Raw genomic sequence first — 72089 nt, 5'->3', positions numbered from 1 at the left:
AATTACACTGGTTTAGTGTATTCACAACCTGGCCAACCTTACATTAGTGGGCAACAACAACCGTTAAATCAACAACTGTTGTACCAACAACAACAACAATTGATTCAACAGCCTTGGTAGCCCCAATATCAACAACAACAATTCCGGCAATATGAACCTCAAGATGGACTTGGAAAACAAGCTCAAGTTGGGTTTGGTCAACAACAAGTTTATCCAGGCCCTAGTCAACAAGCCTATGTTGGGTTTGGACAACAACAAATTTACCCTGTGCACAACAACAACAACCTTACATCGGTTTTACCCAACAAACTTACCCATATCAAGGTTACAAACAACTTATGCCTTATGCTGGTATGCAAAGGCCCATTGCCCAAGCAATTCCATCTTACCCTAGATATGCTCAACCTGACCTCAATAAACAGTTGCCTTTCATTGCGAAACTTGAGTTACCATATCTAAATCGGCTCACCAATGACCCAATTCTTTATGCACCTTGGTGGCCGGTGATTCCTCATAAGTTACCTTCCAATATTCTAAAATTCAATGGAAATCCTGGAGAAGACCCGTCCAACCATGTCATGACTTTTCATCTATGGTGTTCATCAAACTCCTTGAATGACGATTTTGTTAGACTTCCTCTTTTCTAGATAACGCTTACTGGTCTGGCTGCAAAATGGTACATCGCGTTTCCAAGAGCTTCTTTTGATAACTTCACTGCTTTAGCTACCACATTTTTAAACCACTTCCAGTTACCCATATGATATGAGATTGGAATGGAACTATTAACCAACTTTAAACATACTACTTCGACTCATATATCTGATCATATTCATGAAGGGCATCGTCGTCGTTGCATGGTTAAAACTTATGTTCCTGATCAGCTTTTGGCTGAGTGGTTTATAAAATCCTTGTTGCCATATATCACTAAGGATGTGGCAAAAGGTGGAGTTGTCACAGAAGAGAAAGTTATTGCTCATGCCCAATATTTGGATTTCATTTATACACAATCCGACATGCTCTATGACAAGATCCCGAATGCAACACAACCAACTTTCGTTGTTCCTCCTCCACCATCGAGTAAGGAATATCATGCTGATGACAGTTTGATTGGTTCTTCAAGCACACAAATGGCAGGTAGACCATTTGTTCAAACACTTGCCATTACCAACCAAACTGTAAATGCACCTGATAACACTCTTACTTTTGAAATAAATGCCGTGTCATCTGACAAGGGAAAGAATGAAAAGCAACTAGGAGGTAAGAAAAAGGGGAAAAACAAGAAGAAACAAAATAACTCCCCTCAAGAGAAATCATCTGATTCCTCTTCTTCGGCAAGGAAACCTCGTTACTGTTGGAAATAATATTGAGAGGAGGGGGTGAATTAGTATTAGAAAATCAATAACTTTTTCATTTCATACTCTGATTCATATATGCTACTTTAGTTAAGGGAACTCGCGTGTACATGCAACTGTGTTTAATGCAACTAGCATATATCCAGTAAACTTGTGATTCAGTTAATTCATCATATGTTGATCTTTAATTAGTGCATCAGAACTTCATTAACGATATAAATAGTAAACAGGTGCAGTAAAATAGAACATATCATCACACATAAGAAACACACATGAACACCATGATATAAGGTGGAAACCCAATGTGGGATAAAAACCACCTTCTACCATCTTCCTTTAATATAAGAAAAACTTGTTTACAATCTTGTACTAGTGCAGACTCATACCAATATGCAGGCACCCACCTGCAGAAGGCTACTACCTTCTCTCGTTCTCTAGATACTACTGGAAGGAAGCTACAACCCCCTGGCTCTTGTACTAGCCAATATATTTACTAGTACGTAGGCGTCGGCCTACGGAAGGCTCCAACCTTCACTCTTCCTCTAGGGACCACGTTTCGTAAATTTTCAGACTGGATACACCTGGATCACAACACCATAATATGAAGGCCACATTTCATCCAATTTTCATACTGGACCCATCAACAACATTGAAGCTCAAAATCAATCACCACTGAACATTCAGAATACTGTCATCAAAACACAGTCAACTGAACACAGAGCAGAACCCAAAACTCTGCAGCAACAACCAGATTGTTATGGGGTAAAATGCACGGTGTATGGAGAATGAAAATATCCTCAAAGGTCTTCTTGGGACCTTCGACAGACTCTAAGATTATCTGCAGATGTTACAAAGTTATATGCATGTTCATAGACAATTATCAACTAACAAATTATGGAAAGGGGATTACCTCGATCCTCCATGTAGATTTGTTTGGAGATCGCAATGCAGCCAAGTGGAACTCTCTCAAAGCCGGCTCCAAATCAATTCCTTCACAAAGAAGAGGCAAGTGCAATGACTGCATAAAACCTTGAAAACTAATATATGAATACATGAAGAACATATAATTGCATACAACTAAGCTACTCATGCAAGTAGGTATCGAATAAACAACTTAATGAACAATAGTATCGACACCATAGAGTAGGCAGCACAACTGCAGTTCTATATTAATAATGGAAGAGTGATTACAACCATCTATTGCATCAGTCTTCCTTTTCCCCTTCAACTTCTCTCTCTCTCCCCCTTCTTACCAACTTCTTATGATATGAGACGGTTCTCAACAGCTAAGTAGACTATCCTTTCAAATGCTTTGACCCCTTTCACAATGACCCTCACTTTGCTTATGTAGTAATCGAGTTAGGGTTGCCAAGTTCCTCATAGAGTTCACTAGGGAAAAAGAAATGAACTTGCCTTGCCTTTCAACTCTTTCCCATTTGCCTCCATTCAGATTAGAATTTCTCCAAATAGATCGATTTTGGATGTTTCCTTGCTTTTCTTGAGTAATTTTAGGAACAAATATCTAGATATTTGTGAGTCAATTTGTTCCTTTGACCCTTGGAACTGCACTAGTTTCAATAACATTGTCCCCTTCCTAACAACTTGAGTTAGCAGGGTCACTAACACACCCTTAGGCTTGGTAACAAGCTTTATAAAGAAGGTTTTCAGTGTGCAACCAGTGTTAGTGTGGAATCAAGGCCTATAATTGTTGCATTTGCTTCAGTCATCATATCTTTCCCCTCTGAGTTGATGAGGAGGTCAATTTGTTGTATAATAGATGCCCCCTAGAGTATGAGATTAGAGGTTGTGACGATGACTGAAAAGCTTTACTTTAACTGTAATTTTCCTTTTCAGAAAGAGAGAGAGGATAGAAGCTTTGGGGGCAATGGAAACCTGACACAACACATATATATATATAAAACTACTAAAATCATGTCCTGCGTCAGGCATTCCCATGCCCAGTAGCTATGTAAGAGTGATTTTATCCAAAGAGATATGACGATACTAGCCGCCGATAAGCACAATGCGGATCTGGTGTCATAATAGAATCATCCTGATAAGCTGTCTCCAAAAAACAATATCTGCAGCTTGGGAGAGGAAACAAGGCTGAATGATGCAAGCCTCTATCCAAGGTCTTGATTTCCGCTTCACCCAACAGCATAGATTGATACATGTGAATATATGCGTTGACTTTGAACATGGACGAAATCATCTGATTAGCAGTCAATAATGGAGACTGTTAACAGATGCGAGGAAGGCCATCGATAATGGTGATGGTCTCCAAGATGCACAATACAAACTAATGAGTGTGAAAGATGTCTTTGTTGTCAAACACTCGTAGAATCTCTTAACTAGGAGCCAATAATGAGAACCCCTAATCAAACACAAGGCAACTTGCCACTAATGTTTGCAAGTACCAAGGAACTAAATGTGTTTTTTGGTTATCTTCCTAGATAGAGTGCTGAAGTCGATAGGGAGAAACCTGTCGAAAGGTAGGCAATAATGTGTCCTACATCAATCGACACGAAACGGGACAAGAATGATTTTGTTTTTTGAGGAATCTTTTGAGCATTTGGGTCTAAACAACAGAAGGCATGATGAAAGGATATGCTTGATGGGTTGATGGAGGAAACAAAAGGATAACCCTTGAACAATAGAAGGCACGACAATGGTTTTAACCATGCAGCACTAGAATCATGAACACTACAAAGTGTTAGGATACATATATGCAATTACATCAGGGTATTTAAGCTAAAATCATAGGATGGTAAGATTCATATTTGAGAGGCTGTCACAAGGAAGGTTTATCTGAGGGAGTGCCATGTTCAAGGGAACATCTGCTGCCAAACCACGCTTTCTAATAAGGAATACAGTTGTACTATCCAATTTCGCCATCTGATTAGTTTAATGAGTATATAAGGGTAAACTCATCGATATTTTCATATTTAAAGAGTCTGAAAGGGACCGCAAAAAAAGAGACTCTCTGCCCTATCTGATTAGTTTAATGAGTCTAGACAGGCAAACTCGTCGATTTTCTTATGTTTTAAGAGTCTGAAAAGTATCTTAAAAAGAGTGACTCTATATCCTGTCTGTGTAATTTAAAGAGTCCAGACTAGACAACTCAGTGGTATTTTCATATTTAGAGAGTTTGAAAAGATCGTAAAGAGCAACTCCATGGTGGTCCCTTTATCATAGTTGTTAACCGGGTGTGGAAAAAGGTTAAGAGTATACCCGGATTGGTTACTTTTGCGTAAGTTAATATATTGAATCCAGATAAAGAGAAACCTATGTTCAATAGATGTCGACCTCATTTTGTTACGAGTATGAGGAGACAGACTAAACTCATTTTTCGTCATGAATTTTAATGAGTCATGTGATGAAAAACTCAATACCTTCATCAAATTTTAACGAGTCAAATGAAGGAAACTCAGGGTATCTTTTTCAGTTTAGTGAGTGAGGAAAAAGAGGTAAAAGCACTGCTCATTCCTCATTCGATGATTTAATGAGCCTGAAGGAGAAAAACTCAGGGATTTTTCGATTTAAGATCGAGAAATGTGTTATCACTCAGGTTGTTCCCTTTGACTCCCAAGGGAATATGGCCGAGGTAACCACTAACCAATCTTTGGGTCACATGTTCTAGCCTACCTATGACCAGAGAGGGCTCTCTCTTTGTGTTTTAGCTTTGTTTGTGTAGTATTTTAGGCTAGCTATGATGCTCAAGGTTTGTTTTTTGGAATTTGTTGGATGATGATTTCAGTCAAGATATATATGTCCTCGCTAGAGTGTTCTAGGCCATTGGGCATGGAGTCAGTGGTCCTTCAGTTATTTGGTGTGCTGTGTTGATACAGTAGTGATGCTGCAGAGCTAGATAGGTGTCTGAGAAACAACGCTTTGAAATTGTGATTGAATGTGATGTGTCCAGTTTATGAAAGGCAATTAAGAATCTTCCAATAAACTGATATGGAGAAAAAGTGAGAATATTATTTAGAAGCAGTGAAGAATTTCTAGATAACATTCATATTTATAGAATTAATGAAAACATGAGCAATTAAGAATTCATGTCCATAATTAATTCTGAAGAAAACATTTACAACAATAAAAGATTGAGCACAAGGTGTAACCAAACATATCCTGCACTATCCCTTTTCTCTACTGCTAGATCAGTGAAACATGAGCATGATTTAATAACATAAGAAGACAAAACAGAGATTGAGAAAACTTATTATTTCATCAAACAGTGCAAGAATTCTGTAACAGCACGCATGGTATCAGCAAGACATCAAACATTCAGGAAATCACTGAGCTGGTCCAGCCCTTTGCATTAGATAATCTAAAAGTATACAATACATTTGCCTTAGAGTGAAAATCATCAACCCCTCATACGTTATTAGGGGAGGTATATATACATAATTTACATAAGAAAATATCCTGCTGATGAGTAAATGCTTCATTAATGTTATGCCAACTCCTGGAGCATTGCAGCTGAGGGAGTAAATGCTGCAGTAACTCCTCAATGCCTTAGCTGTCAAAAATGGTCAGAAGATATTGACTTTGTGGTTGCTGGAGTCGGTTGAGGATACGCTGTCAAAAAGGTGCGTATATCTTATCCTTTGCTTGCTGCCGCTGTCTTTTGCTGAGTCACTTTTCAGCTGCCTTTAATGATGTTTGACTTTTGCTGAGCTGTAGCTGACTGGGATGGAACATCTGAAGTTAATGTGGCAAAATTTGGAGCATTGCTTGCCACCAATCCTCCTTGGGCATTTGGTGTCTTCGGATTTTCACCAGGGTCTCATCTGCTTCAGTATATCTGTAAAAGTTTGGAGGAATCTCAAAAAGGTGGTGGATTTCATTTTCAATAAAAAATATATTCTCAAGTTTTTTCAGAAGGCTCTGCCCTGTTGGAGGCCCTGCCTCCTCAGAAGTACTGCCAGATGCAGTAATCTGGTTTTCAATATAATTTGACATTCTGGTGGCATATTGTTCTCGAGAGATCAGTCTCCCTGCACCATCTAGTAGGCTAGGCAGTCCTTTGGCTTGCAGTGCTCCCATTTTGGCCTTGTACTCATCCACCTCAGCCTGGATTTCATAGCACTTCCTCTCCACAGTTTGTACATAATTTCTGAGAGTGAGTACCTTTTTAACTGTAAGGACAGCCTCTGTTCTGTTAACAATATGGATGGCTGCCAGTTCTTCCTTTGTCTGCCTATTCAAAAAATCTATCAATCTATTGGCCAGCTCCGGCCTGTTTCCCAGCACTATTTTGGCCCTTTGAACCTCTATCTGTGCTTGGCCAATCAAATCCATCTGCTCATGCACAGTCTTAATTGATTTCCATTGCTTGGTGATGGATTGGTCAATGCGGGCCCACAAAATTCTTTTGATTTCTGCTATAGCAGTCTCTAGTTTGAGCTCCTTTTCCAAAGTCTTTATTTTCTCTTTCAAGGCCTTTATCTCTCTGCCTTGTTCTGCCACAGTCATTTTTGATTTATCATACTTGGCATCTAGTTCTGCCAACTTTTCCTTGGCCTGCTTTATCTCATTTGCCTGGAGCTCCATTTCTTTAATTGCCTTAGTCAATTCTTCCATGCTTGTACTGGGATCTAGAGCCGTTGTTGTTGCAGGGGCCATTGCTGCCTTTGTAGTTGTTGCAGTGGTTGAAGTAGTTGGAGGAGCTTGGGATGTGGATTCTCCCTACTTATCTTGTAATGCCCCTTCAAGCTCTTTCTCCAAATCGAGGACCTTCTAGTTTAGCTGCATGATGAGGTCCAGTTGCTCATCGACCTGCTTTTCCTTTTGTAACTCTGCTGTTTGAGGGTGCTCTGTGGGCAGCAGCTTTAACCTCTTCTTCAGTGCATTGAGGTCATCTTCTTTTTTCTTCAAGAGGGCCCTTACGCCCTTTGGATCCTTAGGATCATGTCCTAAGTCTACAATGATGTCTTCCAGTGATTTTATTCTATTGTCCTTGGCCATGGAGGACATTCTCTCAAAATCCAACTGAATGTTGGTATTTTTCAATGATTCTTTTAATTCATGGGCCATGGATGCCCTGTCCACCAAGGTGGCATAGACCATTTCTCCAGTCTGCTTGTGGAGTTCTATTTGGTCCATGGGGTGAATGTCTTTTGCCATGACTTCCACCCTTGTCTTCACATAATCCGCAGCTGATTTAGGATGCGGCACTTTAGGCTTGAAATGACTGAGGATCATTTTCTCCTCTTGAATGTCATATACAGACATTAGCCTTTCTTTCTGGGCTGGTGTTGCATTTAGAAACTGTTTATAGACTTCCACCCTCAGCAAGTCATTTTGTGCCTTTATTTGCTTGAAAGAAGCCTTAGTGCTTTTAGGCTTCTTGCTCTGCTGAGTGGAGGATGACACCTCCAAACCAAGCTGCACTCCCTGCTCCTGCTGAAAGGAGCTTGTACCTGTATGTTGGCTGCCTTCTCCATCTTTCCTTGAACTGTCAAGGACTTCTTCACTGATTTCTTCTATCTCTGGAGAATCAACCCTTTGTCTCTTGGCCTGGGGTTGTTGGGAGGATCCACTAGCAGGAGTGGACTCTTCTCTATCTCTTTTCATACCCCTCTCCTCATGTGCTGGGGTTTGCAAAATTGGTGCTACTGGTGGCTCAGTTTGTGGAGGAGGGGTGTGCTCTTGTTGCTGCCCTATTGAGGGGGCAGGCTGTTCTTTCACTGTTTGCTCTTCAGCACCCATTATTCCTTTACCTTTGTATGTGCCTGGTGCTGCTGTGGAATATATCTGTGTGGTTGGTGCAGCTGCTGAGGCCGAGGTACCTTCTCCTACTGGCTGCGGTCGTTTGAAGGGTACTTGCTGCACACAATCCAAGTCAAGAGTCTTTTCCAAATCCTTGACATTCTTTAGCATTATCTCTTCTTCAGTTAATTTTTCAATTAAGGTGTCTTGCAGCCACTCTTGCTGATTGGCATACTTTTCAATATGCGGGTACTTGCAATGCTCATAGCCTAGCAGTCGGTACTTGACTCTCCTAGCCGTGATGAAGCCTTCAGGGTCATAGGGGACCCACCGGAAGCTTTTTGAGAGCATGTACTTATCTTTAAGGATTAGCTCAGCATCTTGCCATCCCTCTTTTTTATTCATGATGAAGGGGCCCAGGTGGTGTTTGAACTTGAGATGGGCTTTCTTTTTGGAGCTGTGAAAGTGAGTGAGATCAGAGTGAATGAGCTGCCTATAATACTCCAAGGCAAATATCCTCATGGGCACATATTTTGGGAGCCTGTATGGACAGAGCTCACAGCCATAGATTCTGATGACTGTATGATCTTCATATAGGTACCAATCACCTATTTTGTAATTCTTGGAGAGCTGCAGGACTTTCTGCATATCAAATGATATTCTGGGAGGAGGGGACTTCATTAATAAACAAGAGACTGGGTAAACAAACTGATCAATAAACTCACAATATGAATATGGTGACTTTTGCACTTGATGGAAGACAAATGTCCAGAAGATAACAGATCTTCTTTCCCCTTTAGAATCCATCTTTTTAATGTAGCATGGAAAGGCCTCAGACTGATAGTACATGAAAAGGTGATAGATATAAGATGAATACTTCAAGATGCCCTGTCTGTCTAATTTGCACAGCTGTTCATGAATCTTGTTAGCTATGAACTTGGCAAAATTATATTTGCGGGCAGGGGGTTGGCCTGGGCTGTAAGCAGCTAAAAATACCAGCATTGTTTCATCCACATGCTCACTAGTTCTGTATCCCAGCACATAAGCAATCATGTCCAACAGAAGCCTGCCTACATCAGTAAAATAGACATCCAAGTAGGGAGGTGGCCCTGTGGGCTGGCATTCAGGTCTCATAAATATCTTGGTGATTTTCTGAATATCCTCACTGGTCATCTTGGCACCAGTGTCCAGCAGATAATTCATGGAGAAAGGGAACAGCAGCTCAGTTTGATTGAAGTTAAGCATTTGGTTTATGGACTCAGCATTGATGTGAAAGAGGATGCTCCCAGATGGAGACTTAATAGCTCTGTGCTGCACATCATAATTTTCAGCACATAGGCGAATCACCTCTGGAAAAACATTGACAGAGGGGAGACAGTAGTGTGGCAGATTTGACTCCCATATCCCATATGTATCCTTGCCATTCAGGTAGTCATCTCTTAATTGCCTGAAGGTCTGCAAATAGTCCCTGTTACCCACAAAGTCTTGGATGAGGTAGTCCCTGTCAGCAAGAGGCAAGGACTCCAGGTCTTTATTTGGTGCATTTATAGGAGCAACACTGAGGGCTGTGGGTGCAGGAGCAGCCATTATGTAATTGTTGAATTTGAACAAGATAAGTGCAATGGTTTGCAGGGCTCTTCAAAGTTCAAGTGACAGACTGAATATAGCCAGTGATAGAGATTTTCTTCAAAGTAGAATGAGCAGGCTATGCAGGACTGTCTCTGCCTTGCTTGGCTAAATTCACAGGGATTGTGAATTGATCAGGATGAATTGCAGAGGGTATGTAAGATTCAATTTGGTGAAATTGCAGCTGTGGGTATACACCCGGCAAAAGGGAACAATGCCGGGCAGCTCGAGGACAAATTTACAATTTTGGTCCGTGAATTGACTGTTTCAATGTCAAATTATGGCGCTGGGGCAATGCAGGTTACTTTAGCTCAAATTTAAGTAGCAGACAGTGTTTAATTTGGAATTTGACAAGTGCTTTAATGGTGAACTTGCAGAGAAATGGCATGCATGGGAAAAACACGAGAATTATGATGAATACCTAGATAAATAGCTTGGACAGCCTGCGGCCCGAACAGTGAAGGCTCAAGGTAGCTGAGTTGATGAGTTCTGGCAGTTGCAAATTCGAATTTGGAGGTTTGGAGGCGACTCGGCAGTGAAGCGGTGACAACGACTCTATCTTTTTCGCTCGAAAATGACACAAAACGGCCAAAACCGCAATTTGTAATGACAAATTCGGACGAAAAGGGTCATTTGGCGCTTTTTCCGTCGATGACGTCAGCATGACGTCATGGCGGGCCCGGGGTACGGGGTGACGTGGACGCTGAGCTGGAGGCCAGCGTGGCTAGACATGGTGGCGGGTGGAGAACAGTGGCAAGGCTACATGGAGGGCCACGAGGCGCGGGGGCGGAGGTAATACGAGGTCATGGTGACGTGTAGATGACGTAAGAGGGGAGGTGGTAACAGGGAGGTGGTAAGTGGTTTCCCCGCACCACCTTTGGGCAAAGGCAGTATCGGCGAGGGGGGCTGCGAACAACCCCGCTGATCGCCACGTGTCTTGAGTACGAACACTCATACCGCCCTCTCCCCGGACGTTAAAGGGAGGCGGGTTCAGATCTAGAAATGACCGCCCACCGTTAGATCGGAGGCAGCGGAAGATGAACGGTTGGTGGGAGTTTCCAACCGGTCGTGCATGTTGGGGGGGACCCGCCCGCATATTAAAATATTCATTTTAATATTTGGGACGCGGGACTTTAGGTATTGGGATTTTTGTGGGTTTTATATTAGTCTGTTGGGGGGATAAGGGTTATGGTTAGGTTTGAGCAAATGGGAAAGGGGTTTTTGATGGAATTTTTTGGAAAAGAGGGGAAATGAGGGTGCAGGGGGAGGTTATTACTCTAACCAGAGGTTAGAGTAATCCCAAAGCAGGGTTGACCCTAGTCCCTGGTGGACTAATGTCTCCCTTAGACAAACTTATTTAGCTATAATGCTAAAAAAGGGGGGATATTTATACAGTGCTTGGGGTTTTATACACCATGGTGTTATAATAGTAGGGGAAAGGGAAATATAGGGGATTTAATGTAAATACAGTTAGTAGTTAGTACTGGGGGAATGAGAATGAGAAGTGGTAGCTACTAAGTTTTGCAGGTGTCAAACTTAGTTAGGAAGTAGATCAAAATGAAAAGAATTTTTACACAAGAAATGTGGCTTCTTTTCAAAGAAAGAAGTCATTTATGACATCAAATTTGTACAAATGAAGAGCATAAGGAGGACTGGTCAGGCAGATCCTGCAGTCCTCATGGGAGGTTAGTAAGAAACTTTGAAGGGAATGAGGGGAGTTAGTGATGACTTAGCACTTTGCCACCTAGGCCACTGCTCTTGCCTTTCCTGCCGATGGCCACTTTGATTTACTCCAAGTGATGTGCTTGGATTTTGCTTTCTGCAACCTTCAACTGCCTACCCTGCCTATTATGCCTAACATTTTTTCTTCATTTTGTATGGGTGCACTTAGTCTTGCAAACCCTGACAATTCTCTTTTCTTTTTGCTGCCCTCCTATCTAATTCTACCCTTATGGCTTCCAAGGGCCCAGATTAAGCAGTTGGGCTCCTTTCTTTCTCTATCCACCTAGTCATCTGTCAAGCTTGAGCTGTTTGAACAGGTACTTCCTTTCTAGTCTACAACATGCAATTTAAAATATGGAGAGGCCCAGCTTGAGCTGTTGGACCACCCATAAAAATAGTAGTGGCAATTTGGACTAGCCACTCTCATGGTCTTTGTTTGGGGTTCATTTCTCTTATTTTTTTATTGACCAATTCCTTTTCTTGCCCTTTGATTTTTCTTTTAAGGCATACCCTCTTTACATTTTTTAAACTGTATGTTTCTTCCACAAAAATGGAACCTTAGCAGCATGGAAGGTAGACATTTTTGGCACTTCCACTGTCAATCATGAGAGATGAAAACCTATTGGTATAGGAGGCTAACAGTGGCTCCACTTGGGGATGTCTTTTCCAGGTGAAAAGCCAAGAACAGCAGGTCAGATTGCCTGAATTTGCTTCCTTGTTGCTGGCTGAATTTCCGTGTTTGTTGTAGATCAACGCTTAGGATCCTGGATGTATGCAGGCAACACCCACTGAGCTGATTTACTGTGAAATTTTCAGATCTGTTTTTCATTTGTTTCTCAAGCTTTGTCTTCATGATTTGATAGTTACCCTTTTCTTTCCTTGCTGCCCAAGTGCCAGGATCCATATCTCCTAATAATATCATAGTATATCATCTTGGTCTTCTCAAAAATGTGATGCACTTGCTGTTTTATTTATCTGCTGTAATTGAAAATACTGGAAAATACAAATATCTATGTACAATACATGCCTGTTTAGTGTTCAATCAAGGGAGTCAAAATAATGCTTGAGCATTCTCCCATTAACTGGGCCTTCCTCAGTGTCTAAACCATCCATACTTCTCAAAAAATAAGTATTATTTCCTTGTATGGGATAAATGACATAGGGTCCCTTCCATAGAAAATCAAACTTACCATGTTTGCCTTTGTCCTCTCTTCTGGAATCCCATCTCAACACTTTATTTCCAATAAAGAAATCTTCAGCTTTGGTTCTCTTATCAAATATTCTTTTGATCTTTTCTTGTAGAACTTGAGTTCTTTGATAGACTTCCTCTCTTGTTTGTTGTAAATGAATTGTTTGATTAATCCTTCTTTGGATGTCATTGGGCTCAGCTTGTATTTCTTGCAGCAACTTAATCACAGGAATTCCTAGAGATGTAGGAAACTTTGCTTCTAGCCCATAAACCAGTTCATATGGACTCATGCCAATTGATCTCTTGGTGGTCAATCTATCTGCCCACAGTGCATTTACCAGCTTTTTATGCCAGTTCTTTTTGTTTTCTTCCAAAACCTTTTTAATGATGTTGATGAGACTTTTATTGGAAGATTCAGCTAGGCCATTGCCTTGAGGATAATAGGCAGTGGAATGACCTAGGGTCATGTGATACTTGTGACAAAAATTGATCATTTTCTTGGACTTGAAAGCTGCAGCATTGTCTGTGATGATTTTGTCTGGGCAGCCAAATCTGGATAAGATATTGGTTTCTAGAAATTGTATAATAATGGAGTCATTGGCTTGCCTGCAAGGGATGGCCTCTATCCATTTGGTAAAATAGTCTGTAGCAGTGAGAATCCACCTATGCTGGCCAGAGGATGAAGGGTGAATTTCCCCAATGAAGTCTAAACCCCATTGCTGAAATGGTCTCTCAGTTGAAATTGGTTTGAGTGGTAAAGGTAGCAGCTTCCTCTTGCCCTACAAAATCTGACATTTATGGCAAGACATTACAAATTTCCTTACATCAGTAAACAAGGAGGGCCAATAAAATCCAGCCCTTAGGATTTTATCAGCTGTGGAATTCCAGTACAAATGTCCTCCACAGTCACCTGCATGAAATTCTCTGAGGACATTGTCAGTTTCTTCTAAGGTTAAGCAATTGAGTAATATTCCCTCATGATTTCTCCAAAACAAAACATTGTCAATAATATAAAACTTTGATGCTTTCATTTTCAAGAATCTTTTCTTAGTTCTGGACAACCCTGGAGGAGCCTGCAGGTTTAGTAATACAAAACATATATCAGCATACCATGGGGATTGTATAAAGGCTTGTTTGATCTGTGGAGTCGCCATCTCCTGTTCGTCGTCCAGTTAATTAATGTCAAGGGCTTGGAAATTGGTTTCAGCCATTAATTTGGCTAGGCCTTGTCCTTTTATCAGTTTGGTTGGTTTGATCTCAATGTCGTATTCTAGGATATTAGCAATCCACTTGCCTCTCTTGCCTTCAAGGCCCTCTTGGGTGAGAATGTCTTTGACCACTGCATTAGGAACATAGGCAATTATATGAGAGTACAAAATGTAGATTCTGAAATCCTTGATGGCTTTTACCAATGCATAGGCTTGTTTTTCCATAATCTGATATTTCAGGGGAGCATCCCTAAGTGCTCTGCTGAAAAATGCAATGGGCTTCTCACAGCCCTGGTCATCTTTTTGTAGCAAAACAGCAGCAATTGTATGCTTAGAAGCAAAAGAGAATATGATAAAATCTTGATCAAATCTAGGGCTTGTTAGAACTGGTGTGTTTGTCAATGCTCTTTTGATATCCTCAAAGGCTTGTTTAGCTTCCATAGTCCATTTGACCTTGGAATCCTTTTTCAGCATATTGTTTAGCAGTCTAATGAGTTCAGCCAGATTGGGAATGAATCTCCTTAAGAAATTGATCTTCCCTAGGAAACTTTGTAATTCTTTGGTGTTTCTTGGATGTGGTACTTGTAGGATAGCTTGAATTCTGTCAGGATCAATCCTAATACCATCTTTTGAGATTATATGTCCCAGGAGTTTGCCTTCCTCCAATCCAAACAGTGATTTCTTTGGGTTCAGGGATATGCCATATTTTCTACAAATTGTGAAAACCTGCCTCAAGTGTTCTAAGTGTTCTTGATCTGATTTCGAAAAAGCAGTTAGATCATCAAGGTAGACAACTAGGAAATCATGAAGTTCCTTGGCAAAGGCAATATCCATTGCTCTTTGGAATGTAGCCCCTGCATTTTTAAGTCCGAAAGGCATCTTAACATATTTGAATGTTCCCCAAGGTGTTGTGAAGGCAGTTTTGTCTTGGTCATCCGGGTGTACTAGAATCTGATTGAATCCTGAGAAACCATCTAGTAAGGAGATCCTTGAGGCTCCCACCACCCTTTGCAAGATATGATCCATTTTTGGTAAAGGATAATGGTCCTTGAGAGATACTTTGTTCAGATTCCTAAGGTCAACACAGAGTCTTATCTCACCAGTTTTCTTTCTTGTGGGCACCAAATTTGAAATCCAGTCTGAAAATCTGATTGGGGCAATGATCCCTGCTTCATACATACGTTTGACTTCCTTTTCAATGAGGGGAAGGAGGACTGGATTGATTCTCCTAAGTTTCTGCTTAAAAGGCTTCTGATTTTCTTTTAACGGTATTGTGTGCTGTATAACTGATGTATCATAAGACTTAAGGTCCTCATAGCTCCAGGCAAAGACATCTTGAAATTCTCTAAATAACTCAATGTATTTCAGCTTCTGTTTAGGAGGTAATGCTTTGGATAATTTGACCATTTTGGGATGTTCAGGTGTCCCAATGTTACAATCCTCTATTTCAGCATTCAGTGGTTGGATTTTTGGTTTTCTTGAGATATCATTTGAGTCAAATAGATCCTCCAAAGGGGTTAGACCTATGGGCAAAAAATTATCCTTTAGCTCAATTACCTCATCTTCTGCTTCAGCCATTTCCTCTGCGTTTTCTGATTGTTTCAACTGTCGTATAGTTTCACTGTCGAAGGTGGTTGGATGTAGAACTAGATCAGCTGCTTCAGCTGATATGTTCTGTGTAACTATGCATATTTGAGGTTGATCCTCTCTGGTACTAGTGTCAATGTTCATGCCCGAAAATTCCTCCTTTAAAGTGAGAAAGTTTTTTATCTGTTTGTTACTGTCAAAGACTTGCCAATTCTTGATGTTATCAGGGACTGAAGGTCTGTGTTTGATTTCAGCTGTGAATGTATGATTGGTTTTGAAAGGTAACTTACAAGTGCTGGCAAAAGTTGCCAAGCTGTGAGCATGTAGGTTGAGTTCTCTGGAAATCTTAGTCAACTGTGATTGCGAGAAGCTCTCAAGTATTTGAATGGCTGCCCCCTTGTATGCTCTCAACCTCAGATCATTTGTGGTGAAATTTCCCTTCATTTGTTGTATGACCAAGTCTGAATCTCCTAAAATTGAGATTTTGGTTGCACCTAGATTTTTTAGAAGTTTCAATCCTAGCAGGAGGGCTTCATATTCCGCCATGTTGTTTGTGCATCGGAAGTTTAGTCTATATGCATGGCCCTCAGCTTGGTCATTGTGCATATTGTGGACCCATACTCCTGCGCCAGCTCCTAGTTTGTTTACAGAGCCATCAAATTCTAGACACCATAGAGTTTCATGATCAAAATCTGGATTGAAATTTTTAGTGAGTTGGATGATGGGCAGATTAGTTTTCTGCAAGTTGTTGGGCACCTCATTTCCTTCTGTCTTGTTAACAGCCATCACCCTGGTCCCTTGGTCTTTGCAGGTAGATTGTTCATCTAATTCCTTGGTGTCTACTGTCATTAAAAGTTCAGAATAAGCTTTGTGACATATGTCAGCATTGTAGAGAATGAAAGAATCCATGTCTGAGTGTATAGAATAGATTGGAAAGTTTTGAGGCTTGTCTTGACTGCTTACCACATATTTCATCAGAGTTTCCCGGTACAATCTCTTTGGCTGTCCAAAGACTGAAATAGTTGCATAGGACATGTCCAATTGCAGAGATCCTTGAAGTTTGGCCCCCCAGGATCTGGACAAGAGCATGCCATACTTAGGGGGTATGTCAGCTACCACTACATCCATTAAGATAGTTTTGGTTGGATATTGGACTAGGGAGACACATAAGTCTTTGATCAGGCCTAAACATCTGACTTGGCTTGAATCAAATGAAAACAGATCCTTGTAAGGTCTTGTGATGTCTAAGTCAAGTTTTTCCATTACAGATTTGGGCATTAAGTTGTGTGAGGCCCCAGAGTCAAACATTGCATTGTGTAGGACCTTGTCATGAATATTCAGGCTGACATAAAAGGGTGGTATCCCTCCATTCTCTGTCTTTCCATTAACCTCAGGTCCGAACAGCAGCTCTGGTTGGTCATCTAGAACATTCACAACATCTTTATTGTCTGATATTTGGAGTGATCTATTGATCTGCTGTCTATAAATGTCATGTTTGGCTAATTCTGAAAGAGGCACTGATATTTTTAGCTTACTGATTTCTGTTTCCAAGTTGAAAGGTTTTTCTATTTGAATTTTGGCATTTAGTGCTGCAGATTTTTCCTTCTCGGCTGAATTATCAGGGGTCTTCTGCTCATAGTTAGGATCCTTTTGAGTGAAACCGGTGTCATGTTTGTTTCCTATGGGAGTGTCTGCCTTTATCTTTGATTGATGGGGTTTACCTGGCTGATTTTGAGAGGACTGCTGTTCTGAAATGTCTTCCACAGTCACTTCTGTGGCAGGTGGGTTTGGGCTGCCCGCTGGTTGGGGATGAGAGGTAATTTCATTGATATTTTTTGGCTGCTTATTATCCTTTGGTTTGGGGGGTGTAGGTACCTCTATTGTTCTACTCCTTAGTTTGTACTGTTTGTGCACCTCATACACAGCTGCATCATATCCCTCTTTAAAGTCAAATGATTCACCTGTCTTAGTGTGGAATTGACTGTCATTGTAAACCTCTTGGTCTTCCTGTGTCAAAAGGATTTGATTTTCACCATCCAAACCCATTAGATTGATGTGAGGGTCCTCACTAGGTTCACTAGATGTTGAAGCCTCAGCATAGTTCTCTTGAAAAGGAGGCCTGACATGTTGGTCAGGATCAGTCCTTCCAACATTAGGATTTTGATTCTTTCTGAAGTTTGTGTTTCTTATATTACTTGTTTGCCCTTCCCATGATGACTTTCTTTCTATGGTTTCCACTCTGTCCCCAAGTCTATCCATTCCTTTGATGATTGCATCTAGCTTTTGCTCAAATGACGAGGGTTCTTCTTTGAAAGTAGTTCTCCATTCAGTTCTTGCCCGATTTCTTTTGGCAATTAGATTTGCCTCTACACTCACAGCTATGTTTTTCATGTCTGCTAAAGTTGCAGGGGCTCTTTCTCTTAGCTGATATGCCATATCAGCATCAAATCCATCAGGGAACTTAATCAATGCTAAATCAGGTGGAGGTCTAAGATTTTGAGGAATGGCATTGTAAATGGTGTTAAATCTGGTGCAATAGTCCAAGATAGTTTCTTGTGGACCTCTTCTTATGGTGTCATATTCAGATAGAATGTGCAGGGGGTCCTTTTTCTTTTCCCATCGGTTTAAAAAGGACTGATAAAGGGCACCCGAATCAGCTATTGAATTTGGGGTCATGCCCCGGAACCATGTTCTCACTTCACCTGTCAGACTTTGGACAAAGATTTTCATCCTTACATCATCATCATCTATCTCATAGTTCTCGAAGTAGTCTTGCATTTTTTTAGTATGCTGCAAGGCAGTGTATGTACTGGTTCCATCAAAATAAGTTATTTTGCCTTGGTAATCCTGAGGCATAGCACCAGGATTGTTAGGCAGCTGAAGGGGTGCATATCGATTAGCCATATTTGGTGGGATAAGTGGGACGACTGGAACAACGGGAACAACAGGGACAACAATAATAGTTTGTGTGTTAGGTGTCGACAATATGTTTTGTGAAGTGGATGATGAAGAGGGGGAGGAATGAGTTGTATGGAGGTGAAAGGTTGGCCTAGAAGGGGTGGGAATAAAGGTATGTTGACCTGCCTCAGGGCTAGATTCAGGAGATTGCTCTCGTTCCTTTTGGCTCTTATGAGTTCTGTGGATCAAATTGGGGTTATCGAAAACAGGAGGAGGATTTGGGTCAGGATTTGACCTCATGTGCCTAGTCTTCTTCTTAGGAGCCAGCTTCAGAACTTCTTTTTGGTATTTTTTGAGGATATTTTTAGAACTATTTTAAGGGACTGCTCAAGCTTTGGAACCACTGTCTAAAGACAGGAAGCAGTTGAAAAATACGCTCTGCCCCAGTGGAGTTGCCAATTATGTTATCACTCAAGTTGTTCCCTTTGACTCCCAAGGGAATACGGCCGAGGTAACCACTAACCAATCTTTGGGTCACAGGTTCTAGCCTACCTATGACCAGAGAGGGCTCTCTCTTTGTGTTTTAGCTTTGTTTGTGTAGTATTTTAGGCTAGCTATGATGCTCAAGGTTTGTTTTTTGGAATTTGTTGGATGATGATTTCAGTCAAGATATATATGTCCTCGCTAGAGTGTTCTAGGCCATTGGGCATGGAGTCAATGGTCCTTCAGTTATTTGGTGTGCTGTGTTGATACAGTAGTGATGCTGCAGAGCTAGATAGGTGTCTGAGAAACAACGCTTTGAAATTGTGATTGAATGTGATGTGTCCAGTTTATGAAAAGCAATTAAGAATCTTCCAATAAACTGATATGGAGAAAAAGTGAGAATATTATTTAGAAGCAGTGAAGAATTTCTAGATAACATTCACATTTATAGAATTAATTAAAACATGAGCAATTAAGAATTCATGTCCATAATTAATTCTGAAGAAAAAATTTACAGCAATAAAATATTGAGCACAAGGTGTAACCAAACATATCCTGCACTATCCCTTTTCTCTACTGCTAGATCAGTGAAACATGAGCATGCTTTAATAACATAAGAAGACAAAACAGAGATTGAGAAAACTTATTATTTCATCAGACAGCGCAAGAATTCTGTAACAGCACGCATGGTATCAGCAAGACATCAAACATTCAGGAAATCACTGAGCTGGTCCAGCCCTTTGCATTAGATAATCTGAAAGTATACAATACATTTGCCTCAGAGTGAAAATCATCAACCCCTCATACGTTATTAGGGGAGGTATATATACATAATTTACATAAGAAAATATCCTGCTGATGAGTAAATGCTTCATTAATGTTATGCCAACTCCTGGAGCGTTGCAGCTGAGGGAGTAAATGCTGTAGTAACTCCTCAATGCCTTAGCTGTCAAAAATGGTCAGAAGATATTGACTTTGTGGTTGCTGGAGTCGGTTGAGGATACGCTGTCAAAAAGGTGTGTATATCTTATCCTTTGCTTGCTGCCACTGTCTTTTGCTGAGTCACTTTTCAGCTGCCTTTAATGATGTTTGACTTTTGCTGAGCTATAGCTGACTGGGATGGAACATCTGAAGTTAATGTGGCAACATTTGGAGCACTGCTTGCCACCAATCCTCCTTGGGCATTTGGTGTCTTCGTATTTTCACCAAGGTCTCATCTGCTTCAGTATATCTGTAAAAGTTTGGAGGAATCTCAAAAAGGTGGTGGATTTCATTTTCAATAAAAAATATATTCTCAAGTTTTTTCAGAAGGCTCTACCCTGTTGGAGGCCCTGCCTCCTCAGAAGTACTGCCAGATGCAGTAATCTGGTTTTCAATATAATTTGACATTTTGGTGGCATATTGTTCTCGAGAGATCAGTCTCCCTGCACCATCTAGTAGGCTAGGCAGTCCTTTGGCTTGCAGTGCTCCCATTTTGGCTTGTACTCATCCACCTCAGCCTGGATTTCATAGCACTTCCTCTCCACAGTTTGTACATAATTTCTGAGAGTGAGTACCTTTTTAACTGTAAGGACAACCTCTGTTCTGTTAACAATATGGATGGCTACCAGTTCTTCCTTTGTCTGCCTGTTCAAAAAATCTATCAATCTATTGGCCAGCTCCGGCCTGTTTCCCAGCACTATTTTGGCCCTTTGAACCTCTGTCTGTGCTTGGCCAATCAAATCCATCTGCTCATGCACAGTCTTAATTGATTTCCATTGCTTGGTGATGGATTGGTCAATGCAGGCCCACAAAATTCTTTTGATTTCTGCTATAGCAGTCTCTAGTTTGAGCTCCTTTTCCAAAGTCTTTATTTTCTCTTTCAAGGCCTTTATCTCTCTGCCTTGTTTTGCCACAGTCATTTTTTATTTATCATACTTGGCATCTAGTTCTGCCAACTTTTCCTTGGCCTGCTTTATCTCATTTGCCTGGAGCTCCATTTCTTTAATTGCCTTAGTCAATTCTTCCATGCTTGTACTGGGATCTGGAGCTGTTGTTGTTGCAGGGGCCATTGCTGCCTCTGTAGTTGTTGCAGTGGTTGAAGTAGTTGGAGGAGCTTGGGATGTGGATTCTCCCTGCTTATCTTGTAATGCCCCTTCAAGCTCTTTCTCCAAATCGAGGACCTTCTGGTTTAGCTGCATTATGAGGTCCAGTTGCTCATCGACCTGCTTTTCCTTTTGTAACTCTGCTGTTTGAGGGTGCTCTGTGGGCAGCAGCTTTAACCTCTTCTTCAGTGCATTGAGGTCATCTTCTTTTTTCTTCAAGAGGGCCCTTACGCCCTTTGGATCCTTAGGATCATGTCCTAAGTCTACAATGATGTCTTCCAGTGATTTTATTCTATTGTCCTTGGCCAAGGAGGACATTCTCTCAAAATCCAACTGAATGTTGGTATTTTTCAATGATTCTTTTAGTTCATGGGCCATGGATACCCTATCCACCAAGGTGGCATAGACCATTTCTCCAGTCTGCTTGTGGAGTTCTATTTGGTCCATGGGGTGAATGTCTTTTGCCATGACTTCCACCCTTGTCTTCACATAATCCGCAGCTGATTTAGGCTGCGGTACTCTAGGCTTGAAATGACTGAGGATCATTTTCTCCTCTTGAATGTCATATACAGACATTAGCCTTTCTTTCTGGGCTGGTGTTGCATTTAGAAACTGTTTATAGACTTCCACCCTCAGCAAGTCATTTTGTGCCTTTATTTGCTTGAAAGAAGCCTTAGTGCTTTTAGGCTTCTTGCTCTGCTGAGTGGAGGATGACACCTCCAAACCAAGCTGCACTCCCTGCTCCTGCTGAAAGGAGCTTGTACCTATATGTTGGCTGCCTTCTCCATCTTTCCTTGAATTGTCAAGGACTTCTTCACTGATTTCTTCTATCTCTGGAGAATCAACCCTTTGTCTCTTGGCCTGGGGTTGTTGGGAGGATCCACTAGCAGGAGTGGACTCTTCTCTATCTCTTTTCATACCCCTCTCCTCATGTGCTGGGGTCTGCAAAATTGGTGCTACTGGTGGCTCAGTTTGTGGAGGAGGGGTGTGCTCTTGTTGCTGCCCTATTGAGGGGGAAGGTTGTTCTTTCACTGTTTGCTCTTCAGCACCCATTATTCCTTTACCTTTGTCTGTGCCTCGTGCTGCTGTGGAAGATATCTATGTGGTTGGTGTAGCTGCTGAGGCTGAGGTACCTTCTCCTACTGGCTGCGGTCGTTTGAAGGGTACCTGCTGCACACAATCCAAGTCAAGAGTCTTTTCCAAATCCTTGACATTCTTTAGCATTATCTCTTCTTCAGTTAATTTTTCAATTAAGGTGTCTTGCAGCCACTCTTGCTGATTGGCATACTTTTCAATATGCGGGTACTTGCAATGCTCATAGCCTAGCAGTCGGTACTTGACTCTCCTAGCCGTGATGAAGCCTTCAGGGTCATAGGGGACCCACCAGAAGCTTTTTGAGAGCATGTACTTATCTTTAAGGATTAGCTCAGCATCTTTCCATCCCTCTTTTTTATTCATGATGAAGGGGCCCAGGTGGTGTTTGAACTTGAGATGGGCTTTCTTTTTGGAGATGTGAAAGTGAATGAGCTGCCTATAATACTCCAAGGCAAATATCCTCATGGGCACATATTTTGGGAGCCTGTATGGACAGAGCTCACAGCCATAGATTTTGATGATTGTATGATCTTCATATAGGTACCAATCACCTATTTTGTAATTCTTGGAGAGCTGCAGGACTTTCTTCATATCAAATGATATTCTGGGAGGAGGGGACTTCATTAATAAACAAGAGACTGGGTAAACAAACTGATCAATAAACTCACAATATGAATATGGTGACTTTTGCACTTGATGGAAGACAGATGTCCAGAAGATAACATATCTTCTTTCCCCTTTAGAATCCATCTTTTTAATGTAGCATGGAAAGGCCTCAGACTGATAGTACATGAAAAGGTGATAGATATAAGATGAATACTTGAAGACGCCCTGTCTGTCTAATTTGCACAGCTGTTCATGAATCTTGTTAGCTATGAACTTGGCAAAATTATATTTGCGGGCAGGGGGTTGGCCTGGGCTGTAAGCAGCTAAAAATACCAGCATTGTTTCATCCACATGCTCACTGGTTCTGTATCCCAGCACATAAGCAATCATGTCCAACAGAAGCCTGCCTACATCAGTAAAATAGACATCCAAGTAGGGAGGTGGCCCTGTGGGCTGGCATTCAGGTCTCATAAATATCTTGGTGATTTTCTGAATATCCTCACTGGTCATCTTGGCACCAGTGTCCAGCAGATAATTCATGGAGAAAGGGAACAGCAGCTCAGTTTGATTGAAGTTAAGCATTTGGTTTATGGACTCAGAATTGATGTGAAAGAGGATGCTCCCAAATGGAGAATTAATAGCTCTGTGCTGCACATCATAATTTTCAGCACATAGGCGAATCACCTCTGGAAAAACATTGACAGAGGGGAGACAGTAGTGTGGCAGATTTGACTCCCATATCCCATATGTATCCTTGCCATTCAGGTAGTCATCTCTTAATTGCCTGAAGGTCTGCAAATAGTCCCTGTTACCCACAAAGTCTTGGATGAGGTAGTCCCTGTCAGCAAGAGGCAAGGACTCCAGGTCTTTATTTGGTGCATTTATAGGAGCAACACTAAGGGCTGTGGGTGCAGGAGCAGCCATTATGTAATTGTTGAATTTGAACAAGATAAGTGCAATGGTTTGCAGGGCTCTTCAAAGTTCAAGTGACAGACTGAATATAGCCAGTGATAGAGATTTCTTCAAAGTAGAATGAGCAGGCTATGCAGGACTATCTCTGCCTTGCTTGGCTAAATTAACAGGGATTGTGAATTGATCAGGATGAATTGCAGAGGGTATGTAAGATTCAGTTTGGTGAAATTGCAGCTATGGGTATACACCCGGTAAAAGGGAACAATGCCGGGCAACTCGAGGACAAATTTACAATTTTGGTCCGTGAATTGCCTGTTTCAATGTCAAATTATGGCACTGGGGCAATGCAGGTTACTTTAGCTCAAATTTAAGTAGCAGACAGTGTTTAATTTGGAATTTGACAAGTGCTTTAATGGTGACCTTGCAGAGAAATGGCATGCATGGGCAAAACACGAGAATTATGATGAATACCTGGATAAATAGCTTGGACAGCCTGCGGGCCAAACAGTGAAGGCTCAAGGTAGCTGAGTTGATGAGTTCTGGCGGTTGCAAATTCGAATTTGGAGGTTCGGAGGCGACTCGGCGGTGAAGCGGCGACAACGGCTCTGTCTTTTTCGCTCGAAAATGACACAAAACGGCCAAAACCGCGATTTTTAACGACAAATTCGGACGAAAAGGGTCATTTGGCGCTTTTTCCGCCGATGACGTCATGGCGGGCCCGGGTTACTGGGTGACGTGGATGCTGAGCTGGAGGCCAGCGTGGCTAGACATGGTGGCGGGCGGAGAACAGTGGCAAGGCTACGTGGAGGGCCACGAGGCGCGGGGGCGGAGGTAATACGACGTCATGGTGACGTGTAGATGACGTAAGAGGGGAGGTGGTAACGGGGAGGTGGTAAGTGGTTTCCCCGCACCACCTTTGGGCAAAGGCGGTATCGGCGAGGGGGGCTGCGAACAACCCCGCCGATCGCCACGTGTCTTGAGTACGAACACTCATACCGCCCTCTCCCCGGACGTTAAAGGGAGGCGGGTTCAGATCTAGAAATGACCGCCCACCGTTAGATCGGGGGCGGCGGAAGATGAACGGCTGGCGGGAGTTTCCAACCAGTCGTGCATGTTGGGGGGGACCCGCCCACATATTAAAATATTCATTTTAATATTTGGGACACGGGACTTTAGGTATTGGGATTTTTGTGGGTTTTATATTAGTTTGTTGGGGGATAAGGGTTATGGTTAGGTTTGAGCAAATGGGAAAGGGGTTTTTGATGGAATTTTTTGGAAAAGAGGGGAAATGAGGGTGCAGGGGGAGGTGATTACTCTAACCAGAGGTTAGAGTAATCCCAAAGCAGGGTTGACCCTAGTCCCTGGTGGACTAATGTCTCCCTTAGACAAACTTATTTAGCTATAATGCTAAAAAAGGGGGGATATTTATACAGTGCTTGGGGTTTTATACACCATGGTGTTATAATAGTAGGGGAAAGGGAAATATAGGGGATTTAATGTAAATACAGTTAGTAGTTAGTACTGGGGGAATGAGAATGAGAAGTGGTAGCTACTAAGTTTTGCAGGTGTCAAACTTAGTTAGGAAGTAGATCAAAATGAAAAGAATTTTTACACAAGAAATGTGGCTTCTTTTCAAAGAAAGAAGTCATTTATGACATCAAATTTGTACAAATGAAGAGCATAAGGAGGACTGGTCAGGCAGATCCTGCAGTCCTCATGGGAGGTTAGTAAGAAACTTTGAAGGGAATGAGGGGAGTTAGTGATGACTTAGCACTTTGCCACCTAGGCCACTGCTCTTGCCTTTCCTGCCGATGGCCACTTTGATTTACTCCAAGTGATGTGCTTGGATTTACTCCAAGTGATGTGCTTGGATTTTGCTTTCTGCAACCTTCAACTGCCTACCCTGCCTATTATGCCTAACATTTTTTCTTCGTTTTGTATGGGTGAACTTAGTCTTGCAAACCCTGACAATTCTCTTTTCTTTTTGCCGCCCTCCTATCTAATTCTACCCTTATGGCTTCCAAGGGCCCAGATTAAGCAGTTGGGCTCCTTTCTTTCTCTATCCACCTAGTCATCTGTCATGCTTGAGCTGTTTGAACATGTACTTCCTTTCTAGTCTACAACATGCAATTTAAAATATGGAGAGGCCCAGCTTGAGCTATTGGACCACCCATCAAAACAGTAGTGGCAATTTGGACTAGCCACTCTCATGGTCTTTGTTTGGGGTTCATTTCTCTTATTTTTTTATTGACCAATTCCTTTTCTTGCCCTTTGATTTTTCTTTTAAGGCATACCCTCTTTACATTTTTTAAACTGTATGTTTCTTCCACAAAAATGGAACCTTAGCAGCATGGAAGGTAGACATTTTTGGCACTTCCACTGTCAATCATGAGAGATGAAAACCTATTGGTATAGGAGGCTAACAAAATGGTCCCAAGAAACAAAGTTCTCTAGTTGTTGCCATATATTTTTAACGATCCCGGTGACAAAACCTTAGGATTTTTCAGTTTAACGAGCGAGAAAAGTACCTAAAAGAATGCTCGTGTCATATTTATAAAGTTTAATGAGCCTAAAGACAAAACTCGAGATTTTTTCAGTTTAATGAGCGAGAAAAAAACGCCTAAAAAAATTGCTCATTTGGTCTTTTTCAGTTTAATGAGCTAGAAAAAGATCAAAAAAGAGTTGCTTAGACCATCGTCGTACATGTTTAACGAGCCCGATGATGAAAACTTGGAGATGTTTCTATTTTTTAAAGAGCAATAAAATATCTCAAAACATGCTCTATTGAGAATTGCATAAAATTACATAGCACATGCCTAGTGCAATACTAGGCATAATACTTTTTTAGGTAGAGCCCATTTCTGGGCTCCTTGAGTGGGACTCTTTCCCAGTCTTGCAATTCATATGCCCCTTTTGGGAGGACTTTCTTGACGATATAGGGACCTAGCCATAATGGTTTGGGCACGCTTGCCCCTAAGAGATCATGTTTATGATCATAGAGCAAAACAAGTTTGCCCTCTTGGTAAGAATGAAGCTTAACCTTTTTGTCGTATTGGGATTTTACCCGGCACTTGTGAGCTTCGATTGCTAGTTCGGCATCTCGATGGGTTTCGTCCAACTGATCAAGGTATAGTAGGCATTCTTCTTCAGTAGTAGTGCCGGGTAGGGGTTCAACAGCTATTTCGAGGGAAGGGATCTGACACTCAATGGGTTTTTCATCATCGTAAAGCTAGATCTCATGTGTGACATTAGATGGATTAATGACGGGCATTTCCTCGTGAGACCCATTGAATACATCATGCGATTCCTTAAATAGGTAGGTGGAGCTCGCAATTTCCTCAGTGTTATAGACATTTTTGGGCACTACAACCCCAAGTATGAAATGTCCATAAACTAAGGGCTCCTAAGTCCCTAAAAGTGTTGTTCTAACCCCTAAAGGAACAAGGTCAACTGATTACAGCTTCTCCCAGAAGTTCTCCATGAAAAAATGCTCAGAATTAGTCAAAACAGGATCATTTCAGTTGCCCCATAGGCAAAGTGCGTTGCATCTCACCTAAACACACTGTGTGGGTGCGTTTAATTTCAAAAAGCCCTTCTATGGGGTGCGATGGGCGAGAAGTGACAAATGGCAGTGTCATTCCACGAAGTGGAGAGGCATGGAAACTTGCAAAAACTTCTCCTGTGACACTTGCCTCTCTGAATTCGACCAAGGATGAGTAAGAGATCATCAATCTCCAAGTGGAAGCATGAACTATTAGAGGGAAGACACTAATCAAATCACAAGCTGACTCATCTCCCTTACAGATATCTATATATGGATCCCTCATCCCAGAGATACAGAGGCTAGAATTTTGCATATTGTAAGGAATTGCTATTGGTTTCTTGAGACAACATCAGATTGTTGGGCGATCTAAGCTTTGTATGAGGTGAAGAGGGGCTTCCTTGCTGAGAGGATGATGCTGGGTCAGAACAACTGGTTGTAACTCCCCTTGGCTCTTTCTTGTTTATCAATAAAAGCTATTCAAGCTTTCCTCCATACTCTTGTGTCATTTATGTTTGCCGCATTTGTATGGTCAATTTACATCTAATCCTAGATTGTTTATGATCATAGATCCATGTTCTTGTATAGTACTATGCTACTGTGATCTTACAGGTACTTTGTGAAGCTGGGTCTGCAAGGGAACAAGTAGCGAAAGACTATCAAGAGAGAGAGGAATCGGACTAGGAGATTAGCGCAAGACAGAGGTGGGTCTTCTTTGTTCTTCTCTCATCTATACTTCATAAAGGAAAAACGAAAGTAGCTTTGCTTTGTTTGTTACTAAGGTAGCTATCACACATTAGTGGGATAAGCAGTTCTGTGTAGACACTTTTCTCTGTAACAAAATGGCGACTCCACGGGGGACGAATTAGTTTGTTTGTTTATCTTCCTTGTTGTCTATTTTATAAACTTACAGACGGAACTTGAATTCAAGCCAGGTAGCTTTCAAACTGTATTTGCTATGCAAATGAAAAGTAGATAAATGTCGCTTCAGTCAATCTCTAAGATTTGTTTATAAATTAAACAACTGATTTACGAACTCTCTGATTGCCCTTTGTGATAGCTCTTAGATCCTCCTTAGATCTACCCCTGATTGTTGCATTACTGATTACCATTTGCTCGGCCAAAACCCATGAACTGAACTGCAAACTATGACTCGGAACCCAAGCAAAGTCTCATCTCTGGCCCAGCGCAGGTACTGTTCTGAGAATCTGAAATTCAACGCACTTCCCGAGTGTAGTAGGTGCGATGCATTTCAAATTCCCTGTGTTACAGGTGCACTGATCAGACTAGGCATTGTTCAATTTTGGTTTCTATAGTTCATTCTTTCTAGTTCTATTCATGAATTTTGCTGCCTGTGATCAGTATATCTCTCTTTGAAACTCCTTTTCTTTGTTGTTATTCCGCCTCCTTTGTACAAAAGAACTGTAAATGTTTTTGTGTGTTTGTTGGGTCATTTTCAGTTCTCCTTTGCAAAAGTAACGCAATTGTACTGTCATCCTTTGATTTGAAAGCATCGCAAGTGTCATTTTTAGGCATAAGAAAGAGTTTGATTGCTGTAGATAGTCGATTATCCTGTCACTACTGTATTTGGTCTGAATTTGTAATTTTTCTAGTGTCGAAAACAAGTATTCATTTCCAAATCGTAAGTTGTTGTGATTGCCTCCATTTTGATTTTGAAAAGAAACTTGTTGGTAACTGTCGCCTGAAAAGAAATTCAGATTTGTGCATCAACTTTCTTTTTACCATTTACATACTAAGAAAGTCGAAAACAAATACATGCATGTGCATTTTCATTTAGACTGTCTGATTGGTTTGATTTATGAAAGTGCATTTAGAGTGTGCTCTTTGCTCTTTGTGAAAGAATTCTGTTTTTCTTTCCTTAGTAGCTAGGATTTTCATTGCACAAAGAAGATAAAAAGATTGTTTATCATCTTAGATTGCATTTTAGGAATTATACTACATCTCGCGGTGAACCTGAAAGGCAAACTTCATAAACAAGATCAACTATAAAATAAATTCAATGAATCTAACAACGCTTTGGAACCTAACGCACAACATTTAGAAGTCTAGGATAGAGACATATTCCGGCGTCGTAAAGCCTGGTAACTGTTGTTCTCATTGATGGTTGGGTGATTCCTCCACTTTGAGACGATAAGTGCCAGTACGGACTTGTGCTCCCACGTACCGTCAAGTATATTTTGGGAGATCACAATAGGCTTAATCCTTTATCCATAGGAAGCCGTGTCTGCTGCCCTATCAATCGCAATGCACTGAACACAACATTTGGGAAGATTGACTGCCGTACCGTAAAAAGTATTCTACAGTTTTGCGATTGGTTTGGTAATCCCTCTACCTAGATTTCCAGAGTAGTCCCTTTCGTTCCTTTTCAGACTCTTTAATGGAAAAGGTCCATCTGAGCACTTGTCACTTTAGGCTCATTAAAAATTGAAGGTGACTAGAGTCATCTTTTGTTTTTTCTCGACTCTTAAAAATTGAAAAAACAAGTTGTGTCAAAGCGTCTAAAATTTATTTTAAACGGAATAATCATCACCCTTTCCTACATTGATCTTAGGTTGAAGAAAATGGAGTCCACCAACCAAGGAGTTCCCCTTGGAGGAAGTCTTAGTCCCTTCTCCTCTTGGGGAGATGTTGATCCACCCGATATGGCCACATTGTCGCTTCCAGGATTGACAATCGGCTTGCCCGTATGGCTCTTCTCAACCTCTATCGTTCAGAACACCGCAATTCCTGAACAGTTGAGTCAGCAACTAGACGAATCCAGAGTTACCCACCAACCTTCTACTTCCTCCAATTCTTCCTCTCCTCCTTCTTCTTCGCTTGATGGGGTTGGTAAAGCCAAAAATCAAGTACCTGAGAAGAGGAAGGAAAAGAAGAAGAAAGAGAAGAAGAAGAAGGAGCCAAAAGCGAAAGGGGGCAACCAAGCGTCGTCTAGCGAAAATCCACACACTGCACCGACCAGGCCTAAATCGCCATGTGTCATTTGCAAAGGAGACCACTATCATAGAGATTGTCCTTGAATCCCTCGGATCTTAAGGGACTGGTCTCCTCGTTTTCACAACCCAGTGTCGTCAACCTCTGATGATCATGTTGAAAACACACCGTCGACTAGTGAAAGTGAAGCCCCAGGACAAAAAGGAAAATATAGATTTCCTTGTAAACTGTGCGAAGGCGACCATGCCGTCCATCGTTGTCCCTTCTTAGACGAGGCGAAAAGAGTTTTGGACGATCATCCGGTTTCACCGTTACGACTTCCTCCTGGATATAAAAAACTCTTGTCGAGTCTGTCACTAGTTGAAAAACCGGCTGACCCGCCCAGATGGTCGGCTGAAGCATCTATCATTGAAGACAAACCATCTGAACCCATACCAGATGAAAGTCAAAAGGTCAAAGCGGTAGTTGACCCGGTCTTGCCTTCAGAGGTTCCGTCTTCAGATGATACAATCACATAAGAGAATAAGGATGACACCGTCCAATTTCTTTTCGTAAGCACAGACTCCGATGAACATGGGGGCAATTTACCCATTCCTTTAGCGCAGGAGGGAAGTTCATCACAGTCGTACCCGGTCGTTTATTCGGCCCCACCTCCAAGCAACCTAGTTGTCTCCTTCGATTGGAATCAACTAGGCAGACCCCGTTTACCGGCTAGTGTACCATTCCGCATCATTGTTCAAATATATAGAATGGTTATGGCCAGTACCATCATAGATGAAGGGGCTTCTGTGGGTATCCTTTCCTCGACTGCTTGGAAAGTGCTTGGTTTGCCATCACTTTTGCCTGAAATGAGAAATCTAACAGGCTTTGACAAAGGAACCAGTCGACCATTAGGGATCCTTCCCAATGTGCCCATAACATTGAGGGGGAAAACCGTTCAAATGAATGTAATGGTAGTTCAAGGACCCCTGGGTTATAATCTACTCCTTGGATGAGATTATATTTATTGCATGGGAGCGATTGTCTCCTCACTCTTTAGAGTAATTTGTTTTCCGCACGAAGGAAGAGTGGTCAAGCTCGTAGACCAGCTTTCATTTCCTGAATCACACAGAGAAAATAGTCATATGCCATCCCTGAATGGTCTTTTCACACAAGGAATGTCTCATCAATCCCCAATCGTCCCACTTGATGAGTGCGAGTGATTCGGGGGACATGACTGAATCCCAGGGGGCATGCACCCTGGTCTGCTTCGGCAAGAAAACTTCGGGTATAGGGTAGGTTTCCGCGAGAGATATATGACTAGTATATACCCCCGTCCGTGATTGGAAGAGGGAGTTATTCTGGAACAAGATTCTCTTGTCAAAGTTACGTGTTTGGAGTAGCCTCCTCCACTCACCTTTGTCTATTTCGGTAGACATCGCCGAAGAAATGTTTTGTTTGCGCTGTGAATAGAACAATCTTTGGTAACCTGAAAGAGGATTACCTTTCCTGATAAAACAAATGTTTTGTCAGTTTGAACAAAAGGTGGCCTTGAAACTTTATTTTATACCTGGGGGCATGCAAACCTTTTGGCATGCAAGCGAAGAGCGACTATTTATTTTTTTAAATTTGTAGGTCCTCTAACCCTTTAAACTCGTAGGATTGGTCGTTTCCTAACTTGCATAAAGAAAGGATGTGGGGCAAAAATCTAAAAATTGTCGTTTTTAAATGGGACATTCTTATTATACGACTGGATTAATCGAGCAGTTTTAGTGCATAGTTCAAGCTCGTTAAAAAATAAACATAAGCCATGAGCAAATGTTTCCCCCCGCGTTTAAGCTCATTAAAAAATGAACTATTTCCTGGTAAATCATCATCGTGAATGTAGTACTTCAGCCTTTAAAAGCCTTGGTCGTGTTCTCACCATCACCTCCACTCTGTATTGGCCGATCATTCACCTCCATTTGATTGTTTACCCCTTTTGAGGAACAGCTGGGAAGAGTGATCTCACTAGCCATCCTTGTAACACTGCCGTGATTGGAAAAATTCCAAACCGTACCTGGAATCAGCTGCTACCCATTTTATCACTCGTTCCTCAAAAGACGAGTCTCCTTTAAGCTCTTTTCAACTGACTCGTAAAATATGAAAAGATTGCCGAGCCATTGGCCTCTCCAGCTCGTTAAAGGGACCGGAAGTGTTATCCCTCCTTTAGATTATAATCTTTTTGGACCTGAGGGATTATTACACAAAACGATTGAGCGCTTTTTTTATTCGGCTCGTTAAACGGATCGAAAATTCATCCCTTCTATATTGTTTTATACTTTTTCGGACTTAAGGGATTAGATGATGAAAAAGGAATTTTGGAGTTACCTTTACATTCCTTTTCAGACTCTCTAAAATTGAAAAGGACCGAGTTATCTTTGTCGTTAAACTCGTTAAAACTTAATAGCGACAAACTTGTCTATAGACGAGAACAAGTTTCACTATCGCTAGGCTCGTTAAAACATAGCGATGGGTTTGCTCGAAGGGAAAATTATAGAACAAGCATATGTTATCCTCCTCAAGCTTGACAAAAATAAAGAGGTACTGGTCAGCAATGACTGGGGAAAAATTGGGAAGAAAACTCGAAGAAACTTTGTTGGTAGCAAGTCGCTCTTGAACATGACACTTTCACTCTACATCCAAGTCAGGTTGGGTTGTTTCATTCACCGGTCACATCACCATGGTCCCATCACACCATCCACATTTGGGTTTAATGCTACCAATCCATCACGTCAGTGTCACCGATATGTTCAAGAGAAGTCATTCAAAAAATTCACCTGTGTCTCACCCGCTACAATACATTTACGCTCCATTCTTTCATGACCGCCACCCTGAACCTTATATCACCAGATCGTTTTCACCTCCATTAAAATCATTTTCTCCTTTCCATGTCATTGATGTGGGATTCATTAAGGCCCTCCTATGACGGATCGCTTCTTGTCGACATTAGCCCATTATCCAAGAAGTCGATCTAGGAACACCTCATTTAGTACTTTGAAGCTTGCATGCCTCAATGGCAAGTCTCTCACTTCCGGCGACAGGTTTACATCAATGACCTTCGACCGAAAGATTTTGCATGGTGTTCGATGCCAAGTCCTTTATTCACACCACGTGAATTGTACTGCAGTACCTTGAGGGTCATTATCATTATCGGTGATTCCTCTCGCTCCTGTTAACGGCTTACATCATTGGCTGGTAATCAGGTGATGTCTTTCCATGTTCGACTCCAGAACATCTCTCACATGGATCCACTTGTACTTCGAGTGAAGATCGAACGAGATTGAAGACCCCGGATCTAGTTTCATCCATCCGGGCTGCGATATATATTCATGGAAATAAAGACATCAAATGTACATCATTGCTGCACAGATAATCATCCAATCAAAGGGATGATGGCTCTACCAGAATCATCAGTCTACACTCAGATGATTGTCTGTCCTATGTACATGAGAATGAATTTATAAAGCTGAGCATGGGAATGCCCGCCTCAGCTAGATCATGAAAATATTATGAAGATAGTGCATTGTATTGTATCTTATTACAGGTCTCCTCCCAACTTGAAAGAACTGCATATCCTCATAATAAAGCATTTCACCCGACATCAAAAGATTAATGACTTCATGCTTTAGGGGGGAACTGTTATAGACATTTTTGGGCACTACAACCCCAAGTATGAAATGTCCATAAACCAAGGGCTCCTAAGTCCCTAAAAGTGTTGTTCTAAACCCTAAAGGAACAAGGTCAACTGATTACAACTTCTCCCAGAAGTTCTCCATGAAAAATGCTCAGAATTGGTCAAAACAAGATCATTTCAGCTGCCCCATAGGCAAAGTGCATTGCATCTCACCTAAACACACTGTGTGGGTGTGTTGCATTTCAAAAAGCCCTTCTATGGGGTGCGATGGGCGAGAAGTGACAAATGGTAGTGTCATTCCGCGAGGTGGAGAGGCATGGAAACTTCCAGAAACTTCTCCTGTGACACTTGCCTCTCTGAATTCGACCAAGGATGAGTAAGAGATCATCAATCTCCAAGTGTAAGCAAGAACTATCAGAGGGAAGACACTAATCAAATCACAAGCTGACTCATCTCCCTTACAGATATCTATATATGGATCCCTCATCCCAGATATACAGAGACTGGAATTTTGCATATTGTAAGGAATTGCTGTTGGTTTCTTGAGACAACATCAGATTGTTGGGTGATCTAAGCTTTGTATGAGGTGAAGAGGGGCTTCCTTGCTGAGAGGATGATGTTGGGTCAGAACAACTGGTTGTAACTCCCCTTAGCTCTTTCTTGTTTATCAATAAAAGCTATTCAAGTTTTCCTCCATACTCTTGTGTCATTTATGTTTGCCGCATTTGTATGGTCAATTTACATATGATCCTAGATTGTTTATGATTATAGATCCATGTTCTTGTATAGTACTATGCTACTGTGATCTTACAGGTACTTTGTGAAGCTGGGTGTGTGTTAGCCTCCTGCTGCGGCAGGTTAATCATCTTGCATGATCGACATTTTTACATGCCAAATATGTCATACTTTTCTTGCTGCAATGCTCTATATTTGCTACAGATGACCAGAGAAGTATCCATGAAGGTGTGCCAGTTTTAATGCTACTGCTTTGTTCCAGTTTTGATAAGTAATCCATTTTGATCAGTTTTTAGTTAAGGGTAGGCCAAACAGCTTAATCTTGGCCTCCCTAGGTTTCAATTTCATGTTGTAGAATATAGAGAATGAACATTTGTCCAAACAGCTTAATCTTGGCAGATTTGTAGTTAGGTAGAGAAACAAGGGTGCTCAGCAGCTTAATCTGAGCCCCTGGCTGAAATAAGTGTAGTTGTAGATAGGAGGACAATAAGAAGAAAAGAACAAAAAGCTGGGTATGCTAGTTCAAGTGCACCCAAACCAAAAAGAAGAGAAAATGCTAGGCAAGTAGGTCGGGTAGGTAGCTTTGTGGTTGCAGAATCATGGCTTGTGATCCATTTCATATTGTCAAGTGTTATATCTATTCATATCACAAGTGTGAGGCAGTTTTACAGTTGGAGGACTTCAAGCGAGGCATGACTAACTTCCCCTTCTTTTTTTTTCCCCAAATCACTCACTAACTTCCCCTAAAGAGGTCAAGATCTGCTTGATACCTCTTAGATTCATCATTCTCCATATCATTTGCCTTGGTGGAGATCTGCTTCACTCAAGGAATGTTCACCTCTCTTCTATCAATCATTTTCCCCCATTGATAGCCTAAGACATCATTCTTAGCGCTTTTATCATCATTATCATATTAACTACTAACTCTATTATGTAATTCCCTATCTATTTCCCCTCCCCCTTCTAAAACTATGTTAATAGCTCTCCTATATACTTATCCCTCCCCCTGGTTGAAAAATAACCATATACATCCTTGGGAATTGCTAAGTTTATTAGAAACTCAGCAAGAGCCCACACTGCCCCCCTCAAACCATCTTCTCATGCATTTTGGACCCTTTCCGATGCATAGAACCCTTCATCACCCCCCTAACTATCTTCCAAATGCATAAGGACTCATTCCTTTGCATAATTCTCCTTCACATGTTTTAAAATCACCTCTTTTACCTTGGTTTGCCTTTATAAGGCATGAAACCCTCTTTGGCCACTAAACCCCTCTCAAAACCACATCACTTTCCTCCTAAATGCCTTTGGACTCCTTCCAAGGCATAAGAATACAAAAATCATGCAAAAACCATGAAAAACCTTCAAAAAGGGATAAAATCCTCCCTTTTTGGGCTATCGGACCCCTTCCGATGCCTTAGAATCCATGCCAAACTATAAAGGAACCCTTCCGATTTCCCAAAAGGCTTGGCAAGTTCACAAAAACATGGGTCCGATATAATAAAGTTTCATTTGGTCCCCCTCCGATGCGATATCGCTATCGGGAGGGGGCAGTGGCATATATGAGCGAAAACGGCTAAGTCTCAAGGCATGGGGCATAGTGCCGATGGGCCGGACCCGAAAAGTAATAAAGCGCGGCATAAAGGCATATCGGGTCCGCAAATATTGGTACTGTGCACCCCATATCCGGATCCGATAATTTATAAAGAGCAGTTGAAAGGAATTTCAGGTCCGATGCCCATTTTCATTCAAATCCACCGATAAGAGTTCATCGATGGGCCGGACCCGATCTCAATAAAGAAAGGGCCTATAAGCATTGCGGGTCCGCAGCATTTCAGAAGCACTATGTTTTGGGACCAATGGTTCGCCCCGATGCGATTTAGCACTGGCCGTTGGATCGGCCCGCGCCGAGTCCAACGGCCAGGATTTAAAGGCTGCTACAGTGCCCGCCAAAAGCCAATTTTCCATTAAAATTTCATGTTTGTGACACATTTTCTGTGTTATTCGGAAATGGGCCGTTTTCAAAGCTTTTGTATGCGGCGCTCGCGCCCGCCCAGGTTTAAAGAAATAATGGTTTTTTCAAGCCATTCTTCGATCGTTCCAGGCCCAAATTGCCCGAAATAGTAGCCTTTCATCTCGACAGGCCTTCAGTGACCCTTTACCCATCCAGTTCATGATGTTAAGTGTTGCTAAAGCATTTTGAGTCATCCAAGGGCCGACAAACACCCAGAAGCAACAAAGCGCCTCGCAGCAGATACTTGGGCCAAATAACGGCCCCTAATGAGATGATGTGACAATTTAGAGCATTTTTAAAGCCAAGAAAGATCGGGAAGCGGCAGAGAGTATCAGTCAAGATCTTCTGAAGCAGATGAAAACAGAAGGGCCCCAGCAGATTCGGCAAAGCATCATCAAGCCGTTATGGCTCCCCAACTTACAGTTATGGCCATGAGGCCAGCACACTACTCAAAGACCTCTCTCCACTCATTTTTGAGGCTGCTGCCTCATGCGCAGCCCTTGTTTACATGACTTGAGATGCCAGCTGCCCCAGCACAGCTGTTTCAGATATTTTATGCATTTATTTCCAGCATAGATTAGGTTCAAAAACAGTGATTGCAGAGATCTCTTTTGATCTGGTTTTAGAGATATTTTTTTGGATATTTTCCCCCTTGACACCTGTTCAAGGGAAGTCTGTAGCTATTTTTCTTTATATACCACCCTCTGGACTGTTTGAACAGGTGGGTTGGTTGTATGACTCCTCTAGAGACTCACTCTGTATCTGATATGATTTCTTTAATCATAGACTGCTAAAAGCTTGGAGGATGGACTGTTTGAAGTGTTTTTAATGGTTGAAGAGTGAATGATGGAATTCATGTGCTGCTATATGGATCAATAAGTGTTTCTCACCTCTGTTATTTCAATTTCATACATGCTCAAGTCACAGAACAAAAGATTGGTTTAGAATTTGTTCAGATACTCTCTATGCTCAGTTTCTGTGGTTTCTTAATGTTTTCCTCTTGATTTAGGCATAATTATGAATTCCTTTATGGCTCATGTTTGATCTATTTCACATATGAATGACTGTTGTTTAAGAATTCTTAGCTGCTCCTAGATAGAGCTCATTCATCTTCCCTCTGTTAAGCTGAGTGAGAGATTCTTTGTTGCCTCTCATTCCTTAGCCCTCATTCCATCCTTTTAAACTTAAGTGTTGTTTCACGAGCAGCCACCTTGCTCCTGATTCCTCTTGTGACCAAGAAAACGCACCAGCAGTCCTACTCCATGACTCCATGCCCAATGGTTTGAAACTTACCACACTATGCATTGCCTCTCTACTTGAAAACATCCTCCTTCCCACCAAACATAAACAAAACCCCTTGAACTCAATAACTAGCCTAATATCATCTTCAACAAAGCTAAATCATAAAGAGAGAGCCCTCTCTGACTGCAGTTAGGCTAGGACCTTCAGTCCAAAGATTGGTTTGTGGTTACCTCGGCCATATCCCTTTAAGGAGCTTTAGGGACAACCTGAGTGATAACATAATGGCGACTCCACTAGGGAGAATCCTCAGATAATTTCACAAATCAAGTTGGAAAGCTCCACTGGGAAAGAACCAGACCTTCAAAAGTTTCTTTCTAACCCATACATTCTTAGAAAATCCCCAAAAAACAAGCCAGAAGCTGGCTCCCAGGAAGAATTCACGTTATACAAGGTCAAATCCAGACCCAAATCCTACAGCTGCCTTTGAAAATATGAATTTGATCCAAAGAAACCTCAGGAAATTAGAGCTAAAGGAGGATTTTGCTGATTCTACTCCTGTGATAGTTCAGCCAAATTGTGGCCCAACCCCTGCGAAAGTTTTATTTCGTTCAACCCCTAGTTCCCCTTATTCATCATCCACGTCTCAAAGCACTCCTTCCACACCTCCATTCACTGCACATACTACCACTACTACTCCTACTATCCCAGTTGTTCCTATTGTCCCTCTTATCCATGTGAATATGGCTAATAGATATGCACCTTTGCAATTACCTGCTAATCCTGGAGCTATGCCTTAGGATTACCAAACTAAAATCACATATTTTGATGGCACAAGTGCCTGCACAACCCTTCAGCATACAAAGAAAATGCAAGATTACTTTGAAAACTATGAGATTGACGATGATAGTGTGAGAATGAAGATTTTTGTCCAAAGTTTGACAGGCGATGTCAGGACTTGGTTTAGAGCACTCCCAGCTAATTCCATAGCAGACCCAGAAGCCTTATACCAATCATTTATCAACAAATGGGAGAAAAAGAAAGACCCCTTGCACATACTAGCTGAATATGATACAATCAAAAGAGGTCCACAAGAAACAGTTTTGGACTACTGTGCAAGGTTCAATAGCGTTTATAATGCTATCCCAAAAAAATTAAGGCCCCCACCTGACCTTGCCTTATATAAATTCCCTGATGGATTCGACCCAGATATGGCCTACTAGTTAAAAGAAAGAGCCCCTAACAGCCTTGCAGACATGCAAAACGTGGCTGTCACTGTGGAGGCAAATTTAATTGCCAAAAGAAACAGAGCTAGAACTGAGAGAAGAACCACCTTCAAGGAAGAGCCCTCAGCCTTAGATCAAAAGCTAGATGCTATTATCAATGGCATGCACAGGCTGGGAGACAGAGTAGAGAGTGTTGAGAGGAAATCATCATGGGATGGGCAGCAAGCTAACATTGTCAGGAACCCGAATTTCAGGAAAAATCAAAATCCAAACGCTGGTAGGTCTAGCCCAGACCATGATATAAGACCTCCTTTTCAAGAAAACTACGCAGAGGCATCCACTTCTAATGAACCCATTGAAGACACTCACATGAACTTAATGGATTTGAAGGGTGAGCAACAAATTTTTCTAACCCAAGAAGACCAAGATGACCATGAGATAAATCAATTTCAGACTAACTCTGGTGAGTCTTTTGACTTTAAACAAGGTTATGATTCAGCTATTTATGAAGTCCACAAACAGTATGAGCTGAGGACAAGAACCATAGATGTGCCCGAAAAAGATAAACCAAGGGAGGGAAAACATCCCAACCAGATTAGAGGCAAGGCTATTATAACAGAAACAGCTTCTATAACTATCCCAAACCCGCACCAAGTGACTGTAGAGGACATAACAGACATACAACCTTCTGTTGATCAGCCTCTGCCACCTTCTTCCTCGAAAGAGAACTTGAACAACGTTCCAAAAATCCCTCTTAAAACTGAAAAACCGCAAGCAATAAATTCCCATAACGTTGATATACAAGAGCACATTGCTGATAATTCAAATGAAAAAGAAAAAACTGTCGTCATCAACACCAAGACTCCATTAGAAAGGCCATTTAATTTAGAGGCAGAGATTGGAAAACTTAAAATATCCATCCCCCTCTCAGAACTTGCCAAACATGATGTGTATAGGCAACAAATTCAAAGATCACTTCAAATGCCAGAGGTCAAGGATGATGTAAATGTTTTAGATGATACCCTTGAGCTGCTGTTCGGTCTTGAAGTTAATAGAAAATCAACATATGGATCTGTTCCACCCTTTTATGTTAGTTTGCACATTCATGACAAAGTTTTGCATAATGCTATGTTTGACTCAGGTGCCTCACACAATCTTATGCCCAAAGCTGTAATGGAGAAACTAAACCTTGATGTCACAAGACCCTACAAAGATCTATTCTCCTTTGACTCAAGTCAGGTCAAGTGTTTAGGCTTAATCAAAGACTTATGTGTCTCCTTAGTCCAATTTCCCAACAAGACAATCCTAATGGATGTGGTGGTTGCTGACATCCCACCAAAGTATGGCATGCTCTTGTCAAGATATTGGGGGGCAAAACTCGAAGGATCTCTCCAATTAGACCTCTCCTATGCCACTATTTCAGTCTTTGGGCAACCAAAGAGACTGTATAGAGAAACACTGATGAAGTATGTGGTAAGTAGTGAGGAAAAGCCCCAGAATTTCCCTATCTATTCAATCCATTCTAATATGGATTCTTTTATTTTGTTTAATGATGAAACAAATCCTCCAACTGATGATAAGCCTATGGCTTTAGTACCACAAGCGCACATTAATGAAGAATCGGTTACACATACCCATGAGACTGTTACAATAGCCAATACAACCAGCACACAAGACTCGGGTCTGCCCAATCCTAAAATGACTGAAACTCTTAATACTAACCACAAGCAAGAAATCACATGGTATTTAGAGTTTGATGGCTCTGTTAACAAGTTAGGAGCAGGGGCATGAATATGGATTCACAATACACGTAACAACCATGCAGAGGGTCATGCTTATAGACTGAATTTCAAATGCACCAACAACATGGCTGAGTATGAGGCACTCCTCTTAGGCCTTAAGCTGCTCAAAGCTTTAGGAGCTACCAAAGTTTCCATTCGAGGTGACTCAGACCTAGTAATCCAACAAATGAAAGGCAAATTTATTACAAATGATAGAAGGCTAAGAGCTTATATGACTGCTGCCACTGCAATACTTGATACATTCACTGAATCCAAGCTTGCCAAGATTTCAAGAAATCATAACATTCATGCTCACAGCCTAGCCACTTTCGCTAGTACATGCAAGCTTCCCTTTGAGCCAAATCACCATTTCACTGCTGAAATAAAGCATAGGCCTGCTGTCCCAAATAACATTGAAGACTGGCAAGTGTTCGAGGATGATGCTCAAATAAATAATTTTCTTACCTTACAGCATGAATTTGCAGGCCTAAACATTGATGAGGATACTATGGAGGACCCACAACAACAAGCATTAAACGAAAATCAGCAAGCTGTAACAGCTGTAACAGCCAGACAGATCCTAAGCCCAACAGTCTTTGACAATGCAAACATTGAAGAGCTGAAACAAATGCATTTGGAGGAAATAGATAAAACGGAGGCCGAGATTATTGATCTAAAGGACAATTTTCTCCCGGTTGGCCTCACTTCACTAGAAGACATGTTTGATGCAAATGATGTGCCCAAAAAGCCAAAAATGCAGCCTATAAACACTACCATAGAAGAATACAACATTGGAATAACAGAGAAGCCCAAAATGATCAAACTGTCTAAATCTTTGCCTCCTGATAAAAAACCAAAGTATGTGGATTTGTTCAAAGAATTCCAAGATGTCTTTGCTTGGTGTTATGAGGACTTGAAGTCCTATGATACCTCAGTAATCCAACACACCATTCCCTTAAAACCAAATCAAAAGCCTTTCAAATAAAAACTTAGAAGAATCAACCCCGTGCTCCTTCCCTTGGTTGAGAAGGAGGTAAAGAGGATGTATGAGGCAGGAATCATAGCACCAATCAAATTTTCCGAATGGGTGTCAAACTTAGTTCCCACAAGAAAGAAAACAAATGAGATCAGACTTCGTGTAGATCTCAGAAATCAAAATCAAGTCTCCCTAAAGGACCACTATCCTTTGCCCAAAATGGATCACATTCTACAGAGAGTAGTGGGGTCATCACGAATTTCCCTGCTCGATGGCTTTTCAGGTTTCAACCAAATACTTGTTCACCCGGATGACCAAGACAAGACAGCATTTACCACACCGTGGGGAACATTCAAGTATGTTAAAATGCCTTTCGGCCTAAAGAACGCTGGTGCCACCTTTCAAAGGGCAATGGACATTGCATTCGCCAAGGAAATCCATGATTTCCTAGTTGTCTACCTTGATGACTTAACCCCTTTCTCCAAATCTGATAAAGAGCACCTCAAACACCTAAGGCAAATATTCATCACATGTAGGAAATATGGCATTTCCTTGAATCCTAAGAAGTCTCTCTTTGGCCTTGAAGAAGGCAAATTACTTGGACATATCATCTCAAAGGATGGTATTAGAGTTGATCTGGAAAGGATCCAAGCCATATTGCAAATCCCATATCCTAGAAATATAAAAGAATTGCAAGCATTCCTTGGGAAAATCAATTTCCTAAGGAGGTTTATTCCAAACTTGGCTGAGCTTCTAAGAATGCTAAACAACATGCTCAAGAAAGACGCCAAGGTAAAGTGGTCTCTACAGGTCAAGCAAGCATTTGAGGGCATTAAATCAGCCTTAACTCAAGCCCCAGTCCTCACAAGTCCAAAATTTGATAGGGACTTTATCATATTTTCATTTGCATCTGATAATACTATAGCTGCTGTCCTTTTGCAAAAGGATGATCAAGGAACTGAAAAGCCAATTGCATTTTTCAGCAGAGCCTTAAGAGATGCACCCCTGAAATACCCAATCATGGAGAAGCAAGCCTATGGCCTTGTTAAAGCAATCAAGGAATTCCGAATTTATATTTTATATTCACATGTGATTGCTTATGTGCCAAATGCTATTGTAAAAGACATATTAACCCAAGAGGGGTTAGAAGGAAAAAGAGGCAAGTGGATTGCTAACATTCTTGAGTATGACATAGAGATAAAACCAACCAAGCTGATAAAGGGACAAGGTTTAGCTAAACTGATGTCTGAAACAAACTTTCAAGCCTTAGACATCAACCAACTGGACAATGAACAGGAGCTGGCGACTCCACAGATCAGTGACACCTTTTTGCAATCCCCATGGTATGCTAATATTTGCTTCGTATTGTTAAACTTGTGTGCTCCCCCAGGATTGTCCAGGACCAAGAAGAGATTTTTAAGAATGAAGGCTTTGAAATTTTGTGTCTTAGATGGTGCATTATTTTGGAAAAATCATGAAGGTATATTGCTTAACTGCTTGATTGTGAATGAAACTAACAATGTCATGAAAGAATTCCATGCAGGGGACTGTGGAGGACATCTATACTGGAAGTCCACTGATGATAAAATTCTAAGGGCTGGTTTCTATTGGCCCACTTTGTTTGCAGATGTAAAGAAGTTTGCCACGTCATGCCACAATTGCCAAATCTTTGAGGGCAAGAGAAAGCCGCTCCCTTTGCCTCTTAAGCCCATCTCAATTGAGAAGCCTTTTCAACAATGGGGTCTTGACTTCATTGGAGAAATCCATCCCTCTTCCTCTGGCCAGCATAAGTGGATCTTAACAGCTACCGACTATTTCACTAAATGGATTGAGGCCATCCCATGTAGGCAAGCCAATGACACCACCATTATCCAATTCCTTGAGTGCAATATCCTTTCTAGATTTGGCTGCCCTGAGAAGATCATCACTGACAATGCCGCTGCTTTCAAATCCAAAAAGATGATCAATTTTTGCCATAGATTCCATATCACTTTAGGCCATTCCACAGCCTATTACCCTCAAGGTAATGGCTTAGCCGAGTCATCCAACAAAAGCCTGATCAGTATTATCAAGAAGACCTTAGAAGAAAACAAGAAGAACTGGCATAAAAAGCTCACCAGTGCCCTATGGGCAGACAGACTTTCAACAAAGAGATCCATTGGTATGAGCCCTTATGAGCTAGTATATGGCATGGAAGCCAGATTTCCGTCTTCTTTAGGCATTCCTGTTATCAAGCTGCTGCAGGAGGTTCAAGCTGAACCAAATGATATTCAACGAAGGATCAATCAGACCATTCATCTTCAGCAAACCAGAGAGCAGGTGTATGACAGAGCTCAAATGTCACAAGAAAGGCTAAAGAAGGCATTTGACCAGAGGGCTAAAGCTAAGGATTTCTTTATTGGCGACAAGGTTCTAAAGTGGGACTCACGAAGAGAAGACAAGGGAAAGCATGCAAAGTTTGACTTTCTGTGGAAAGGCCCATTTGTCATCAGCGCTAGTCAAGGCAACAATACATATTTTCTCAAAACTCTAGATGCTTGCGTAGCTGAAGAGGGCCCTGTGAATGGCCGCATGCTGAAGCATTACCTTGATCCAGTGATCTAAGGGATACATGGTTCTGATGTATATATTTTTATATTAATGCGTGTACATATAAGCGTTTTCTTTTATGTTTTTATAAGCAATCTGATTGCTTGGAACCAAGCAGCGAGGTTATGGAGGCAGAGCAGCGCAAGTCCCCCATTTCAAAGCTCTCTCTTTGCATTGATTTTGGGAAAAGAGCACAGTCCCGAAGAAAAGACCCAAAGGAACGTGACATTCAAAGCCTCTATTCTTTTGAAGTGAAGTTCGAAGAGAAACACATCAATTTTTTCCCCGGCTATGAACTTACTTCAAAGGGTGCACAAGGCAGGTTTTGATATACTTTAAATGCTCTCAATGGTAAAAAGGGTATCGCTGTTATTTATAACAGCAAGTTCTATTAAAAATGCTGCATTCAGGCTTCCAGTTCTTCAGTCAGTAGTATCAAAATAGAGGAGTTTTTGTTAGCGTTACATCTACAGCCTTTTCAAAGACAGGAAAAGAAGAGCTCCAGTTTTGTTCCCTTTTTGTGTTTATTTTACAAGGCAGTTCTCAAGCAAAAGTGTATGCAATATCAAGCACGCAGAAGAAAGTAGGCGATGCTTTATTTTTCACAGTGTTTCAGTTAAGGAGGAGTGCTGCATTCAGAAGTTAAAGTTCTAGTCATTCAGCAGTTAGCACAGAAGAAATTTTCAATTAACAGCAACTACAGAGGATCAAGGCATTCTGACCTGTTGTTCTTGGCTTGTCACAAGGAAAAGCCATCCCCAAGTGGAGCCATTGTTAGCCTCCTGCTGCGGCAGGTTAATCATCTTGCATGATTGACATTTTTACATGCCAAATATGTCATACTTTTCTTGCTGCAATGCTCCATATTTGCTACAGATGACCAGAGAAGTATCCATGAAGGTGTGCCAGTTTTAATGCTACTGCTTTGTTCCAGTTTTGATAAGTAATCCATTTTGATCAGTTTTCAGTTAAGGGTAGGACAAACAACTTAATCTTGGCCTCCCTAGGTTTCAATTTCATGTTGTAGAATATAGAGAATGAACATCTGTCCAAACAGCTTAATCTTGGCAGATTTGTAGTTAGGTAGAGAAACAAGGGTGCTCAACAGCTTACTCTGAGCCCCTGGCTGAAATAAGTGTAGTTGTAGATAGGAGGACAGCAAGAAGAAAAGAACAAAATGCTGGGTATGCTAGTTCAAGTGCACACAAACCAAAAAGAAGAGAAAATGCTAGGCAAGTAGGTCGGGTAGGTAGCTTTGTGGTTGCAGAATCATGGCTTGTGATCCATTTCATATTGTCAAGTGTTATATCTATTCATATCACAAGTGTGAGGCAGTTTTACAGTTGGAGGACTTCAAGTGAGGCATGACTAACTTCCCCTTCTTCCTTTTTCCCCAAATCACTCACTAACTTCCCCTAAAGAGGTCAAGATCTGCTTGATACCTCTTAGATTCATCATTCTCCATACCATTTGCCTTGGTGGAGATCTGCTTCACTCAAGGAATGTTCACCTCTCTTCTATCAGTCATTTTCCCCCATTGATAGCCTAAGACATCATTCTTAGTGCTTTTCTCATCATTATCATATTAACTACTAACTCTATTATGTAATTCCCCATCTATTTCCCCTCCCCCTACTAAAACTATGTTAATAGCTCCCCTATATACTTATCCCTCCCCCTGGTTGAAAAATAACCATATACATCCTTAGGAATTGCTAAGTTTATCAGAAACTCAGCAAGAACCCACACTGCCCCCCTCAAACCATCTTCTCTTGCATTTTGGACCCTTTCCGATGCATAGAACCCTTCATCACCCCCCTAACTATCTTCCAAATGCATAAGGACTCATTCCTTTGCATAATTCTCCTTCACATGTTTAAAAATCACCCCTTTTACCTTGGTTTGCCTTTATAAGGCATGAAACCCTCTTTGGCCACTAAAACCCTCTCAAAACCACATCACTTTCCTCCTAAATGCCTTTGGACTCCTTCCAAGGCATAGGAATACAAAAATCATGCAAAAACCATGAAAAAGCTTCAAAAAAGGATAAAATCCTCCCTTTTTGGGCTATCGGACCCCTTCCGATGCCTTAGAATCCATGCCAAACTATAAAGGAATTTCCCAAAAGGCTTGGCAAGTTCACAAAAACATGGGTTCGATATAATAAAGTTTCATTTGGTCCCCCTCCGATGCGATATCGCTATTGGGAGGGCGCAGTGGCATATATGAGCGAAAACGGCTAAGTCTCAAGGCATGGGGCATAGTGCCAATGGGCCGGACCCGAAAAGTAATAAAGCGCGGCATAAAGGCATATCGGGTCCGCAAAGATTGGTACTGTGCATCCCATATCCGGATCTGATAATTTATAAAGAGCAGTTGAAATGGATTTCGGGTCCGATGCCCATTTTCATTCAAATCCACTGATAAGAGTTCGCCGATGGGCCGAACCCGATCTCAATAAAGAAGGGGCCTATAAGCATTGGGGGTCCGCAGCATTTCGGAAGCACTATGTTTTGGGACCAATGGTCCGCCCTGATGCGATTTAGTGCTGGTCATTGGATCAGCCCGCGCCGGATCCAACGGCCAGGATTTAAAGGTTGCTACGGTGCCTTCCAAAAGCCAATTTTCCATTAAAATTTCATGTTTGTGACACATTTTCTGTGTTATTTGGAAATGGGCCATTTTCAAAGGTTTTGTATGCGGCACCCGCGCCCGCCCAGGTTTAAAGAAATAATGGTTTTTTTAGGCCATTCTTCGATCGCTCCAGGCCGAAATTGCCCCAAATAGCAGCCTTTCATCTCGGCAGGCCTTCAGTGACCCTTTACCCATCCAGTTCATGATGTTAAGTGTTGCTAAAGCATTTTGAGTCGGCCAAGGGCCGACAAACACCCAGAAGCAACAAAGCGCCTTGCAACAGATACTTGGGCCAAATAACGGCCCCTAATGAGATGATGTGACAGTTTAGAGCATTTTTAAAGCCAAGAAAGATCGAGAAGCAGCAGAGAGTATCAATCAAGATCTTCCGAAGCAGATGAAAACAGAAGGGCCCCAGCAGATTCGGCAAAGCATCATCAAGCCGTTATGGCTCCCCAACTTACAGTTATGGCCATGAGGCCAGCACACTACTCAAAGACCTCTCTCCACTCATTTTTGAGGCTGTTGCCTCATGCGCAGCCCTTGTTTACATGACTTGAGATTCCAGCTGCCCCAGCGCAGCTGTTTCAGATATTTTATGCATTTATTTCCAGCATAGATTAGGTTCAAAAACAGTGATTGCAGAGATCTCTTTTGATCTGGTTTCAGAGATATTTTTTTGGATATTTTCCCCCTTGACACCTGTTCAAGGGAAGTCTGTAGCTATTTTTCTTTATATACCACCCTCTGGACTGTTTGAACAGGTGGGTTGGTTGTATGACTCCTCTAGAGACTCACTCTATATCTGATATGATTTCTTTAATCATAGACTGCTAAAAGCTTGGAGGATGGACTGTTTGAAGTGTTTTTAATGGTTGAAGAGTGAATGATGGAATTCATGTGCTACTATATGGATCAATAAGTGTTTCTCACCTCTGTTATTTCAATTTCATACATGCTCAAGTCACAGAACAAAATATTGGTTTAGAATTTGCTCAGCTGCTCTCTATGCTCAGTTTCTGTGGTTTCTTAATGTTTTCCTCTTGATTTAGGCATAAATATGAATTCCTTTATGGCTCATGTTTGATCTATTTCACATATGAATTACTGTTGTTTAAGAATTCTTAGCTGCTCCTAGATAGAGCTCATTCATCTTCCCTCTGTTAAGCTGAGTGAGAGATTCTTTGTTGCCTCTCATTCCTTAGCCCTCATTCCATCCTTTTAAACTTAAGTGTTGTTTCACGAGCAGCTACCTTGCTCCTCATTCTTCTTGTGACCAAGAAAACGCACCAGCAGTCCTACTCCATGACTCCATGCCCAATGGTTTGAAACTTACCACACTATGCATTGCCTCTCTACTTGAAAACATCCTCCTTCCCACCAGACATAAACAAAACCCCTTGAACTCAATAACTAGCCTAATATCATCTTCAACAAAGCTAAATCATAAAGAGAGAGCCCTCTCTGACTGCAGTTAGGCTAGGACCTGCAGTCCAAAGATTGGTTTGTGGTTACCTCGGCTGTATCCCTTTAAGGAGCTTTAGGGACAACCTGAGTGATAACAGTGTGCAAGGGAACAAGTAGTGAAAGACTATCAAGAGAAAGAGGAATCGGACTAGGAGATTAGCGCAAGATAGAGGTTGGTCTTCTTTTTTCTTTTCTCATATATACTTCATAAAGGAAAAACGAAAGTAGCTTTGCTTTGTTTGTTTCTAAGGTATCTATCACACCTTAGTGGGATAAGCAGTTGTGTGTAGACACTTTTCCCTGTAACACTCAGGGTTGCGGCTCCAATCTGGATGTTTTCCACGATGCCTGTCTTAACAAAAATATCGATGGGCAATGATTTGGAAGTGTCGCCCATGTTTCCTTCCACATCCAAAGTTTCGATGGTTGTATAGGGTGAGGAAACGATTTCTGGTATGTCAAGGGATAGGATTTTAAGAGGCATCATGTCCGAATCAGATATCGAAACATGATGGAGCCAATCCTCCCAATGTCACTCTCTAAAACTCGTGATTCCTCGAACAACTTCATCCGTAGGTAGGAGTTGACCAAGTGGATCTAAAGGAGGAGCGGTTATGGGAGGGGCAGTGGTACCGTCAGTAGTAACCAACATGACTGGAGATGCGGATGCAGATTGAATGGCTTGGTAGGCCAGTCCAGCTGGTGATAGCTCCATCTATTCTCTGAATGTGTCAAGGTCTGAAGGAGCCGGTAGGATCCATGGATCGGTCTGTTCATGAGGAATAGATGAAATCATGTTGACAGTTTGTGAAACCTTGGGTGGTTGAAGAGGAAAACATCCCATGAGGGAAGAAGCCTTCAGTAGACCGGTACCTAAACTAATATAAGAGTCAATTCCACCTCCTATTAGGGGTACAAAGCCACTTGGTAATGGTGAATAATCAAGGGTGCAGAAAGACAACTCATGTACTGTAACTGACTTTCCATCCAATGGAAATAGGATGATGTGAAAGATAGTAGATACGATGGCCGTCATGGCATATGTCCAACTGCGACCCAGTAAGAGATTATAGTCGAGTTTTTTGTCTACGACTTCTATGTCCACCATTATGGTTTTCCCATACGAAGTGATGGGGAAACTAGCTAGGTATCCTTTTCGGATAAAGGTGTGGCCGCCGAAAGCTTTAAGGGAGTTCGATGGCGGGGATAGGGTTGGAGAACCCAGGGTGAGCCAACATGAAGCTGACATGATGTAGGTAGAAGCACCTTCATCGATGATAATTCTGTGTATACCTTTATCTTTTGAAGTTATATGCACTTGAAATGCAAGTTTGTGAGAAAGGGGAGGCTTACACTTGTCCATGTCAAAAATAGCAAGCATGGAATCCTTTGGGTCGATACCACCAATAGCTGAAAGAAAAGATTTCCGTTGTGTTGAGCATGTTTGTAATACTTCGAGCGCCAACATAGCTGATGGCACTTGTGCCAAATCTTCTACAATGTTGTAGTTTTGGGTGGTACATGCAGATGTATTGTGTGTTGTGAGTCGAAGTGCCCCTTTTGGGGGTCAAATTACAAGGTCCGCAACCAGCCTTTTGATATGCAAATCATTGGTCGGCGGTGGGGTTGGACTTGAGGAAGGTTCTGCTACATGAGCGATAGGAGCTCCATAAGATTTGGCTCTTGTGGCGAGTTCTACCATTTCAAATGTGTAAACGGTAGAAGATCCTTCACCAGCTGAAGGATGTTGCGAACCATTGTTGCCCCCTTGTGGGGGTTGCGGTTGGTTTGCAATAAGGTTTTCCTGTTGCTGAGTGGGAAAGGATTTCTAAGGACAGCGGGGGTCTTACCAGTATCCCTTTTGGAAAGGTATTATGTGCATTCCTGAAGATGCAGAGAACGCTAGGTCATGTGGTCTTCAGCATAGAGTTTGCATGGATATCTAGTGGGTTTATCCTTTTCCTCGTCAGTAGGCGCAATGGCCTTTTATTTTAGGTTTGGATGCTTTGTTAACTGCTCCTCAGAAGGAGTGGTCTTTTTCTTATTCTTCTTGTTCTTACCACTAGATTTTCGCATAGATTGCATAGAGTTTATTGTGGTGGCCGAAAGAGCAGTCGATTTGGTAGACGGGTCCACCGACATTTTGGTGATGCGACCGCTGAGTTGTTTTATAGCAGCCCCAGAGGTTGCACCGAAAATCTTGTCGGTGTGCACTCCGGGGTGCTAAGTTGTGGAAACATTGGGGTTTCCAGGGGCATTGAGGATTATGTCGTAAAGAGTGCCAGACTGTGAATATATCATATCTAAGTGTTGGGCACGACGTATGGATTGGTCTTCTGTGACCGCAACACCTAGAGCGACATATCTAGCAATTTGCGGGAGTAAGGACTTGTAGAACCAATTCGTTAAGAGAAAGTCTAGGAGGGGAGCTTTGACTAACCTCCGCCTATGTGTCCATTCATGTATATGATCGGAGATGTGGGTGGCGGTATCCTGATGAAATGAAGTGAGGAGATCTGTCCCAGTCTCATAGCAGATAGGTAGCTGGAAGTGCTTTAGGAATTCCATCGCTAAAGCATCGAAGGTGTTTACTAACGCACGTGATAACTCAATATACCATTTCACTGCGTTGCAAGTGAGGGTGCGGGGAAAAAGATGTAACCGGACACTATCATCCACCATAGAGTTTGAAACACACCAAATATGGTAGGTGGTGATATGGGTGCCTGAATCCTCCCCTTGCTTTCCATCAAACTTTGGGATTTCCGTTGGTATCTTATGCGGGATCAGCGGCCATTGTAAGTTTTGATAGATGGGGTCGTTTGTTAGCTTGTATAAGTCAGGTATATCCAACGTTGCCAAGAAAGGCAGAGAGTTTGGTGCCCCTGACTTGGACCATGGTGATGACAGATGACTTGAGGAGCTTTGCGCTTCTCCCATTGTTTGGCTCCCAATATTATACATGGGTTGCATGGTGTAGAAATTCCTTTGAGGTATGGTGTTGTAGAGTGGATTTCCATGAGGATTTTGATACTGCGGTATAGAATTTCCCCCAGGATAAGCGGTGCCCCCTTGACTCATTTGAATATGTGAGCAGGGTGCCCCCATGGATTGGTAGGGAATCCTTTGAGGATTCCCACCTGACACAGAACTAACCATTTGTCCTTGATTGACAGAGGGAATGCTCATGTCATTTAGCGAATGACCATGCATGCCTGAGAATGGAGGGGGAATTGTTACGTTCCCTACTGGCATGTGCATAGTGGGAACCCCCTAGGTATATGGATTTGGGGTTTGAACTGTAAAACAGTGGCCGACCATGTTGTTGGTAGATGGGAACCGCGCCCATAGTGCCATAGTGAGCATTATAGGGAGCACTGTATGTGGCACTTATCATAGGTATGCAGTTTGACATGAAAGAAGTGGAACCTGTCATCGGCTAGGTCCTGCTCATAAAGGGTTTCATGTGAGTGGTTGTATCTGGGACAAATGGGATAGCGGGCTTTGCCATCGACGGCATTGTGATGATTGTCGACTGTGGAAGTGGCGGAGGACTGAAAGAATCCACAAAGTTCCACGACCCATTAGTCGTTGATGGGATAGATGGAAATGTTCCAACTACTGAAGCAAGAAATATAGGTACCATGGATGCCAAGATAGGTTCCAATGGATTTGTGAGCGGAGGGTTAAAGGGAGGAAAGAATCCTTCGGTAAAGAAATCCTCTGGAAAAATTGAATCGTTGGTTGTCCAAACAGATCCTATGTGAGATCTAGGAGACTGATCCCCTAAAGATGGGGAATTCGGTTTAGTGGAACTCGACGGATCTTCCACAATGAGTGGAGGAAGTCTTAGCAATCGTTTAGATTGATGATGAGGGCCAGATGTAGCCATGGTGACTGTTAATTTTTATCAATAAATTTTATTGTGATATTTGTTAAAGTCTCAAATGATAGCACTCAGGTACCAAAAAAATTTATAAAAAATACACTAAATGGATCAATCAGCGAATAGAGGGAAATTGCCTTGTCTAATAAGCACTGATCACTGGAGATGAAACCCAGTATCTCAATGAAAAATAGAGAAGGATGGCTACATGTACGGTTACGGTTACTCTAGAGCTTCACCTGAACCTTAGATTGACTGGCCAAGTACTATTGTGAAGACGAGCACCCTTCCAAAAATTGAAGACAAAGTAGATCCATCCGTGTTAGGTACCAGGACATCCCATCCTAGTCACCTTGTGTAAGTCCCTAAAATTTTGGCCACTAAAGATACCTTAGATCACAGACACCACTGGGGGGGACATAGTCATAGATAGCACGTTGTGTGGGCAAGATACCTGAGTCCCCGACTTAGTTCCGAAATCCCCGAAGGAATCCCCAATACATAGAATACCCAAAGGATTTGTAAGAGAAGGCAGGCTACCTTCACTTACAGTTTGATGTTGTCTCATATTTTGATCCGCTTTTACTGGAGTGGTCCCGGTAGTATGAGTGCAGAAGGAATTTTTCTCTCTTTTATTGACACTAGTTTGGTTTTCGACCTTGGGCGGTTTACTCACACTACTTAGCCCAAGATCCTAGCCTGCACTAATGTTTGTTTTCTCAATAAAGAGTTACTGATTGATTTTAGGTAAATTTTATGTGTACTTGATTATTGTCTTCGGTAGGGGAGTTGACGTATGAAATGTGATGAGACTTTGACTCAATAAATCATGCACAAAATAATTCTTTGAAAAATTTTCAATTCGATGAAAACAAGCAGTATTGTACATATTCATAGTTTTTCCATGCATATCTTAGTCATTTAACACTTGCATAACCAAAAGACTTTTTTTGGATGTTTATTAACAACTACTTGAAACCAAAATAAAGAAAATTTATAACCAGTTAAACAAAAGGATGAATCAAAATTGTGAGTCTTTCTTTCAGAAAAAAATCTTTTGAGAAAGAAAAGACAGAACTTTTTTCCTAAAAATAAATTTCTAGGACAGCTATTTTGTTGAAAAAATGCAGTTACAGATCTTATTTCAGTCCATGAGAAGGCTTCCTATCCCCTTTGGCTTCCAGACATAGCTAAAAATCAAACTTTTGGGAGACTAACGCTCTGTAGCAGTGGTTACAGAGAGTTAATGGGTCCACTAATGCGCTCTGTAAGCAGGCACAGTGCTTTATAAAGCTCTGTGTAGCCTGCTAACCTGCATTAGTGTGGGAAATCAGTCAAAAAGAGGGCTTTCAAGATCAGATTCAGATATGAATGTATGTAAGCAAGATGTAGCAAGATTTTTGGTGGGTGAAAAAAGGATTGCAAAAGTATAGGGAGCTTTTAGAAGGAGGAGAAAATAGAGAAGAGTCTGGGTAAACTAGGAACTAGATGTATAGTCCCCAACAGAGTTGCCAATTCAGCTATGGGGTAAAATGCATGGTGTATGGAGAATGAAAATACCCTCAAAGGCCTTCCCGGGACCTTCGATAGACTGTAATATTATCTGCAGATGTTACAAAGTTATACGCATGTTTATAAACAATTATCAACTAACAAAGTATGGAAAGGGGATTACCTCAAGCTTCCATGTAGAATTGTTGGGAGATCACAATGCAGCCAAGCAGAACTCCCTCAAAGCTAGCTCCAAATCAATTCCTGCACAAAGAAGGGGCAACTGTAATCACCACATACAAACTTGAAAACTAATATATGAATACATGAAGAACATATAATTGCATACAACTAAGCTACTCGTGCAAGCAGGTATAGAATAAACAACTTAATGAAAAATAGTATCGACACCATAGAGTAGGCAACACAATTGCAGTTCTGTATTAATAATGGAAGAGTGATTACAACCATCTGTTGCATCAGTCTTCCTTTGCCCCTTCAGCTTCTCTCTCTCTCTCCCTTCTTGCCAACTTCTTATGACATGAGACGGTTCTCAACAGCTAAGTAGGCTATCCTTTCAAATGCTCTGACCCCTTTCACAATGAACCTCACTTTGCTTATGTAGCAATCGAGTTAGGGTTGCCAAGTTCCTCATAGATTTCATTAAGGAAAAAGCAATGAACTTGCCCTGCTTTTCAGCTCTTTCCCATTTGCCTCCTTCGTTCAGATTAGAATTTCTCCAAATAGGTCTATTTTGGATGTTTCCTTTCTTTTCTTGAGTAATTTTAGGAACAAATATTTAGGTATTTGTGAGTCAATTCATTCCTTTGACCCTTGGAACTGCATCTAGTTTCACTAACACTGTCCCCTGCCTAACAACTTGAGTTAGCAGGGTCACTAACGCACCCTTAGGCTTGGTAACAAGCGTTATAAAGTAGGTTTTCAATGTGGAACAAGAATTAGTGTAGAATCAAGGCATGTAATTATGGTCTTTGCTTCAGTCATCATATATTTCCCCTCTGAGTTGATGAGGAGGTGAATTTGTTGTATAACACAGATCCAACTGCAACTTCAAATATCATACTTCACACTGTATACGCGATTCTGATTAGTCGAACCAATGTGTATACGAACTTTTACCAAGGCGAACCCGTGTACAGATCTGCAAATATTCACTCATAACTTTGCAGCTATTCCAGACATCAGTCATACCCAGATCATAACATTTATACAATACAATATGCATCAGTAATTTAGATCTAGTCTATCCATGATCAAACCACATAATTATAATACATTCCAAGCCTTAAGATCTCGATCCATCATCCATCATCATCCACATAGGTGCATCCTTGGTTCAAATCAAGCAAAGCATCATGAACCCATAACTTGCATACTAGATCTCTCACTTTATTAGATATTCAATCCTTGCACACACTGGCCTAATGATCTTCTCCTCCTTTTATAGTGTTAAGCCTTTCTCAATACCATGGTCCAAAACCACTTAGGACCAATACCTTGGACAAAATACTTGGGGTCAATACTTCAGACTAGATACCTTGGACCAGTACCATGGATCAAAATACCATGGACCAAAACTTAGTTTTCCAACATGTACGCACCTTTCCTTTTGTGAAACTGCATGTGTACATTATACGCACCTTTTGGTCTGTTAACCTGCGTGTATACACTCCTTTGTCATGGTGAACCTACGTATACCTCTCTTTGATCATTAATTCTTTGCTATTGACCCGCTGCACTATGATTTGTCATCTGAGTGAGTTGCCATCAAGGACAACACTTGTATTACCTGTATCATAATGCCAACAATCTCCCCCTTTGGACTTGATGGCAACAACAACACTATATTCTCTCCCTTGATACACATTATGCTGTCCATACTCTCCCTGAGTACATGTTGAACTCTTTGATTGAGCTCCCCCATTGTACATGTTAAGATGTACCAATCCATCCATGCTCCCCCTAAGCACATGTTGAATTCTCTGATCGAACTTCCCCTTTTTACATGCTAAGATGTACTAAACCATCCTTACTCCCCCTGAGCACATGCAGAGTCTACAAAAATATTTTTCAAAAGAATAACATGACTGCAAAACGCAACTATGTGAGTATGACCTTCCTATCACCAATGGCTCATACATACATCAATCTCCCAACCAAGTGGGGATACACCATTTTGACTCATCCACCCAACCAAGTGGGGATATACCAACTATTTATACATGACTGAAATAGAAATTATTACATCATCCTTCCTGTTGTGGAGGTAAATCCTCTCTGCGGACAGAAACGATCCCTACTAGCCCAGACCGGGTCCAGCAACAATCACACAATGCTATCATGCAAGTTCCTAACTACAAATACAAAGTAGATGGTGAGAACCTACTTGAATTCCAACGCTACTGTTCGTCGAAGAGATGTCGCCTTCGTTCCTTTGCCTTGGCCGATCACGATCCACACGATCTCCGTGATAGGATACCTGCACACGCAAAGAACAACACGAAAACAAGCGTAAAATCTAGTAGATGCAATTATATATCGGTCAGAAAAGATATAACTCAACATCAAACATAAAGCAATGAGAGTGGAACCATAATGATAGTCATCTATTATTAATGAATAACAAAGAAGAATACAACCATTGTTCTGACTTCAAATCCTCCTTTGGCTGGGTAGTCAGCTACACAAGTCTTGCAAATCTTGTTGGGATGAGGGACAAGCCTCTCTCTCTTTGGGTGACAAGAATCTCCTTACTTAGATTTGGCCTTATGGGTGCAAATAAGGATCTTGCAGCTTCAAACTCTTGAACTCCTGGAATTATGAGTATTATGACTGTAACTATCACTCCAACTAGCATGCTCAAGGCATAGAGGCAATCTTTTATAGATAGAGAGGGAAAGAGATAGGATCAACCACATTATTCATGGGATTGGCTTTATCACTTGGAAACTTCCATGAAAGGTGGCAAACCACTTTCCCTTCTATGGAGATTCAAAGCCAAACCATCCTAGCTCAACATAGATTCAGTTGGTGAATGGGTTGAAGAGAACCTTCAGGAGTTTGGCCGTTGAAAACTTTACTCAATTCGGTTGGTGCGAGTGCGACTCTGGGACAGAGCGCCAATGGCGTGCCCTTTATAGAGTATTTCCCTCATTGGCGCGGGCAGTGAACTGTGAACCCGCGCCAATGTAAAAAGAGTTGTTTTCATGAGGATTTTGCAGGAGATGTCTTCAGGGAAAATGAAGCTCATACTAAGAGGAATATGATGCAAGTGGTTTCAGGTCATGTCACTTCTCACAGGTCCCAAAATGAGTCCTCCAGTATGCGGGTGAGGGATAACAGGGACGGTGACAAATGGTGACAAATTGCTATGTAACAGATGCCCCCTAAAGCATGAGGCCCGAGAGAGAGAGGGGTGAAATGCTTTACAAGAACATGCATGACTGAAAACACGGCTGCCGGAGAACCTGCGTAAAGAAGTACAACTGATATCTCAAGTACATGATATATGTGTGGTATGGGCGCAGCCATCCGTAACAGAGTACATAATAATCTAGATCCAAGGTATGGACGTAGCCATCCGGAGAGGATCAATGAATAGACTCAGGCATGGTCGCAGCCATCCAGTAAATGAGTCATGTAATCATAATAATCCACAAATCGCAGCCTGGATCTCAATAGACAAAATCCAGGGTCTTGCGCTCCATCTCGACCCGTTCAAAGTACAAGTTCAAGCATGCGAATGTATGAGTTGAAGTCGAACATGCATGAACATCATCTCATTACCAGTCAATAATGAAAACTGCTAACAGACGCGAGAGGTACCATCAATAATGACAATGGTCCTCAAGGTACTATAGGTACAATCTACGGTGTGTGAATGAATGAGCTAGCGTCGAACACCCGTAGAATCATTCGATCGGAGGCCAATGAGGAAAACCTCTTGTCAAACACGAAGAACCTGCCATTGAGGCATGCAGGCTCCAAGGCACCAAAGGGAGTCTCTAGATCAGCTTCCTGGATAATGAGATGAAGTCGACAGGAAGTGACCTTGATCAAAGGTGGGCCATAATGTTTCCCACATCATTGACACGAGACCGAGGAAAGATGTTGTGGTAATGTAAAATTATGTGAGGTATCAGAGGAGGTGGTAGTGATGCAGAGGTCAACTTCTCTTGAACATATCGGCGGCACTACAGTGGATTTGGCAGTATTTGACATCAAATGAGCAGAGGTCATGGTGACAAAACAATGAGCAGATGAGAGGTCGAATAGGATAACCCAAACCCATGGAAGCTAGTGTAAAACAAGATGAGATGTCCCCACCCTGACAGGAATGCAGACAAGTGCCATGTTCAAGAGCAACATACTGCCGACACGATGACAATTATGGATCCATTTTCCCCACCATTTCTGGCGAGTACCCCAGTTATTTTTAGCAAGCTTGACGGGGATAGCATATGCTTGTGAGCGTCATTACGACGGAATCCGATGTCATTAAGTTTTAATGAGTCTGACAAAGGAAAAAATCGGCGTCTTTTCCTGTTTAGAGAGTCTGAAAGGACAGCAGAAAAGTAAACTCCAGGGGGTCCTTTTTCGTAAAGTTGTGTCTCTCGAGCCCGAAAAAGTATAAAACAATGCTCGAAAGAACCGCCCGACCGTTACGATCGAGGAGTACTTTTCATTTATAGTGACATCGATCCGAAAAAGTAGAAAAGCGTTCAACATCACGTCGTTTCGTAACCATTAACGAACCTGAAACGACAAGGGTCCGACGATCTTTTCTATTTTTTACACGGTCAGAAAAGAGTTTAAAGACGACTGCCTCTTATTACCTTTAACGAGTCAAGAGGGACAACTCGGCAATCTTTTCATCTATAAACGGTCGGAAAAGAGCTGAAAGTAGACCTCCATTTTTATTCTCTTTAACGAGTCAAAAAGGAAAAATACTCGGCAATCTTTTCATATTTTACGAGTCAGAAAAGAGCTTAAAGGTGACTCGTCCTGGAGGAACAAGTGGTATAAAGGGTAGCAACTGGTCCCGGCAATGGTGGAACTACTCAAAACATGTAATGGTTAAGAGGTTGGCTAACAAAACCACTCATCACTGCGGTTCCTCAGGAAAGGATAAACAACCAAGTGAAAGTATATGATCAGCCAAAGAGATGGCGGTGATGGAATGAAAACAGCCAAGGCTCATCTAGCAGACTTCAGTAGATAAAAATGGCAATCACGAGATGTAAATCGGGTATGGGTTAATTTTTACACAAGCTTGAACCATGGAGAACTCTGCTTGGATTCGGTTTCATGTTTACACAAGCTTGAAACGAAAAAATATGCTTGTTATAAGTTTGCATGCCCCCAGCGTAATAACGCAAAACGAGGTACATGCCCCCCAAGCTTCATTGCATTCAACACAGTGGATGGAATGAAGGTTCACTTTCGAGATCTTGGAAAGACTCGACTTGGATTTTACGAGATCTTAATCAAAGACTCGATTTGGAAAAGGAGGAGTTGTTTCATTTTTTAATGAGGTTGACACAGTAAAAGAACTATCCTCATAACCCATGTTTCATTTTTTAACGAGCTTGACACAAGATCAGGAACTATGCTCTGCCAAACCTAGTTTCATTTTTTAAGGAGCTTGACATAGGAAAGTGAACTATGCTCCACTGGAATTTCATCATAATGACTAGGAAGTGGAGGCTCCCAAGAGTGCCACTGCTGATGGAAGGCCAACATCTTGGAAGTCAGGGCCCAATGCCTCCAAGACACTATGCACAACGGTGGCATCACTGGATCCAGGCACGGGATAGGTGGCTACGTAGTTGATCTGTGATGGGGCAGATGCAACTGGTGGATGAAAACTAGGAGGGGACGACAACGGCGCAGGAGGCATCGGGGGACTAACGAATGACATTTGATCAATAGTCACAATTCTTCCATCGTGCAGAAAGAAAACCACACGAAAAAGCGAAGAAACGAGGGCCCCCATGGCGTAAACATAGTCGCGACCAAGGAGAAGACTAAAGTCTAAAACACCTTGGGTAACCAAGACGTCTATATAGACGGTTTTTCCTCCCAAAGTAATAGGGAACTTCGGGAGAACTCCTAGAGATGGACAGGCTCCTCCGTCGAAGGCCAACAGATTCTGAGTGATTGGCCCAAGCTGCGGGGAACCCAAAGCTTGCCAAGTAGTGTACGGCATAAGACTGACAGACGCCCCTTCATCCAAAATAGTGCCAGGTACTGCCTTAGCACAGGCATGTACTGTGATCTGGAAAGGCATATGGGATGGAAGGCGACCGGCGATCAGGCGATTCCAATCAAAGGAAGACCAAACTACTTGGTGGGGGAATCGTATGATTGCCCCCATGTGCTAAAGGAACCGAAGGAGAACCTTCGGAAGCGTCTGGGTTAGGAGAGTCATTTCGGGACTCAGGAGAATCTGAAGAGACGAGAATAACATGGGCGTGATGCTCGTCCGAAACAGAGTGATCGAGCAGCGGACTCGAGTCGACACTCTTTCCGACCAATGGTTGGTCTAGAACAGGCTGGGGATAGCCGGGTTCGGGAAGAGGGGCCTGGACAAGAGAAGAATTTGAAGCAATCTCTTTGTCAGCAGGGGGATGATCTGCAGTTGTAGAGAGACGTTGATAACCAACGGGAAGTTGGGGTGAAGGAGCTGTAAGACTTTCCAAGACAACGGAGGCTTTATCCATGAGTGGACAAAGGTGAAGGGGATGATTGCCTTCACAAAGTCTACAGGGGATTCGAATCTTCCCTTTTCCCTTACCATTCCCGACTGATAAGGTAGCATCGCCATGAGCTTCAGAGGACGATGAGGGGTGGGCCAGATCACGGGACCACACTTCTAAGACCCTGGGGATGCCAGGACAATCACGAAGAAGATGGTCCCCCTTGCATAATCTACAAGGAAATTTGACCTTCCGCGAAGGAGCAGAAGGTGGCCCGACTTCAGGTGTACTCAGAGTAAGAGCTGTACTTGTAACCTCTCCCTTAGGGGCCTTCTTCTTCTTCATCTTCTTCTTCTTCTTCTTAGCCACCTGGTTACTTGAATCAAGACTTTCACTAGGTGAAGTGGAAGATGAGGATGTAGAAGTGGGCGTAGAAGGGGAGAGATCCACCTTAGAATCAACATGATGTTGTTCAGGTGGAGGGACGGATTGACTAGACGGTGAGACAGCAGGGACCAAAGAGGTTGAGAACAACCAAACCAGCAACCCAACAGTTAACCCTGGGAGGGACAACGTTGCCATATAAGGAGCACCAACATTTCCAAATGGAGCGAAAAGACTAGGGTTCCCGTCAGAGGGGATCCCTGGGTTGGTGAACCCCAGAAAAGTTGCCATCAAGAACGAAAAGAAGCCTACTCAAGCTAACGTAAACAAGATCTAACCGCGTAAATGTGAACGCGGCCGAATAAATTTTAAGACAAAGGAACTGAACTTGACCTTTTCATGTTTTAAGAGTCGAGAAAAGGACAAAAAGGTGACTCTAGTCACCTTCGAATGTTTTGTGAACCCGAAGTGACAAGTGCTCAAGTGAGCCTTTTCTTTTAAGGAGTCCGAAAAGGATCAAAAGTGACTACTCTGGAGAACTAGGCAAAAGGGTTTACCAAACAAATCCGTAAAACTGCATATACACCTTGGCAGTCATATGAAAACCAAGGACTTCCCGTATGGTAGTCAATCTTCCCGAATGCTGTGTTCGGTGTGTTACGGCTTGTAAGGCGGCAGACACGGCTTCCTGTGGATAAAGGATGATAACCTAGTGGGGTCTCCCCTATATAAACGACAGTACGTGGGAGCTCAAGTCCGTGCTAGACCACTATCGAGTCACAAAAGGAGGAATCACCCAACCTTAAGTGAAACAAAAGTGACTAGGTTTAATGACGCCGGAGCACGTCTCTAGCCTAGACCTCTAAACAGTGAGCGTTATGTTCCAATGCGTTTTTAAGTTCATTCAGTTCATTTTACGGTTGATCTTTGATTAGGTTTTGATTTCCAGGTCCTACCGTATGTAATTTCTCACAATTTCCTAAATGCAAACTATATGCCAAAATATATCATTTCGTTCGATGAATGCTAACTACAGGAGAGTTGAGAATTTTTCAATCAAACCAAATGACCACAAACAATCAAGAACCACTCTAATGCAGCTAATGGAAATAAATGAAACTTTTCTTTAAAGTCACTAATCAATGAAAAGCTCTAATTTCCATTAATTAATTCAACGCAAAAGAGACTGTTCGTTTTCCTTTCAATGGCAAAGTGCACTAAACAAATTTTGAGAGATAATAACACCAAGTAAAAGAGACAAATTTCACTCAATGAGAACACAATCAAGTCCCCGAAATACCAAGGCAGTCCTTCGAACCAAGAGAAGATCTCAAAGACCTCAATGGGCCATGTAATTTAAGCCCAAAAAGAAGCCAAGCGAAATCCAAGCGAAGAGAAGAGAATCGCTCGAATAACAATATAAAGTGCTTTGACAACCACTAAACAAGTGAAAAAGAGTAACCAAAAAGTTGACTGGACCAACAGAAGACCAAAACTCCTAAGGAAGGCTCGATGCACGAAGCCACTAGATGCCCTAGGGCTGAAAAGTGAGATCGATAGAAAAAAGCAAACACCCAAAGGGCAATGGCGAAGAACCAATCAAACAAGACTCTAATACATTCAAGTGATTGAGAGGAAGTATCCGGACCCAAAAACCAAGCTTGGAAGGCTCAAAACAAGCAAACTTTAAAAGGTTCCCTGGGCTGGCACGACTTTCAGGCCAAAAGTAGCGCCAATTGAGGATTGGCGCGGGTTGTACATTGACAAGTGGCGCCAATGGCGCGACTGTTATGACAAAAAGAGCGCCAATCAAGTTTGCTATGCTAAAATAAAAAACAAGCAATCCAAAACTAGGCCAGCAGTACCCAGACAGACCAGGCAACAAGAGACAGACCCAGAAAGCTATCTAAGCAATCAAAACAAGAGAAAACCAAAGAGACAAGACAAACTCCAAGTTGTTTAGTTTGTAAACCAAACCAGAGATTGACTGAAGTGGCGTTGATCTACTTCGCTAATGCAAAGCAATAGCATTTCGAAGGCTACCTAGTCGTGCTTCAGGCTCCGTCTAAAGTTTACAAATCAAACAACAAGCTCTCCCCAGCGGAGTCACCAAATTGTTGTGGAGGTAAATATTCTCTACGGACAGAGACGATCCCTACTAGCCCAGACCGAGTCTAACAACAATCACACAATGCTATCACGCAAGTTCCTAACTACAAATACAAAGTAGATGGTGAGAACCTACTTGAATTCCAACGCTACTGTTCGTCGAAGAGATGTCGCCTTCGTTCCTTTGCCTTGGCCGGTCACGATCCACACGATCTCTGTGATAGGATACCTGCACACGCAAAGAACAACACGAAAACAAGCGTAAAATCTAGTAGATGCAATTATATATCGGTCAGAAAAGATATAACTCAACATCAAACATAAAGCAATGAGAGTGGAACCATAATGATAGTCATCTATTATTAATGAATAACAAAGAAGAATACAACCATTGTTCTGACGTCAAATCCTCCTTTGGCTGGGTAGTCAGCTACACAAGTCTTGCAAAGCTTGTTGGGATGAGGGACAAGCCTCTCTCTCTTTGGGTGACAAGAATCTCCTTACTTAGATTTGGCCTTATGGGTGCAAAGAAGGTTCTTGCAGCTTCAAACTCTTGAACTCCTGGAATTATGAGTATTATGACTGTAACTATCACTCCAACTAGCTTGCTCAAGGCATAGAGGCAAGCTTTTATAGTTAGAGAGGTAAAGAGATAGGATCAACCACATTATTCATGGGATTGGCTTTATCACTTGGAAACTTCCATGAAAGGTGGCAAACCACTTTCCCTTCTATGGAGATTCGAAGCCAAACCATCCTAGCTCAACATAGATTCAGTTGGTGAATGGGTTGAAGAGAACCTTCGGGAGTTTGGTCGTTGAAAACTTTACTCAATTCGGTTGGCGCGAGTGCGACTCTGGGACAGAGCGCCAATGGCGCGCCCTTTATAGAGTATTTCCCTCATTGGCGCGGGCAGTGAACTGTGAACCCGCGCCAATGTAAAAAGAGCTATTTTCATGAGGATTTTGCAGGAGATGTCTTCAGGGAAAATGAAGCTCATACTAAGAGGAATATGATGCAAGTGGTTTCAGGTCATGTCACTTCTCACAGGTCCCAAAATGAGTCCTCCAGTATGCGGGTGAGGGATAACAGGGACGGTGACAAATGGTGACAAATTGCTATGTAACACTTCCCATGCATAGTGGGCATACAAATTAGATCTTTTCATGACCTTTTCATCAAATGATATACATGAATTTTATAACAAAAACCAGCAATCTAAACAATACCATGATAGTGATCAACAACTATCATACACCATATATGATTTGCACCATAAGCATCTGTCAGTGACATCAGCAAATCGTAACCTCCAATACCATTCTCTTGACCAACCAATAATAAGTAGCAGGATGTATCATTTAGCCATATAAGCATCATCACCAAAGACTTCTAACCATAATGCCAACAATGCATTATTCGAAGCATATGCTTGCCTTGACCATGATCCATCTATTCACTGTTAGATCTGGTCATGCATATATCAGCAAGAAGTATCAAGGCATCATCATCAATCAAATATACATCAAGTTAGGATCAAAAGCACTTCTAAACAACATCTTATGAATACCAAGCTATTTCCACACATCATTAGCAGATTGTAACCATTATCAAATAGAGAAAATAATTGACTGAATCAGATCAGACCCTTTTTCCTGAGTCTGTCCCATTGCTTTTCCTTAAACCAACATATACACAATTGTGTAGCTTCGAACACACATATATACGCGACTTGTCTTCAGGAAACTTGCGCATGAGATTTAGAACACTGAAGTTTCACACTTTCAGCTCCCTCTGAGTCTGTCATGTATGTATACTCTGCTATGCCACATCTTTATGATTGTACTTCCTTTTTCTTCCATATCTTTGAGTGTGATGATGTTTTCTCCCTTTGGTATGGTGGCCGAATTTTTCTCATTAATTATTTTCTATTGACTTGCTACACTATGATCTATCATCTAAGTGAGTTTCCATCAAGGACAACAGTTGTATCACTTGTATCATAATGCCAACAGTTACCCATGTTTGATTTGTAATGATGAGCATTTTACGTGAGATTGTCTGCACTGCTCCGAAGTCTCAAAGCTTTTGAAGACTTCTAACACATCTATGGTATTGACTGATCCTTTTCCAAAACTGAAGACAAATATGGTTGCTACACGCCAAGCTTCCACTTCCCAAATGCTTATGGTATCCGCCTATAAGCTGAAAGATGATGTTTTGATGTCAACATAAAGTAAATATTATGGAAATCAACCGTCGTCGTCGAATAACCAGGCTGACTGACCTAACCCTTCGACTACAACTTCGAATGATCCTATTCCACCAAAGTTAATGATAAAACTGCATAAGGAAGTTGTACACAAATCGACATTTAACCCTCGAGCTTGAGCTGCACAAAATTATAACATAGATGATTTGGCTCAATCACCCTCTGCTATGTCTATGCTTGAGGTGTTATAGAACTGTCCCTCGTAAAAGTGGGCTTTGTTGTCAGCAAGTGGTGGAATCGATCCAACTAATTCCAATCTTGTGGCTTTTAACCATGCAGGTTATACACCACAGTTACCAGCATAATTAGCATTTTTGATTCAAGTAAACACTCTCAATAAATTTGTTCATCGAACTATTGTTGATGAGGGGGCATTTACTTGTATAGTCTCTTTGAGTTTCTGGAAAACACTTGGTTCATCCCCTTTGTCACGTTCACCAACAACATTAAAAGATTTTGATGGTCATACATATACGCCTTGTGGACTATTGAGTAATCTGCATATTGAACTAGGAGGCAAAATGGTAACTATTGAAGTTGAGGTAGTTGACAGATCCCTTGACTACAACATTTTGCTAGTAAGACCATGGGTTTATGCCATGGCTGCTATGGTTTCAACATACTTTCGTATGATTGCATTTCCTCATAAAGGTGGAATCAAAGTTATCGACCAACACACCTTCTTCGCCTCTAGTTCACAGGTTACTAGAAGCATTCCGTTGTTACACAGACCTCTACTATCTCTCCAAAACATTAGTTTAGGTCTCTTTAAAGACTCTTCCCTAATGGGTAGTTTTTCACTACCACCACCATCAAATTTGGCGGTAGTGGAAAAAGTAGAGACTTGCAACATGATATCTTCCACTTCATCTGACTTAAGGAAGATTATTAATAGTTTTGAAGTTGATAGTAATTCTGAAATCATGTCGCTAAGACCTATTAAGCTAGCACAGCAATCAATCTTTCTGGCTTGCACCGTAAACCCAAATCTATTTTCATCAATTGTATGGGTAGATCGTTCATTAGAATTTGGTACTTCTTCTGACCCTTTTTCGAGTATATTTTCTACTGATGAAGGAATCGTCCAATCAATGATGATGGAAGGAGAACCATGGGAGGATTACCATCACTGTTCCCATCTTCTAGACCACATTGAAGATTATTCAAATGAACTTAATCACCCTTTAGTTGTTGATTTCCTTTCGAATTAAACATCAGAACCATCAATTTTGGATGAGTCTATGTTCCTAATTTCATCATCTGATGCGTAGTATGGAGATATACTGATTTATCTCCAGACCCAAAGTTTCCGACGAGATACCTCTCGCTCGCAACAATGACGTATTCGATACCAAGCCAAAGATTATCTGATCATTGGTGACACTCTTTACCGTCGTGGTATCGATACGATTTTACAAAGGTGCCTCACTCATGAGGAAGTTGAGAAAGTTTTGAATGATTTCCATTCAGGTGCTTGTGGTGGACACTTATCTGGTTATGCTACCACACAGAGAATTCTCCGTGCTGGTTACTTCTGGCCTAGTATATTCAAAGATTGCATAATTTCCATCAGAAGCTGTCATGCATGCCAAATTTATGATCATAAAGCTAGATGACCACCTGCACCATTGCATCCTATCGTCGTTGTTGGACCATTTGCCAAATGGGCCATTGACGTCATGACATGCAACCCCACCTAGGGAAGGGGGCATGGGTACACTATAGTCATCGTTGACTATTTTACCAAATGGACTGAGGTGATGGAAACATTAAACAACAGTGGCGAAATGGCTGCTCTTTTCTTTTTCAACCACATGGTTTCTCAGTTTGGTGTACCACAAGCTATTGTTACGGATCATGGGTCGCATTTTCACAATCACATGATGAGTGAGTTAACTACCAAGTTAGGACTTTCACATGATCGTTCTACTCTATATTACCCGCAAGAGAATGGACAAGTTGAGGCCATCAACAAAATCCTAAAGCGAATTCTTCAAAGAATAATAGGGGTTCATAAATGAAACTGGCATTTAATCCTGTACTCTGCCTTGTGGGCATATCGAACCTTGGTGAGAAATGCAGTTGGATTCACACCCTTTCAATTGGTGTATGGTATAGAGGCAATCTTGTTGATACAATGTGAAATTACATCTCTCAAACTTATCCATCTAGATGAAACTCATCGTGAAGCTGCATTGGCTAACAAAGCACACAAGAAATGAATCAAGGTGCAATATGGTAGAAATGTCAAGCCTCACCTTTTCTCAGAAGGAGACCTCGTCTTGCTTTATGATTAGGAAGCTGATAAACTTGGAGTAGGGAAATTTGAACCGCTTTGGATGGGTCCTTATATTGTCAAGCGTGTTTTGGCAAAAGGAGCATATGACTTGGTGGAGTATGATGGAATTCCATTGTCACAGCCCCGAAATGGGTTGTATCTAAAATGTTACTATGCTTAATTGACTGTAGTAAAAATCACTGTATATACGCTTTAATTTTGTGTGTGTGTGTTAGTGTGTCTTTTAGAGTTTTTATGTGGTTAAGTAATCCACTTTGCATTTGTTGCAGATGTCGGAACCTTTGGAACCATTTGTTGGTTATGTCGATGGTTCTAGTCGTAGTATGCAGAACCTATCCTCTGCAGCATGGGTCATTTTCGCTCCAAGTGGAAAGTTAGTGAGTTTTCAAGGGATTTGTATTGGTCAATTGACGAACAATATTGTTGAGTATAGGACATTGATCGAACTTCTCTCTGATGCCATTTCGCTTGGCATCCACTGAATCATCATTAGGCTAGATTCACAACTCATTGTACTACAACTAGCAAACATTTATATTGTCTGAAATCCAACAATTCTTCATATGTTCCTTAGGGTTCGTCTTTTGGAGAGACATTTTGAGTACATTCAATATCAACATATTTCAAAAAGCTTTAATACATTAACCAACTCATTAGCAAACTATGTGTTAAATCGACATTTGCAACACATGTAAAAGTACAATTTTCAATTCACATCATTAGTTTAGTAGGGTTGCATATAGCCACACATATAAAAAATCTAAAAGTAAAATAGATAGATGTTTTAAAAGTTTTTACAAAATTTGTGTCCAAGAGGCGTTTGGTCATCTGACCTAAAAACTCAAAATGCATGCAAAAACATCCTAAGTAGACCTAGTGATGCTCATGATAATAGGTTGTGCAAGAGCTACATCCAACGACCTAGAAAACCAATAGTATGGCGTTGCAACCTCATAGGTAAATCCTCAATCCGGACATCCAAAATACCAAGGGTTAATCCCTCCACATGATCCTGCAACTATGCCAAGGTCTCATCCAAATCCAAATCCTAGAGGAATGCTCTACCAATGTTTCTCCTTGCTGGCCCACCTGCCTCCTTTTCGTGCCTCATAGGTCGAAAAGTACCCACATCTGCATGCATGAGAATGATTTTAGTTTAGTCTTGGAACATCAAAACACAAAAACATGTAGAAACTGAAAAATCAAAAAACATTTTGGTCAAAAATTTACCTATAGCACCCCATTGAGCGCCCACTGGTAAAATCAAATCTGGATCTCCACGAAAATCCATCCTGGAGTATGGATTCTCCTCAATGATAATGTGTTGTCGATTGAGCCAACTAAAGAATGTAGTGGAAATAATGATTGTTGACTGACCCGCATGTCTAGCCATCAATTCGACCCACCTATGCATCCGTGGATCTCTAGGACTAGCTACACCTAGTATTACATGTTGTGGTTGCATCAAGGAAATTATTTTTGAGGAAAAAGTGATTAAGATCTAACAATAGCTAAAATTCCTCGTATTACCACTTTTTACATTGGTCAGTTGTTCTTTCAGTGAAGAAAGCATGACCTCACACCAGTTGAATATTTTGGCTCAAGACACTCTAGTGCATACTGCATATAAGATCTGTTCGCCAGATGAAGTGTCACATTTCCAGCCAATTTTGTGATAGTGAAAAGGATAGTTCTCAAAGGCAAATCACTTACTTCCCTGATGTTTATTTTCCCATCCTTGCTAGGCTGTGTACCTGGCCGACAAAACTATCGAATATAATATCTCACCGATTCACCTCCACGGGCAAGTCGTGAAAGTGAGATGGGGGCACCTTGCCTCGATAGTCCGGTAAGAAAGTAAAAATCATTGATCACAATAGGGACCACTTTTTCCCCTATGTGAAAATCTTGATCTGTCAGATCCCATGCATTAACAAGGAATTGCAATAGTTCTATTTGTTGCCTCATTCCGGACAACCTAAAGTATTTGAGTGACCCACAGTTTTTGAGGGCCTCAACTATACCCGGATTATTTAGGGAAATCATGTCTTGTTCTTCATGCTCTATTTCTTGCCAAGTAATAGCCATTTTTATCTAATGAAAGCCTACAATCAAACCATAAGCTTAATTAGGATCCTTTCCATGCAAGAAAACATGACAAATTTTGGAGCAAACATGTGATTTTTTTTTTTGGGAAACTCCCCCAGTGCAGCCTAAGCAAGGAGACAGTGTGCTATAGATCAAGCAACCTTCTATCTGGGTGCTCTTCAGCTCAGGTTTTGATATGAAACCTTGAGCTGATCCCAGGGTGAAAAAATCAAACCTCGGAGGCCCCAAAAAACCCTAAAACTTGCATGAAATAGTAAAAGAATGACATAAAAAGAAAGAGGAGGAGTAGATCTCCTACCTAGTCCAGATGGATTGAGAAATAGTCCACAGAATCTCTCGCTATAAACAACTGATGTTTGAGGTAAAAACTAGCCTAGAGCGAAAAACTGAGTGGTAAATATCAAATGGTAAAAAGTTGTTTTATGTTTATTTCATGTTCATTAATCAAATAAACTTTAGTATTTACTTATTTTTACTCATGAAACATGTATGTTTAATTCATTTGGTGGTTTTTTTAGCAGGTTTTACAGCTGACTTATAGAATTTGACGTGCTCGATTGTAAATTGCATCTTTGACCACAAAGCATACTTTTATCTCTTTTTCGAGCTTTATTAAAAATCAAGAAAGGAACCCCCTTGGAGTCCTCTTTAAGCTCTTTTCAGACTCTGTAAATATGAAAATATTGTTGAGCACTTGTCCTTTTCATCTCATTAACGGATTGGAAATGACATCTACTCAGTATAAGTTTATCCCTTTTTGGGGCTGAGATAGATTATTTTCAAAAAAGGAATACATTGACCGAACATGGTCAATAGGGTCTCTCTCGTATTGTTTTATGCTTTTTCGGGCTTGAGAGACAAATCTACGAAAAATAACTTGTGGAGTTTTCTTTTTGTCCCTTTTCAAACTCTTTAAACATGAAAAGGACTGAGTTATATTTGTAATTAAACTTGTTAAAGATCAAATAGTGACAAACTTGTCGATCATGAGAAGACTGAGTTTCACCTTTGCTAGACTCGTTAAAACATCAAATAGCGATGGATTCACCTGAAGGGTGGAATTATACAACAAGTATATGTTATCCTCCTCAAGCTTGATAAAAATAAAGAGGTACTGGTTAGCAATGACTGGGGAAAATGGCAAAAGGGGTAAACCACTTTGGCAGAAGGTCGCTCTTGAACATGACACATTCACCTCATCACTATGACTATTTGGGTTGGGTTATCAGCTTGATGGTTATCATACCATCCATCACTTTATTTTGGGTCAATGCTACCAATTCATTTCAGTGTCATCGACATGTTCAAGAGAAGTCATTCAGTAAAAATTCATCCTTTGCAATACCATAAACCTTCATTTTCATGACCGCCATTCTTGAACCTTGTGTCGTCAATCAAATTTCGTCTCTAAAATCATTACACTCATTTCGTGTCACTGATGTGGGATACATCAAGGCCCTCCTACCACAAGTCACTTCTTGTTGACATGAGCTCATTATCCAAGAAGTTGACTCAGAAACACCCTTCTAGTACCTTGATGCTTGCATATATCAATGGCAAGTTTCTTGATTCCGTCGATAGGTTGACATCAATCGCCTTTGACCAAAATACTTTGTATGGTGTTCGACATAAAATAATCCATTCACACCATGCAGAATGTATTGCAGTACCTTGAGGATCATTATCATTATCGTGGATTTCTCTCTCATCTATTAACGGCTCACATCATTGGTTGGTAATCAGACAGTATCTTCCCATGTTCGACTTCAGATCACATATTCACATGGTTAGACTTGTACTTGAGCAAATGATTGAACGAGATAGAAGACCCCGGATGTAGTTTCATCCATCCGGGTTGCGATTTCAGGAAATGTACCAAATCATCCATACAACCGCTTTACATTCATGGTCATTCCAATCATGGGTCTATATCTGTAGATGACTGTCTATATACTTGTAATGAAAGTGTTGGGTAGTGGAGGCCCCGAGTAATGGTTTTGGGACCCTAAGTCCAAAATTTAGGGAAAAACTATAGTAAAGACTCCGCGAAGTGCGCGGAGTGTGAATTTTAATGAGTCAAGTCAAAGGGTTGTCTGCTAAAAAATAATGAAAAATAATAGGAAGTTAGTTGACCTACCCATGGTCCGCAGATCATGGGAATGTATAAATAGAGCAAGGTTCTATGGCTAGAAGTCAATTTTTTTGAGAAGTTTTGTTGTGGATCTTGGTGTTATGGGTTTGTGAAGAGAGTATTATCTGCGTTTGTAAGTCCAAGTCAAGGGTGTTGGTAGATAGATAGGGGCTCTGCAGTTGGGTGCGTAGAGGCCTAGTAGAGTCTACAGCTGTGTGCATTGACCCCTACAGTTGTGTGCGCAGGGCAGATCTGGTTGTATTGCTGGAAGATTTTAATAAAGATAAGTGGTTTATGAATTATTGTGGATCTATTGTGTTCTGGTTTATGCATTTGTTAGATGAGTTTATATCTTTTTATTGCGCGCACTGTGTCTTATTATTAAATGTTTGCTTAAAGACTAT

Source organism: Pinus tabuliformis, chromosome 5_1, assembly GCF_031772625.1.
Source record: "Pinus tabuliformis cultivar Carrire ecotype Pingquan chromosome 5_1, CPIR1, whole genome shotgun sequence".
In the NCBI taxonomy this organism is placed as follows: domain Eukaryota; kingdom Viridiplantae; phylum Streptophyta; class Pinopsida; order Pinales; family Pinaceae; genus Pinus; species Pinus tabuliformis.
Note: the sequence above shows the minus strand (reverse complement) of the source record.